Genomic DNA, 72,089 nt, shown 5'->3' with positions numbered 1-72,089 from the left:
GCGGTAATGATACTGGTGACAGGAATACTCATTCCTGTCGCCACTGCAGGACTCCCCAACCCCCCCTGGTAGGATCCTCCCCCCACCACCTGACCCCATCAGAAGACTCCAACTCCCCCCAAGCAGTGACACCCCCACCCCGATCCCCATTCTAAGCCCCCCACACCCCTGATCCCCATTCTGTACCCTCCCGCCCCCGGTACATCCACGCAGACAGGCATCATACATACATACACGCACACAAACACGCACACTCATTGACACACACATGCACACACGACCATGATGCCCTCTCTCCCCCCACATACATGTATTCACACAAGCACATATACACTTGCATACACACGCACACAAACACACACAACACCCCCCATCCCCTTCATTCAAACAAATACACACCCCCATTCACGCACACTACACTCAACACCCCCCCATTGGTCGATCACCTTAACTGCTGGTCGTCTGGGAAGGAACGGGGTCCATGGCGCTTGATCCACCGCCAGAGCCCTGTCACCATAACATTGCCACACAGTTTACAGTGATGTAATACAGCAGGTGGTGCTGTGGTGACATGGCAGTGGCGGTGGAGCAACCTCCACTAGACCGCCGACCACCAGTATGGCTGCTGGCTGCTTCCCCACCTAACAGTGGCAGAGAGCAGCCAGCAGCCATAATACAGCGGTCATTTGGCAGGCGTGACATTGGCTGTCTTTGTAAAAGAGCGCCAATGTCAAAATGAGGACCTTAGTGTCTCAATATAGAGTTTCTCAGTGATGTAATATGGAAATTAATAAAATGGCCCATTCAATGTACAGAGAAGCTGTGTAACTTGTGTTTACGCTCAGATGGTTCTTTTGTAATTGGAGGTAGTCCTCAGAAGAGTTGTTGAAACAGCACATGTCTAATAAATGTATTGAGACAGGGCTTGTTTCCCAAAGGCTCCATTGTTCCGTGATTTCAGTACTGCAGTGAAAGCCTTTGCACTAAGGGCCTCATGTTAGGTACTGCCGCATTGCATCTGAATTGGATTGATAAATTCTTCCAGATCAGAGCATTGTGAGATTTCTTCCCAAACATATTTATTACCAGAGAAAACTGGCAACATTTGTGAAGGAATAAAATGCAAAGTTATGAAACTCATACATGAGAAACATGAGGTATTACTACATTTTCCCCCCATCCTGACTCTAAATGATGTGGTAATGTGGCAGGTTGCAAAAACAAAACCTGAGATATCAGAAACCTCCTAAGTGGCATTACTAAATCCATTCGTCAACACAATGAAATGGGTATCTTCTGCATTCCATAGCCACTAGAATGCTTCCTGTATGATGCACACAGGCACAAGCACCAAACATGCACAAGGAAAGCACAGGGAACAACAATATTTCTTCTACAAGGAGACAAAACTAAGTGCAAAGTTCAGTGCATATATATAAGAAAATATATAAATTGGTAGTGGTCCCTGAGGGGGATGTGGCCTGCTGCTGTGAGACGTGTTCTCTTTGTGCTCCTGGCAGGGCCCTTGCACCCAACCAAATTCAGATGACATCCTGCACAACCACAGGTCGACTAACCCTAATCCTGACCTCACATCCTGGGGACCCCCCTGTGAACCGCACCTAGCTGAGATTAGCCTGTCGCCATCAAAATCCACCTGAGTTGCGGGCCGCACTAAGCAATCCCAAGATGCCAACTACCCACTGCGCTGCGCTGTGCCGTAAGCTGTGCCCTGGGAGCTCCTCTACAGGCACAGAGAAGGAGGCAGTTGCGGGTGAGAGTTAGATGCTGACTGCATCCTTTCTCTGCCCAAACTCACCTGTGCCTGTGGCTGGCTCCTGCAGATGTGGGTCTGGCTGCATGTCACAGCAAGGAGGGCTGGCCTGAGAAGAGCAAAGGGCCTCGTACATCCCCTTGGAGGTCTGAGCGGAGTTTATTACCTTGGTGACTCTTACCGGGAGTGTTGAATTGTGGGACCCCCCACCCTGCCTGGAGTGTCTCGTGTGATCACCTAGCTGGGGGAAGGATACCCAGAATCAGGGCCAAGCGGCACCTGCTGCACCACTAGAATGTGTCTGCTCTCATGCTGACTCTGCATTGACTCCATGAGACAAACTGGATTTCATCCTACTAACCATTAAGGATACCAAGGACACCTATGAACACAAGATTTATACAGTGGTGATAGACCTAGGCTTACTCCGAGTGGATCAGTGCAAGCAGGGGAAACGGATTGCCACGAATGGAACTTACATTGCAAAAACTGACACCTGTAACTAAGGCCCTCTCTACGCAGATGCACGATGCCCTGGGGCAAATCCAGGTCCTTGAAGCACAAGCCAAATATATTGAGGGCTGTCCCTGTAGGAACAATGTAATGGTGTTGGGCATTCCCGAGAACACAGCAAGTGGGGACCTTGTAGTCTTCCTGGAAACATGGCTATGGGAAAAGCTGGCCCCTGAAGGCTTGTCCCCCTTGTTTGCAATTGAATGGGCTCATAGAGTGCAGGGCCGTGCACCACCCCCAGGCGCTCCAACCTAGCCAATAGTGGCAGTCTTCTCCACTTTAAGGACAGGGGCCATATCCTACGTTCTACCAGGAGCATTGGGGAAGTCATGTTGGACAATAGCCGGGTAATGTTATTTTCCGATTACACTGTTGCTTTTCAAAAGCAAAGATCCTCATTTTGGAGGCTAGATGAAAACTTAATGACCTCAATATTTAATATGCCATGCTTTACCCTGCAAAGTTGGGGGTCATTGCCGAACAGGGCACAAAGGGCCTGATTACAACTTTGGAGGAGGTGTTAATCCGTCCCAAATGTGACGGATATACCACCAGCCGTATTACGAGTTCCATAGGATATAATGGACTCGCAATACGGCTGGTGTTATATCCGTCACATTTGGGACGGATTAACACCTTCCTCCAAAGTTGTAATCAGGCCCAAAGTTCTTTATGGAACCAGTGGCAGTGTGGAATTGGCTCGAGTTGGACCCTGAAACGCTGGGGTCGACCCCACAAGACCAGAAGCAAACCACAGAATAGATGGGGAAATACCAGTGTCCCCTCCTTCGAACAAATACATGAGACAAAAGAAGTGCTTTGGAAATGGCTGCTAAACTTACAGTTCCTAGCCCAGAGCATCTCATGTCTGTAGAGAGGGACTCATCTGGTGAACTGGATGTAGACTTAGATTCTGACGCCACTCTGAACTTGCAAAAAAGCTGGCCCCACCGTAGATCACCCCTCAGACAGCGGACCTTTTCGCTTGATGTCTTGGACCCCTGGTCCTAAACATTTACCTCCTTGATTGTCTTTTTGCATGCTGTGTCTCTCCTCCGGACCATTTCTTCCTACGTCCCCTGACAATATGCTCTACCTATTTAGCTGGTTACTATATATGCATACAGGGGGCGAGGGCAGACTGAAGACCCAACCCCTTTAATGTCATACCGCTTCAGTCATCTAAGACACCCTGTAGGTTTTATTAGTGTACTCAGTTCGGGTTGTTTTGCAGGATGCCCCACCGGGACTCTCAACCCCTAGCTGGGGTACTGCATCTTGCTCCCGCCAGCCAGCCAGTTAGTATATAGATATGACTTGACCCTTCAATCACTTAGGTAAGTGGTGGTTTCGTAGTTTGGATGGGGGGATGTTACCATACTGTCTTAAGTAAGGGGTGTTTTAATTGTACTCAAGGTTGTATTGTTGAATGCGGCTGGTCCTTCCCATCCCCTCCCTATTTGGTTTTAGCCCAGAGACCACCTACCTGGAGTTGCTTTCCCTCTTGGGTTGACTGGACTTTTGCTGCTTCATAATGGGGGATAATCGTAACACAAAATTCTAATAGGAATTGTCAGGGGCCTGCATAGTATGCATAAGTGATATAAGGTGTTGGCTTACCTAAAACGTAGGGGGATCCATATCACCTTATTACATGAAACCCACTTAAATGCTGTGGAGGGCACAGCACTCTGTAAGAGGGTGCAAGGACTGGGCATTTACACTTTCTATTCAGCCTTTGCATGAGGGACATTGATATGGGTGAAACATGGAGTGAGATTCCAATTTACCAATAGTCTGGTGGATTTGGGAGGGTGATATTCAGTACTGGCAGGCCAATTAGATGACAATGGTATTCCCCTGGTCAATGTATATGCCCCCAACAAAGACCAGGCTCTATTTATATACATGATGTCCTGAGTGTTAACCCCACTATTACCACAGGCACTCATAGCTGGAGGAGATTTTAACTGTGTAGCTAACATTGACATAAATCGCTCGGATCCCACAATCCACAACTCCCCTCAGTTCTGGGTGATCCAACGTTCTCCTGCCCGGCAAGACCACTGGGGCCTAATTGATAGCTGGTGCACCACCATCCCATAGGGTGAGACCACTCCTTTCACTCCGCCATATACTCCCTGCATGTGAGGCTCAACTCATGCCTTTGCTCCCCTAATGGTATTACTGCTCTATCATCTATTGAATATCTTGCCCACACTGTATCAGACCACAAGCCCCTACTGATGATGTTGAATTGGGGGAGGGCACTCTCTTGTACTCCTAGCTGGAAATTAAGAGCAACGACCTTGGAAGACCCTGGGTTTTGGGATTTGATCTGAATAGGTATCCAGAACTATTTGGCGGAGAACACTGGCATGGCCTCCTCCCTTCTGGTGGAGCAGGAGGCATTCAAGGTTATTCTCTTGGGGAGATGCATTTCAGGAGGTATACAGAAATTGCTACTTGAGTGTTGTCACCCTGAGAGCCCATTATTGCAGCGCAACTTATTAGAGGCCAGGGAAAAAGTGGTGAAACAGTTTGAGCATCTCCAGTGCTTTGACCACAGGGCCTATATGGTGTGTGTACACACTGAGGGGGGTAGCTCTGGCCCATTAATGACCTGGCTGCCAACCCCTACTGTTGTGGATCCCCAATCCTAGAGTTACTCACCCATGATGGAACCCACCTCTACATTCAGAGAGACATTAGTGCCTCCTTCACAGATTTCTATTCCCGACTACATGCTGTGCAAACTCCCCCGCCAGCTGACAAAATAGAGGAATGGGTCACCACTTTCCCACGGAATCAATTGACCCGGGAAGATGAAGAGTCCCAGGAATGGATGGCCTGTCGGTGGAGTTTTAAGCAAACTATGTGGACCTTTCTGCCCTCCATTTAGCGTACCTATATAAAGCTGCACTTATGGCCAGGTTGATCCCATCTACACTATGAGAGGCCCTCATTGTTCCCCAGCTTAAACCCGGGATGCCTGCTACAGATGTATCCGGATACCGGCCATTAGCCATGGTTAATGTGGATTAGAACATTTTAAGTGGAATTCTGGTGCAGCACCTGCTCCCCTATATGACCAATTTGATTCATCTTGAACAATCTGGTTTCATACCAGTTTGCAGCACAGGCCTTACTATTCGTTGAATCCTGGCACTTATCAGAAAGGGCACAAAACTCCCAGACAGGGTGGGATGCATGTTTATTGATACAGAGAAAGCCTTTGACAGCCTGGACTGGAGCTTTCTCAGTGCAGTTATGCTTCATTTAGGGCTTGGCCCACAATTTGGGGCATGGACCTTTCTGTTATTTGCTGACCAGGTAAATAGGATACACATAGGAAGCACTATTTCTGATCAGTGCATGGTGGGCAGAGGCACAAGGCAGGGTTGCCCATTGTCGCCCTTGCTTTTTGCCCTTGCTACTGAGCTACTGGCTTGTAGGGTGCGTAGTGGCTTACCATCTGTGGGGGTTCATTACCGGGGAATGACCGATTATATTTCCCTTTATGCCTGTAGCATGGTGATTCTCCTTCATGGTCTGCATACGGAAATGACAAAAATAACCCACCTCCTTTTGTCCTTTGGGGAGGCCTATGGTCTTAAGGTTAACTGGCTTAAACAAATGTATTCTCAATCAGCGACAGTACAGAGAGACCCCCACAACTAGGGGATACATGGTGGGAACCAATGGTGGTGCTCTATCTGGGACTGCAGATCTATAGATCTGACATCAAACATTTAGAAATAAACATTGCAGCGGCAGTCACGGCCCTACTCCACAATGGGAGGTCCTGGAAGACCCTTTCCCTTTCAGTTGCAGGTTGCATAGCAGTGACTAAGATGGTGGTACTACCCTGCCTTCTGTACTTTTTCGCAGTACTCTCATTGGTGATCCCGCTTGCGATGTTTCTCCATCCTGGTGGATCTCATATAGAACAAAGTTTGCCGGCTTTCAGCCTTAGCTAAACTGCAATGTGTAACATCAGATGGTAGTATGGATGCACCTAATATTTACTTATACTATTTAGCAGCCCAACTACAATGGGCTGCGGGCTGGTTTCCAGGGCAGGATTATAGCACCTGACTGAGCCTCCTGGCTCGCTGGACCTTTGGACCCTCCTACTTAGCCCGAAGCGAGTAGTCCACACAGGCTACTATGACTTAACTATTCTGTGTGACTTCTGAATGCGTTCCCTTACTAGGGCATCCACATGGTCAACATATTCCCCGACGCTACTGTTGCGGGTGCTGATTCCCAAGACAGGGGGGTGGAGGGGCATCGGCTACTGGAATGGGAAGCAGCAGGAGTAAATACTATAGCTGTATTATATAGCAACAGTGTGCTACGACCTTTTGAAGTCCTATACGCAGATTATGGTATTTCTGTGGGGTAAATTCTACTCTATGGTACCCTGATGGCTGCCATATGGATGATCTGTGGCAGCTGTGGCATGGAACCCAAGTGGCTCCCCAGATGTGACTTTCTCTGTGACACATCCATTACTAGTCGCCTGGTTTTGGGCCTGCATGTAGTGATGAAAGTAGATACCTGTGCCCCCCTAGTGGTACTGAGGGACAAATGGAAGGGAGACATAGGGATGCCTATTTCGGATGGGTAACTGGACATTGATGTGGATGATGGCCCCCAAATTTTCCCTAAATGCTTGTTTTAAAGTAATACATTATTATGTGCTTCACAGAGAATACCTCACCCCTTTAAAACTATGGGGGTCATTCTGACCCTGGCGGTAAAAGGCACTTACCGCCGGTCAGAAGACCGCCATAATCCCGCCGCGGCCGCGGTAAACCGCCACGGTCATTCTGACCCACAACTGCCAAACCGCCAAAAACCCGACATCCACTGAAGCCCGCCTCATCAGCGGTCAGCGATAAACCGGAGATGACCAAACCTCCACCGTCACGCCAACACAAACACGCCCATGCCATTACGACCCACCAATCCACGCGGCGGTCTTTCAACTGCGGTATTCCATTGGCGGTACACACCGCCGCGCTCAAAATACCCACACCTTTACAAAACACAGCCACATTGGACAATCCAAAATACACACACCTGATACACATACAAACACCACTCCCACACACCCATCACCATATAAAACACCCACCCACATCACCCACAAACCCCCACAAAGCGAAATTCAGAGACAAGGCGCAATACACAGAGAGAGAGCACAGGGAACGCAAACCACAACACACACAGGAACCCAACATCATCACCCACACCACATCTACGCACAAAACACCACACACCACTACACTCATCACCACAAACACCACCCCACACCTCATCCACACCACCCCATGGCACCCCAAAGACACCCCAGGTTCACGGACCAAGAACTCAGGGTCATGGTGGAGGAAATAATCAGGGTAGAGCCCCAGCTCTTCGGCACACAGGTGCAGCACACCACAATAGCCAGGAAGGCGGAGCTATGGCAAAGGATCGTCAACAGGGTCAACGCCGTGGGACAGCATCCCAGAAATCGGGAAGACATCCGAAAGCGCTGGAACGACCTACGGGGGAAGGTGCGGGCGATGGTGTCAAGATACAACATCGCTGTGCAGAAGACTGGCGGTGGACCCCCACCCACTCCACCCGAATTCACCGCATGGGAGCAAGAGGTCTTGAACATCCTGCATCCTGAGGGCCTCGCTGGAGTAGGCGGAGGAATGGACTCTGGTAAGTCTAATCTCAACTACTTCACCCCCCCAACCACCATCATGCCAACCCACACCCCCACCCTCACCCCTAACCCCCCAGCACACATACTCCCTGTTAATGTCTCACCAGCACAACCCACCCAACCCAACCCAAACCCCTGAATGCCAGCACAAACCATGGACACCCAGCACCTACGCATGACCACTGCACATACCCATCCCCCCCCACAAACCACCCTCACAACTCCTCCCACATGGGACTGCCAGCACTGGGGGACAAGGGCACCCACAAATCGCACGCCACGGCACAAACAAAATCAATAACCATATTCTTCTACCCCTGCAGGGCCCGAACGCCAACACACCGGCCAGGAGGGTCCAGATTTGTCCATTCCACCCCCAAAACAGGCCCCCAGTGATGACAGCAGCTCTGTCGACCTAGAACCTGATGACCAGCCCGGACCATCGGGGACCTCTGGACAGACGGTTACCCTCAGGCAGCCCTAGGCCACACCAGACCTACACCCCTCAGGAAACACCAGCACGGCACCCTCCCAGCGGGCCCATGCTTCTGTCTCCAGGACAGGTCAAGCAGCGGTGTGTCTACCAGTACAGGGCACCCATGGTAACCCACAACCCCAACAATAACAGGGACCTGGGGGCACTGGTAGTGGGCACACTGTCCAGGGGACAGAGGCCCAGGAACAAAGAGGAACTGGGAGGGCTGCTGTGCGACAGAGGGAGGACAGGCCTAGGGAACCCACTGTCCAAGAGGCCCTCACCACCATCATGGGAGCGTACCACCACTCCCAAGAGACGATGGCGACGGTCCTGGCCAGGTTCCAGGAGATCCAGGCCATGCAGGAGGGCCAGTACATGGGGTTCCGGGAAGAACTGCGCACCATCAGTTCCACAATGGGTACAATCGTGATGGCACTCAACCAGATTGTCACCACATTGCGGGACCATGTGGCCCCCCAAAGGGCCCCTGCCACTAGCATGGAGGAAGAACAGCCCACCACCTCCGCCGGCGCTAGTGGTCAGGAGGCCCGACACAACAGCAACGGCCCTCCCGGACCCCACACCCCTGCAGAACAAGAACCACCCAGCAAGAAAGGCCTGAGATCAAGGAAGAAGACAGAGTAGAATGTCAAGACCCCCGCCATGCACAGATCCCCCCGGATGTCATCCCACTGTCCCACTTGTTTACCCTGTCCAACCTTGAACTGCCCCTGCTCCACCTTCCACAGGCATATGGACAATGGACCTGTGCGAACGACAGTCTGGACACTGCCATGGACATGCCTCCACCATCACCCTGTTTGAACTATGCACCTATCTAAAAACTTCAATAAACACAATTATTGCACATTAACCAACTGGATTCTGCTATCTATTTATTTTAACCAAATGTATTCGATATAACCAACAAAACATTTCTAGTTACATTGTGATGACAACATACCAGTGTCACACAGCGGTAGTCCATGGGGAAGAAAACCAGAGGGCACTCCGTGGGGATCAGATCACTGAAATAGGAAGTGATATACACAACTAAGTTACCATACATTGGGGTGAAAGGTCAGACAGTAGAGAGCCACTACAGTTACAGATATCATACAATGCTGGAGTAGATTATTACCTGTGTGTCACTGGAAATACTGCAGTATCACTCTGTCCCTGTTGTCTGTGTCGTCCTCTTCGTCTTCCTCCTCTTCACTCTCCCCAGGCTCCACAACGGCCACAACACCACCATCTGGACCATCCTCCTGCAGGAAAGGCACCTGGCGTCGCAAAGCCAGGTTGTGAAGCATGCAGCAGGCCACGATGATATGACACACCTTCCTTGGTGAGTACATTAGGGATCCACCAGTCATATGCAGGCACCTAAACCTGGCCTTCAGGAGGCCGAAGGTCCGCTCAATCACCCTCCTAGTCCGCCCATGGGCCTCATTGTACCGTTCCTCTGCCCTGGTCCTGGGATTCCTCACTGAGATCAATAGCCAAGGCAGGTTTGGGTAACCAGAGTCACCAATTAGCCACACACGGTGTCTCTGTAGCTGTTCCATCACATAAGGGATGCTGCTATTTCACATGATGTACGCGTCATGCACTGACCCTGGGAACTTGGCATTTAAATGGGAGATGTACTGGTCAGCCAAACAGACCACCTGGACATTCATCGAATGATAATTTTTACGGTTCCTGTACACCTGCTCATCGTCTTTTGGGGGAACCAAAGCCACATGGGTACCATCAATGGCACCAATGATATTGGGAATGTGTCCAAGGGCATAGGAATCACCCTTCACTGTAGGCAAGTCACCCACCTCAGGGAAAATGATGTAGCTCCGCATGTATTTCATCAGGGCAGACAACACCTTTGAAAACATAGGCTGAGACATCCCAGATGAAATGGCCACGGTAGTTTGAAATGATCCACTTGCCAAAAAATGCAGTACTGACAGCACCAGCACTAGAGGCGGAATCCCTGTGGGTTGGCGGATGGGTGACATCAGGTCTGGCTCCAGCTGGGCACACAGTTCCTGTATAGTGGCACGGTTGAGTCTGTAGGTGAGTATGACGTGTCTTTCTTCCATTGTCGACAGGTCCACCAGCGGTCTGTACACGGGAACATTCCTCCGTCTACTCGCAAGTCCCAGCGGACGATGCCTAGGAAGGACAACATGGAGCACAGAGTCAAGCAACCCACAGGTAAGTGCCCACAGCATGCCCAGTACACGTATCTCTCGGGATTGAATGGCTAGTATGATTGTCGGTGCAAGGCCTAGCCATGTGTGACGCAGTAGGAATTAAGCCATGTGTGCCCTTGAAATGGCGGCTGCCTGACCTGTGAAGTGTGACAATGTGAAGTGAGGTAATAGCGCAAGCGTGGCACACCGTGGCGGTAGGTGGTCGCAGTCCGCGGCGCAAAGCCGCATTGGACAACATTGAACCCTATGGGTTTCAGGAGCCAATGGCGGTGAGCGCCGGCGGTCGCGGTACGCGCCGCCGCGGTACGCACCGCCGCGGCCGTAACCGCCATTTTCTCTCTGCTTGATCACACGAGACCTGAGCATCCACAGGAGAGGACCTATACTGCAAGTGCTGCTGTGACCTCGGTCTGGAAGTGACAATGGCTGCTGCGACTGGGGAAAGGGCCCCCGCCTTCAGTTCCGAGGAGTTGGAGAAGCTCGTGGACGGGGTCCTCCCCCAGTATGCGCTACTCTACCGGCCTCCAGACCAACAGGTGAGTACACGGGGGCAATGCATAGTGCCCAATGCCTGGGCTGAGTGGGGAGGATGTACGATGGAGGGGAGGGCAGCGAATGACGAATGCATGGCACGACAGATGAGAGCATGTGCCACATGGCAAGGTTGGGGACGGGGGGGGCACTCACATCGAGCATGCAGAAAAGTGATGATGTTTCTCTTCCCCCCCTGTACATGTCACATAGGTCAGCGCCCATCAGAAGATTGACATTTGGCGTGCCATCGCCAAGGACGTCCGGGCCCTGGGGGTCCACACCAGAAGGGGCACCCACTGCCGCAAGAGGTGGGAGGACATCCGCCGCGGGAGCAGGAAGACCGCGGAGGCTCTGCTAGGGATGGCCTCCCAACCTAGGAGGGGTGCCAGTCGTACCTTGACCCCCCTGATGTCCCGGATCCTGGCGGTGGCCTACCCCGATTTAGATGGGCGCTTGAGGACATCACAGCAGACACAAGGGGGTGAGTACCAGCACATTCAGCTATATCGCGCGCAGTGGAGGTGCCTGGGTGGGGGAGGAGGGCTGTGGGTATCCCTAGGCCAAGGCGATTTCTGTAGGATAGGCCCGTCCGTGAAGTATGGTCCTGTGCCCCCGCCCCCCACCTCTGTAGGGTGCCTAGTAACACGATTCATGGACCAGTGTATACTGTGTGGGCAGTTGTCGCCCATAGGCTTGTAGGGCATGTCCCATTGAATGAGTAGTGTACAATGTGAGACGGAGGGCGAGGGGGGCTCCACCACGGGGACCTGTGGAGACGGCAGCGACACCGACACGTCCTCGGAAGGGAGCTCCCTTGCGGTGGCGGCAACATCCGTGCCCACCGCAGAAACAGGTACAGCCGCCACCCAGCGCACCAGCTCCGCCCTCCCAGCAGCCCCTCGGCCTTCGGCCCGTGCCCGCAAGGCAAGGAAGCCAGCCATCTCCTTCGCCCCAGGCACCTCAGGCCCTGCCCCAGTCACCCCTGCTGCCCTCAGTGAGGAGGTAATTGACCTCCTGAGGACCATCATTGTTGGGCAGTCTACCCTTCTGAATGCCATCCAGGGTGTGGAGAGGTAGGTGCATCAAAGCAATGCATACCTGGAGGGCCTTCATTCGGGTCAGGCTGCCCATCAACGATCGTTCAACGCTCTGGCCTCAGCACTGACAGCGGCGATTGTCCCTGTCTCCAGCCTCCCTCTTCTGACTCCCTCCACCCAGTCCCACTCCCCTGTTCCTCTGCCTATCCTATCCACACCTACAGACCAGCCTGCACACACCTCAACACCCAAGGGCAGGTCATCCAGACATAAGCACCACAGGACACACAAGCATTCATCCAAGCAACATCCAGATGCAGACATGCCAACAGCCACTACCTCCTCTGTGTCCCCCACCTCCTCGTCTCCCTCCTCCCTCCCTGTGACGTCTCCACACACACCTGCAAGCACACCACCATCAGCCATTGCACCCATCACCAGCACACCCTCCACACCAGTCCGCACACGTGCAGTCACCACCCCCACTGCCATGTACACATCCCCTGTGTCCTCTCCCAGTGTGTCTGTCACCCCCGCTTCCCAACCACACAAACGCAGGCAGGCACCCAAACAACAGCCATCCACCTCACGTCAGCCTCCTGCCCAAGCACCTGCACCCAAAGACAGCACACTTGACTCTCCTACAACCACATCCTCTTCCTCCACTCCCATACCCACTCCAGCCACCCTTCCCATGGCTCCAAAGAAAATTTTCCTCTCTAAGGTGGACCTCTTTTCCTCACCTGACCCACCCCCTCCATCCCGTAAGAGTTCCACAAACACCTCAGCCACCACCAGCCCAGCAACTCCAAAGAACGTCGTGCCTGGTTTTTGGAGTCCGCCCTTTCCTTGGGCTGGGACATCGTCCAGCAGCAAAGGCACAGCCAGCCCCCCCCCTGGGAAGAGGACCAAAAAACTGAAGGGCAGGCGCGACAGGCCTGATACGCCTGCCCCCAAGGAGGGTAGCCTTGCACCGTCACCTGCCACATCGGCTAAGGGAGTCAAGGGCCACGGACAGTCTGCCAAGGAGGGCAAGGGCAGCAAGGAGAATAAGGCAGGGAGCAGCTGACCTGGCCATGAGGGCCCCACCAGCCCCATTCCGGGGGTATCGAAGGAGAGCCAGGGCCCCAGGACTCCATCACAGGAGGGCCCGCAACGGAAAGGTCCGATGCAGAGTGAGCGGCAAGTATTGGCCAGGTGTGGTTCACTGGAAACACAAGACAGGCACCACTGAACAGGGCCCCGCCGTGAGGAGCACCGCTGAACGGGGCCCCGCCGTGACCAGAACCGCTGAACAGGGCCCGCCGTGAGGAACACCGCTGAACAGGGCCCCGCCGTGAGGAGCACCGCTGAACGGGGCCCCGACGTGACCAGAACCGCTGAACAGGGCCCGCCGTGAGGAGCACCGCTGAACAGGGCCCCGCCGTGAGGAGCACCGCTGAACAAGGCCCCGCCGTGAGAAGCACCGCTGAACGGGGCCCCGCCGTGACCAGAACCGCTGAACAGGGCCCCGCCGTGAGGAGCACCGCTGAACAGGGCCCCGCCGTGAGGAGCACCGCTGAACAGGGCCCCGCCGTGAGAAGCACCGCTGAACGGGGCCCCGCCGTGACCAGAACCGCTGAACAGGGCCCCGCCGTGAGGAGCACCGCTGAACAGGGCCCCGCCGTGAGGAGCACAGCTGAACGGGGCCCCGCCGTGACCAGAACTGCTGAACAGGGCCCGCCGTGAGGAGCACCGCTGAACAGGGCCCCGCCGTGAGGAGCACCGCTGAACAGGGCCCCGCCGTGAGAGGCACCGCTGAACGAGGCCCCGCCATGACCAGAACCGCTGAACAGGGCCCCACCGTGAGGAGAACCGCTGAACAGGGCCCCGCCGTGAGGAGCACCGCTGAACGGGGCCCCGCCGTGACCAGAACCGCTGAACAGGGCCACGCCGTGAGGAGCACCGCTGAACGGGTCCCCGCCGTGAGACGCACCGCTCCGCTGGGCCCTTCCTGTCAAGCACCGCTCCGCTGGGCCCTTCATCTCAAGCACCGCTCCGCTGGGCCCTTCCTGTCAAGCACCGCTCCGCTGGGCCCTTCATCTCAAGCACCGCTCCGCTGGGCCCTTCCTGTCAAGCACTGCTCCGCTGGGCCCTTCATCTCAAACACCGCTCCGCTGGGCCCTTCATCTCAAGCACCGCTCACTGGGCCCTTCATCTCAAGCACCGCTCCGCTGGGCCCTTCCTGTCAAGCACTGCTCCGCTGGGCCCTTCCTGTCAAGCACCGCTCCGCTGGGCCCTTCATCTCAAGCACCGCTCCGCTGGGCCCTTCCTGTCAAGCACCGCTCCGCTGGGCCCTTCATCTCAAACACCGCTCCGCTGGGCCCTTCATCTCAAGCACCGCTCCGCTGGGCCCTTCATCTCAAGCACCGCTCCACTGGGCCCTTCCTGTCAAGCACCGCTCCGCTGGGCCCTTCCTGTCAAGCACCGCTCCGCTGGGCCCTTCCTGTCAAGCACCGCTCTGCAGGGCCCTTCATCTCAAGCACCGCTCCGCTGGGCCCTTCATCTCAAACACCGCTCCGCTGGGCCCTTCATCTCAAGCACCGCTCCGCTGGGCCCTTCATCTCAAGCACCGCTCCGCTGGGCCCTTCCTGTCAAGCACCGCTCCGCTGGGCCCTTCATCTCAAGCACCGCTCCGCTGGGCCCTTCCTGTCAAGCACCGCTCCGCTGGGCCCTTCCTGTCAAGCACCGCTCCGCTGGGCCCTTCCTCTCAAGCACCGCTCCGCTGGGCCCTTCCTGTCAAGCACCGCTCCGCTGGGCCCTTCATCTCAAACACCGCTCCGCTGGGCCCTTCATCTCAAGCACCGCTCCACTGGGCCCTTCATCTCAAGCACCGCTCCGCTGGGCCCTTCCTGTCAAGCACCGCTCCGCTGGGCCCTTTCTGTCAAGCACCGCTCCGCTGGGCCCTTCATCTCAAGCACCGCTCCGCTGAGCCCTTCCTGTCAAGCACCGCTCCGCTGGGCCCTTCATCTCAAACACCGCTCCGCTGGGCCCTTCATCTCAAGCACCGCTCCGCTGGGCCCTTCATCTCAAGCACCGCTCCGCTGGGCCCTTCCTGTCAAGCACCGCTCCGCTGGGCCCTTCCTGTCAAGCACCGCTCCACTGGGCCCTTCCTGTCAAGCACCGCTCCGCTGGGCCCTTCCTGTCAAGCACCGCTCCGCTGGGCCCTTCCTGTCAAGCACCACTCCGCTGGGCCCTTCATCTCAAGCACCGCTCCGCTGGGCCCTTCCTGTCAAGCACCGCTCCGCTGGGCCCTTCATCTCAAACACCGCTCCGCTGGGCCCTTCCTGTCAAGCACCGCTCCGCTGGGCCCTTCCTGTCAAGCACCGCTCCGCTGGGCCCTTCCTGTCAAGCACCGCTCCGCTGGGCCCTTCATCTCAAGCACCGCTCCGCTGGGCCCTTCCTGTCAAGCACCGCTCCGCTGGGCCCTTCATCTCAAGCACCGCTGGCCCATTGGCAGTCCCGGTTCTGTGTCGGGCAGGCCTTCACGACGCACTCTGCCCACCATGCCTCCTCCATGACCAGTGGTCTCTGTAATCCACCTGATGGACTGTGGCTTTGCACTCCCCAGGATGGCACAGTGGGCAATCCACCCACTGTAGAGACTTGTGAGACTGTGGCTTTGCACTCCCCAGGATGGCACAGTGGGCAATCCACCCACTGTAGAGACTTGTGAGACTGTGGCTTTGCACTCCCCATGATGGCACAGTGGGCAATCCACCCACTGTAGAGACTTGTGAGACTGTGGCTTTGCACTCCCCAGGATGGCACAGTGGGCATGGAGGCCCTTCGTGGATCTGGCGTCAAGGACTCATGTGGCTGAGGTGCCCCCCCTTCCCTTCCCCCTGAGGTGCCTGTCTTTTTAATTTAGTGATGCCCCAGCAGTGTTCTCTCCAATGGACTGGATCTCGTGTGTGGGCTTTGCCCATGTGTTGCTGCACATTGGCCCACGGACCTTTGGACTTTGATTGACTGGGCCGGACTTTTGCTGCTTGTATGGATAGAGTTCTAGATGTGTATTCATTCTTCATATATTGCTAAGGTCGCTATACTTTATTGTTGCAATAATATGGTTCTACTTTTACATTCATTGGCTTTTGTCTTTGTTTGGGGGGGTTGGGGGTGTCACTCTGACTTTTTTATCTGCATAGGTGTGTAGGTATTTCGGGGGGGGTGAGGGTGGGGGTGGGTTTGTGGCGTATGTGTGTGCCCGTAACCTTTCCTCCTCCCCCCTCCCCTGTGTCGTAGGTGCAGTACTCACCGTTGTCGTCTGCGGCGAGGTTCGTGATCCTGGAAGAAGAGCAGGAAGGCAATGGCGGGGAGGATGTGGAGTTCGGGTTCCATGCTGTTCCGATTCCGCGTGGAGTGTGTCGAGGTAAGCGTTTTCCATTGGAGATGTCTGTTTCCGCCGTGTTTTTATCAGTGGGGCTCCCGCCCCAGAAAAGGTGGCGGATTGGTGGGTCGTGATAGGGTGGGCGGTACATTGTCTGCCGCCTGCCTGTTGGCGGTGACCGCCGCGCTGTTTGTTTGTACCGCCGTGGCGGTCGGAGTGTTAAAGCGGCGGCCTGTGTTGGCGGTTCCCGCCAGGGTCAGAATTCATATTTTTCGGCCCCAGCCTGTTTGCTGGTTGGCCGCCACTTTAACACTGACCGCCAGGGTCAGAATGAGGGCCTTTGTGTGTATTTCCCCCCAACATCTCCAGACTGCACAAGATTCTGCGCCTCCTCAGGGAACCTTTTACATATGTTATGGGGCTGCCCCCACCTTGCCCTTTACTGGTCCACAGTAGTATGATTATTGGACGATGCCACTGACCGTGCCCTCACTCCTTCACCCCGAATCTTCTGTCTCTTGGGTATTTACCCACACCTCATCAAGTATAAGAACTCCAACAACTTTCTCGACCTGGCTTTGGTGTTGGCAAAGTGCAGGATAACTATTCTGTGGAATAGCGCAGAGTATCCTTGGATTGAAAGCTGGTGAACAGATGTACAGAAGTGGGCAACATGGGAGGGTATGGCCCTACTCCAGGATGTCCACCAGGGAAGGCATCCCCTAAATAATGCAAGGGCCTAGGATAGCTACTACTACAATATACCAAACACAAACTACCTAGCTTTTGATTCAACACTTACCACATGGGAAGTTCAGGGGAGAGTGGATGGGGGTTACAGAGGGTTGGTAATCCTGCTGCAGATGGAAGATGTACTGTTTTTTTGACTGATGCCTGTATTTATATTTGCTCACTCTAGGCTCCCTTTAGTGTACAGATCATACACCGTTATACTGAGATGACTACTGCTTGCATATGTGCATGGGTAAATTACATGGACACCGAAAGAACATATATATTTTACACAAAAGTTGTAATTCAGTTCTACAGTTTACGACCCAATTTGATTGAAAGGTGCGTACTATGAAACACATTGTACTGTGATATGTACCTAGGCATTGGATGTATTGTTTATAAACTTTAATAAAATTTGTTTAAAAAATAAAAATAAATTGGTAGTGGTTCTGACATCTTTTTCTGTTGGTTTTGCTTGCAATACAACTCTTTAAATTGTGACACTTCTTTGCCCTTCAACGTTTATTGAGAAATTGCTTATATACAATTGCCTTTTCTAACTTTCCAGAAAGCCTATATTACACTGGCACAGATAATGGGCCAGTGGAAGTTAAATATCATATGTGGACTTCAATTTGTGTTTGCACCACACTCATGCATCACTGAAGTGCTTGGCGTCTTAGAACACTGTTATGTCCTGCTTGGGCTGTAGTTTTAAAATGCTGTAATGATGCTTGGCAAGGAAAAGTGCTTTGCCTTGAAGAATTCCTGCAATTGTATGTTTGCCAAGTCACCCAAATGTGTGCCCAATAATCCCACATGTCTGGGTGCCAAATGTGTAGAATTGTGACATAATAAATATTAAAGGAAACTATTTGCGTAATAAAAAGTTACCAAAAGTTGTTTGTCAACATGTAGGCCTAATTATAGTTGTCCCAGAGCAGTCTTAGTTAGCAATAAAAGCTTATTTTTGTAAATTAGCATAGAAAAAGTACAGGGAATTAGTTCACATGCTTATTCTTTCTCACAAACCAATATCAAGAGTAAAAGTAGGTTAATGAATACAGTGGCATAGTAACTTTTAAAAATGTGTGGCCTATGCCACCTGAAAGCAAGCTGGAATTACAACCAGTTGCACTGACTGCCTCCACTCCAGTGATTGTAGCTAGAATTCAAGATTAGATATAAATGCCTGACATCTTGGAGGACACTGCAGCTACTTCTGAGTGCAGGTAACCTGAAGTGGTGTAAACACTGACTGCTTTACAGGGATGAGCCCACTCAATGGGTAAATGATTAGATGGCAGGTGGCATGAATAGATGTCGGTGTAAGGGCTGGCATGCTATTCAGGTGACAGAATTTAGTGACTGATTCCTGATCCCTTTGGGACAATAGTCTGGGCCCACAGAAGGAAGGAATAACGGTTCAAGCACAAGGTAGGTGGTGTTCCATCTTTTCCATAGATGTTCCTGACAAAATTCACAGGATTGAGTGTAGGAAGTTCCTCAATCACTGGCTACTGCATGGGATATGAATGGAACACCGTCGGCATTGTGTCAAAAAATCCACGTATCCAGAAGAACATCTGAAGTAGAACGAATATTCAGCCTGATAGCTAGAGAAAGAAGCCTCAGTTCTACTTGACCTCCTGGAACTGTTATCCAAGAATAATCTGTCTGGTCTCCTTCTGGGACACAAAAGGGAGATTGGCAATCTGTAAGTATACTGCAGTGGCCCTTGATAGAGAGCCCTGGCTGGAGAGAGATATCGTGCCAAAATGTCTACCCTAAGGACTTGGGGATATGCCTTCTCCAACATCATGAAACTTTTAGGATTTAGGCCCTCATTACAACCCTGACGGTAAATCCCGTTTTCCGCTGTGCAGAAGACCACCAACATACTGTCGCGGCAGAGGAATTCCACCACAGGTATCACGACCTACAGCTCGGAATCCGCCACAATACAGACACCCACACAAGTCCGCCACACCAAAGGTCAGTGATAAACTGGCGATACCAAAACGTACACCGTCACGCCAACAGGAATACGCCCACAGTATCACGACCCACGAATCAAGGCGGCGGTCTTTCAACCGCTGTAATCCATTGGCTGGTACACACCGCCGCGCTCAAAATACACACATGCTAACAAAACACAACCACATTGAACAATTCAAAATACACACATCTGATACACATACACACACCACACCCACAAACCCACTCCAATATAAAGCACACACCCACATTACCCACAAACCCTTACAACCAAAAATTTGAAAGAAGGCCAGAGAGAGAGACTACCTAACGCAACACCAGGATCCACAGGCACAACACCATCACTCATACAACATCCACGCACCTCAAACAACACACACCAACACATCCTCTCACACATCACAACAGACACCACCTCACACATCACCCACACCACATCATGGCACCCCAAAGACACCGCAGGTTTTCAGAGGAGGAGCTCAGGGTCATGGGGGAGGAAATCGTCCAGGTAGAGCCACAGCTATTCAGATCACAGGTGCAGCAGACATCCATTGCAAGGAAGATGGAGCTATGGCGCAGAATTGTCGACAGGGTTAACGCAGTGGGACAGCATCCAAGAACACGGGATGACATCAGGAAGAGGTGGAACGACCTACGGGGGAAGATACATTCCGTGGTATCCAGACACCAGATTGCTGTACAGCGGACTGGTGGTGGACCACCACCTCCTCCCCCACAACTAACAACATGGGAGGAGCAAGTCTTGGCAATTATGCATCCTGATGGCCTTGCAGGAGTAGCAGGAGGACTGGACTCTGGTAAGGCAAATCCTTACTACTCTATCCCTCCCACCCCACCTGCATGCCATCACATACTCCCACTCTCACCCTCAAACCCATCACCCCAACAACCCACAGATACCCCACTAACACAACCCACACATCCCAAAACCAAGCCCTGCATGTAACACCAATGCATGTACACCCATCACCAAAGCATGTCCAGTAGAGAGACCCACTCATGCCCCAAAATCACCAATCACCCAAGGACCAAGCTAATAATGCAAGCACAGGAGTGGAGGGTAACTCACCTATTGCACAAGATGGCACACACACATACAATAACTATGCATTTACACCCCAACAGGACCCCTACCCAACGTCACCGGACAGGAGGTGCCAGACATATCCAGTCCCCCCACAGAAGAGGCCCACAGTGACGACAGCAGCTCTGCACGCCTGGATGAAGTTGACCAGCCCGGCCCACCAGGGACCTCGGGACAGTCGGTTCCCCTGACACAGTCACAAACCACCACTGAACCTCCCCCCTCAGGAAACACCACCACAGCACCCACCCAGTGGGCCCATCCCTCTGTCCCCAGGACACGTCAAGCAACAGTGTGTCCACCACTACAGGGAACCCAGGCAACCCAGCTAACACAGGACGATCAGGGACCTGGGGGCAGTGGCAGTGGGCACACTGTTCAGGGGACAGAGGCACAGGATAACAGGAAAGCTGGGAGGACTGCTGTGCGACAGGGGGAGGACAGGCCCAGGGAACCCACTCTCCACGAGGCACTCTCCAACATCATGGGAGCTTACCACCATTCCCAGGAGACCATGGGCACGGTACTGGCCAAGTTTCAGGAGACCCAGCAGCTGCAGGAGAAACACTGCCTGGGGATCAGGGAGGACTTGAAGTCCATCAACACCACCCTGGTCACCATTGCAGGGGTGCTGGCAGACCTTCTCAACACCAGGAGGGACACAGTGGTACACCAACGGGCCCCTGACACTAGCCTGGACGATGAACAGCCCTCCACCTCCGCTGGCGCTAGTGGATAGGAGGCACCACCACAGGAACAACAGGCCACCAGCACCCCACCCCCTGCAGATGGAGAACATTGCCAAGAACCCTCCAGGAAATAAGACCTGCCTGAATGTCACCCTGTCCACCTTAAACTGCCATTGCTCCACTTCCTGTGCCCCATTGGACAATGCACCTGTGAAACAAATAGACTGAACTCTGCCATGGACATTCCTTCACCATCACCCCAGCCCATTTTACACCCCCCTCCACTTATTTGCACACAAATAAACACACTTGAATCACTAACCAAGCTGGAGTCAGTCTGTGCTTTCACAAATGTGTTATTGCTAAATCTCTGGAATATATCAATTTCAAAGTACTTGTTCACATACCAATGTAACACAGCTGTAGGCCAGCAGAAAACATATCTGAGGGCACAAAGTGGGAGCCAGATCTGTAAAATGGAAAGGCAAAGCAACAAGTCAGGGTCCATAAACTGAGTGAAAATGACAGACTTATGCTAGGTCCAACAACATTATGAGATGTGGGAAGCAGTTACATCTTCTTACCTGTGTCTCACTGGAAGTATTGCATGATGATGTTGTTTCGGTTGTCGACATCTTCTTCTTCTGACTCCTCTTCTTCACTGTCCGCAGGCTTCACAGCTGCCACAAGACCAGCATCAGGCCCATCCTCCTGCAGAAAAGGCACCTGCCATCGCAAGGCCAGGTTGTCCAGCATACAGCAGGCCACGATTATCTGGCACACCTTCTTGGGTGAGTAGTATAGTGAGCCACCTGTCAGATGGAGGCACCGGAATCTGGCCTTCAGGAGGCTGAAGGTGCGTTCTATAATCCTCCTAGTTCACCCATGTGCCTCATTGTAGCGTTCCTCTGCTCTTGTCCTGGGATTCCTCACTGGGGTCAGTAGCCATGACAGGTTGGGATAACTAGAGTTACCTGCAACTGTTGAGGGACAATTGTTAGACACACACTAACCCTTAGGGACAACCCCATACCCAGACACCTATGGCAACTGTGTTTGGACCTTGGCCTCACCTATTAGCCACACACAGTGCCTCTGGAGTTGGCCCATCACATAAGGGATGCTGCTATTCCTCAAAATGTAAGGGGCATATTTATACTCTGTTTGCGCCGGAATTGCGTCGTTTTTTTTTACGCAATTCCGATGCAAAACTAACTCCATATTTATACTTTGGCGTTAGACGCGTCTAGCGCCAAAGTCCATGGAGTTTGCGTCATTTTTTTGCGTGGACACCTACTTTGCGTTAATGAGATGCAAGGTAGGCGTTCCCGTCTAAAAAATTGACTCCGAAGCATGTGCGCCGTATTTACACTCCCGGGCAAAATTCACGCGTGGGAGTGGGTGGGTAAAAAAAAATGACGTATGGACGCTTTTGCACCGTTTTTTAGCGCCTGGACAAGGCAGGCGTTAAGGGACCTGTGGGCTCGGAAGGAGCCCAGAGGTGCCCTCCCATGCCCCCAGGGACACGCCCTGTCACCCTTGCCCACCCCAGGAGGACACCCAAGGCTGGAGGGACCCATCCCAGGGACATTAAGGTAAGTACCGGTAAGTATTTTAAAAAAAAAATGTTGTGGCATAGTGGGGCCTGATTTGTGCCCCCCTACATGCCACTATGCCCAATGACCATGCCCAGGGGACAGAAGTCCCCTGGGCATGGCCATTGGGCAAGGGGGCATGACTCCTATCTTTGCTAAGACAGGATTCATTTCTATGGGGGTTGGGAGTCGAAAACAATGGCGCAAATCGGGTTGAGGCGAAAAATTTGCCTCAGCCTGACTTGCCCCATTTTTTGACGCCCAAGCTCCATATCCCACTACGCCGGCGCTGCCTGGTGTACGTCGTTTTTTTTCCACGCGCCCCAGGCATCGCCGGCGGCTAACGCCGGCTAACGTCATTGATTAAATACGGCGCCCGCATGGTGCTTCAGAATGGCGTTAGCCGGCGCTAATTTTTTTGACGCAAAACTGCGTTAGCGCAGTTTTGCGTCAAAAAGTATATATATGGCCCTAAGCGTCATGCACTGAGCCAGGATACTTGGCATTGACATGGGAGATGTACGGGTCTGCCAAACACACCATCTGCACATACATCGAATGGTAGCTTTTCCGGTTTCTGTACACCTGTTCATTCCTGTGGGGGGGGACAAATGCCACATGTGTACCATCAATAGCACCATTGATGTTGGGGATATGTCCCAGGGCATAGAAGTCACCTTTCACTGTGGGCAAATCCTCTACCTGAGGGAAAACGATGTAGCTGCGCATGTGTTTCAGCAGGGCACATAACACTCTGGACAACACGTTAGAGAACATTGGCTGGGACATCCCTGATGCCATGGCCACTGTTGTTTGAAAAGACCCACTGGCCAGGAAATGGAGTACAGACAGAACCTGCACTAGAGGGGGGATTTCTGTGGGATGGCGGATAGCTGAAATTAGGTCTGGCTCCAACTGGGCACACAGTTCCTGGATTGTTGCACGATCAGTTCTGTAGGTGATTATGATGTGTCTCTCTTCCATTGTCAACAGGTCCACAAGGGGTCTGTACACCGGAGGATGCCGTCATCTCATCACTTCCCCAGCTGACATGCCCTATGGAGGACAACAATGAGCAGAGGGTCATCCAACACAGAGGTATCACAATGTGTTATTTGCTGAAACGTTGGTAAATCGCCATGTCCCGATATCTGTCTGTATTCCCAGCCTCGATAGGTGTGACGCAGTTGTTTTCCATCCCATGTGGCCCCCCTGAAATGGCAGCTGCCTGACCTGTAAGGTGGGACAAGGGGAAATGAGGTAACTGTGCTGGCATTGTACACCGTTGCTGTGGGCGGTCGAAGACCGCAGCGCAATCCTGCATTGGTTAACATTGGGCCCTATGGGTCCCAGGAGCCAATGGCGATGTACGCCGGCGGTGACGGTACGCATCGCCGCGGATGTGACCACCATTTTCTATCTGTTCCCTCACTTGATACCTGACCTTCAACAGGAGAGGACCTACACTGCAAGTGCTGCTGTGACCTGTGTCTGGAAGCGACAATGGCTACAGTGTCTGGGGAAAGGGTCCCTGCCTTCACTTCGGAGTAGTTGGAGAAACTGATGGATGGGGTCCTCCCCCAGTACACACAACTGTGCAGTCCTCCAGACAAACAGGTGAGTACACTGTGAGCATGCTGCGTGGGCAATGCCTGTTTAGAGTGGTGTGGATAGAAGATACGGGGGACTGAGGCCTGCATGTGCCAATGGTGAGTGTATGTGCGTCAGGGCATGGGTGGGAACTGGTGGGCAATGAGTCTGAAAGTCCGGACGGGTGAGTAATATCCTTTCCCCCTGTACCTTTCCTCTAGGTCAGCGCCCACCAGAAGAATTTGTCGTGCCATCCCCAAGGACGTCTGGACCCTGGGGGTCTACCACAGACGGAGCACCCACTGCCATAAAAGATGGGATGACCTGCGCCGCTGGAGCAAGAAGACGGCAGAGGCCCAGCTGGGGATGGCCTCCCAGTGTGGAAGGGGTGCCCATCGCACGATGACCCCCCTGATGTCCTGGATCCTGGCGGTGGCCTATCTGGAGTTGGATGGGCGCTTGAGGGCATCACAGCAGTCACAAGGGGGTGAGTCCACTCTCATTCAGCTGACTCTGCGTGCTTTACGAGGTGTCTGGGTGGGGGGGTGTACAGTGGGCTCCCCTTGGTAGGCAAGGTCCCTTGTTAGGCAGGCTCTGTGGCACCCCAACCCCACTAGTGGTAATAGCCATCTACACCTAGTCAGGCTCCTGTGCCTTCCAGGTGTGCAGCAAATGGGCTCAGGCCTCGTACCCCATGGGCATGTGAATTTGCCAGGAACTGTTTGTGCATCGCATAGTTGAGAGGGCTGCTCCCTGAGTGTTGTGTCCGCCAACGGTAGTGGTGTTGCATGCACTGAACATGTTTTTCTTCTGTCTTTCCCTCCCCTTTTTGTTTTGTCTCCCTGTTCTTGTGTGCAATAGCATAATCTGGAGGAGGAGCACTGGCACCAGGGCAGGAGGGAGCTGCAACCCACTTGGCCCTGGAGGGTGAAGCAACGGAGTCTGAAGCCACCATTGAGATGGAGGGCGAGGGGAGCTCCACGACTGGGACAGGAGGATACACCACTGACAGCGACTCCTCCTCTGATGGGAGCTCCCTTGCAGTGCGGGCACCTCTGTGCCCACCGCATCTACAGGTACAGCCGCCACCCCCCCTACCAGCACCACCTTCCCAGCAGCCCCTCAGCATGTGTCCGGTACCCGCTCACCCAGGAGGGTGGGCATCTCCTTCGCCCCAGGCACCTCAGGCCCTGCCCCAGTCAGCCCTGCTGCCCTCAGTGAGGAGGCTATTGACCTCCTGAGATCCCTCACTGTTGGGCAATCTACTATTTTGAATGCCATCCAGGGTGTTGAGAGGCATTTGCAACAAACAAATGCATACCTGGAGGGCATTCATTCTGGGCATGCGGCCCAACAGAGAGCATTTCAGGCTCTGGCCTCAGCACTGATGGCAGCCAACGTCCCTGTGTCCAGCCTCCCCCCTCCAACTTCCTCCACCCCGACCCAATCCCCTGTACTCAGCCTATCCCAAGCACACCATCAGACCAGCATGCACACTCATCAACGCACAAGAGTGGACATGGCAAACATAAGCACCACACATCACGCAGGCACTCACACAATCACCATACCCATGCAGACACAGCAACATCCACTGCCTCCACTGTGTCCCCCACCTCCACGTCCTCCTCCTCCCTCCCTGTCTCGTCTCCACTCACACCTCCATGCACTACATCCTCAGCCACTACCTCCATTACCAGCACACCCATTACCACACACCGCTCACGTGCAATCACCACCCCCACTACCATGCACACATCCCCTGTGTCCTCTCCCAGTGTGCCTGTGAGCCCTCCTCCCAAAGTACACAAACACAGGCACCCACCTACCCAACAGCCGTCCACCTCACAACAGCCTCCGGCCCATGCACCTTCACCCAAATTCAGCAAACGTACACCTCCTACAACCAATACCTCTTCCTCCACTCCCAAGCCCCCTCCATCTTCCCATCCCAGTGTGTCTAAAAAACTTATCCTGGCAAACCTTGACCTCTTCCCTTCACCTTACCCCCGTCCTTTCCCTAGGGCATGGCTTTCCAGGTGCCAGCCCAGCACCTCAGCCACCAAATCCCCTGGCACAGTGGTGCCAGCAACTGCGGGGTCATCGAGTGCGCCACCCATCAGGGCTGCCAGTGTGCCACATAGCGAGGGCAAGGACATTCCGCCACCTGCCAAGGTTAAGAAGGTGCCCACATCCCGGAGGGAGAAGACGCACCTACCAGCCACCAAGGGCTCTGCCAAATCAAAAGGGGACAGTGGCAAGACACCTGCTGCACCATCTAAGGTGGGGAAGGGACAAAAGCAGAAGAGCAGGTCAGGACAGGGCACAGTGGCACCTACTGAGGGACTAGTGTCACCCCTTCTGTCCACGACTATACCAACCTGTACGGCAGCGAACAACACCACCAGCACCGCCACCTGCACCGCCACCTGGACCGCCACCTGCACAGCCACTGGCACGTCTGCAGCCTCAGCAACAGTCCACAGCATCTTCCCTAGTGGGCAGCCATCCGAGGCTGCAGGAGACGTCCTGCTGTGTCCCTCAACAGGTGCTGACCCATGCACCACCGCCAGCACCACCGCCACAGACACTGCCGCAAGCACCGCCACCAGACCCGTGACATGCTCGGACAGTGGCACCACCGCTGACATGGCTACCATCCCCAGTGGTCAGTCGTTTGAGGCTGCAGGAGAGATCCTGGACTCTGGCCAGCTTCCATGAGGTATGACTTCCATCACTGTTGGCACCTGCAGGTGGAAGGCAAAGCCGCAGCAGTGTGGGGTATGTCTCTGCCTCCATGGCGTATCATACTACCTGTTCACAGGCTATCTCGTGGCACACACACCCAGGTGAGGGAATGGGACCGGCAATACTGCACGTGAGCATGTGACATCCACTATCTCAGTCCTTGGCAGGATGAAGCACTCTGGGCACCAGGCCCCCTCCAGAACCAGTGGAGATTGACATCCACTACCTCAGTCCTTGGCAGGATGAAGCACTCAGGGCACCATGCCCCCTCCAGAACAAGTGTAGATTGACATCCACTACCTCAGTCCTTGGCAGGATGAAGCACTCTGGGCACCATGCCCCCTCCAGAACCAGTAGAGATTGACATCCACTACCTCTGTCCTTGGCAGGATGAAGCACTCTGGGCACCATGCCCCCTCCAAAACCAGTGGAGATTAACATCCACTACCTCAGTCCTTGGCAGGATGAAGCACTCTGGGCACCAGGCCCCCTCCAGAACCAGTGGAGATTGACATCCACTTGAGTGACTGTGGCTTTGACCTCCCCAGGATAATGCAGTGGGCAACCCACCCTCTTGAGAGACTTGAGAGACTGTGCCTTTGCACACCCCAGGATAATGCAGTGGGCCACCCACCCACTTGAGAGACTTGAGAGACTGTGGCTTTGCACTCCCCAGGATAATGCAGTGGGCAAACCACCCACTTGAAAGGCTTGAGAGACTGTGGCTTTGCACTCCCCAGGATAATGCAGTGGGCAACCCACCCACTTGAGAGACTTGAGAGACTGTGGCTTTGCACTCCCCAGGATAATGCAGTGGGCAAACCACCCACTTGAGATACTTGAAAGACTCTGGCTTTGCACTCCCCAGGATAATGCAGTGGGCAAACCACCCACTTGAGAGACTGTGGCTTTGCACTCCCCAGGATACAGCAATGGGCATGGAGCCCCCTCGTGCAGCAGTGGCGTCATGCGTTCATCCGGCTGAGGTGCCCCCCCTTCCCTTCCCCCTGAGGTGCCTGTTTATTTTCGATCTGATGCCCCACCAGTGTTCTTTCCGTTTCGAGTCAGGTATCTTGTGCGGGCTTTGCCCGTGCATTTTGGGACCAGTGGTCCACGGACAATGATTGGTACACTATCCGGACTTGTATAGTTGGTGTACACATTTGTATATACTGGAGTTTGAACTTTCACTAACAGAGTTTTCTTGATTACAATTGTTACAATCATTTCCTTTTGTCCTTGCGTTCTTCCAGGAGGTGAGGGGGTGTATATGTAATGTTGCTGCATTTGTTTGTGTGTATAGTGTTGTGGGTGAGGGTGGGGGTGGGGGTATTGCGTGTTGTGTGTGTGTGTCACTCTCTTTTTCCTCCCTCCCTCCCCTGTATTGTAGGTGCAGTACTCACGGTGGTCGTCGACGGCATCTGTCCTGCTCCTGATAGAGCAGGAGGAAGACCAGCATTGGTAACACCTGTAGTTCGGGCTCCATGGCGTCCTGGTTCTTCGTTGGGTGTCGAGAGATGAGTGTTTTCCCTTCTGTGTACTGTTTCCGCCGTGCTTTTGAGATCGTTGGTTTCGACCAGGAAAAGGTGGTGGATAGGCCTGTTATGATAGGGTGGGTGGTAATTTGTCCTCTGCCTGTCTGTTGGTGGTGACCGCTGCGGTGTTTGTTTCTACCGCCGTGGCGGTCCGAGTGTTAAACTGGCTGTCTATGTTGGCGGTTTCCGCCATGGTCGTGACTCCATTTTTTTATGACGGCCTGTTGCCGGTATTACTGTCGCTTTAACACCGACCGCCAGGGTTGTAATGAGGGCCTTAATCTTTTTTTCAACCTGGAGGAGTGGGGCTAGATGCTGAGGTAACCCAGGGAGGGTACATCTTCAGTAGACAAGATTCCTGGGTTTGTCCATCGTACAGCATTTTGCTGCAGACAAAATGTCTCCAGCTGAATCATGAGTTAAACGTGTCTGACTTCCTGGTGCTCTGTCCAGCATCATTGACAGACATGCATCACTAAAGGATTTTGAGAGCTAAAAAAATGAAACCTAAAGATAAAACATTTGCTACAAAATCTAATTTAATCTGGCTCTGAGTTATTCATGCCAAAATGGAAGACTCTAGTTGGAACTTGAAAATGATGTAAAAGACTTTAAGGGACCTATATCTGCTTCAACATCCTCCTTTAGCACCCAGGAAAACTTTGAGAACTGGAAAAGAAACAACGTTCCAAAGTAATCATTTTAGCCTGCATGATGTGCCCAACTGGCCTGACTTGCCTGACCCCTCCCCCATCATGATGGTCCTGAAATCAGTCCTTGGTCTGGCTTAGACAGACACGTGTTTTCTTGACACTATTTACCTGAAAACTTTTAAAATCAATATATTGGGTTCCTCTTACAAGATTTGATCTATTTATTAATCTTTTGGCAGGTCAATTTCATTCTTGCTCTTTCTCTAAATTGGTCCCGGATTTTTTTTGTGGTTTAGTCTTAACTTTAATTCGTTCAAACTTAGCACACACTTTTCTAGGGAATTCCCTGACGCCTGTGCTTAGAACTGTGGTTTGACCTCACTAGACTGGTTTTATTAAGTTGGTAGGGAGACCCCCTCCAAATTAATAACCCAATTTCGGACTATAGACAATAAACCACACAACCGGTCAGAGGTTTTAAGATAATGCCTTTTAGACAGAATAAAATGAAATCAAAATACCAGTCATAAAACACTGGTCTTGATAACATTTCTGGCAAACACATATTCCAATACATAAATCGCAAGGAATGTACAATTTGCAAATGTTGCCTTCTTATAGTGTCTTTTTCCCTGTACCCAGTTTTTTGTCATAAGGTAAACGTCACAAGCAGTGTGGTCTGGCTCCCCACATCTGTATCAATACAAAACACATACGCTGTGAACACAGCTCTTTGAATTAACGTGCCACATTCATCTGCGCTTTCTGTGCAATTGACATATCATGATCTAATGCACAAATGAAATATAAAACATACAGCTGGGACAAAGAGCCTTATGTACAAATGATTTGTGATTTATTAAGATGTCATCCACTGATTGGTGAAAGGAATACCATTGCATCACAATGTATAAAGGTAAAACAATTGTCACAAATTCCAAATGAATAGAGAATCATAAAAAAATTACATGAACTAACGATCATGGAGGTGATTTAGGGGTCGCCAGGGGTCGCAGCTGCAACCCTCAGCTTGCCTGTTGCGACCCCTGGACTCAGAGATAGCAAAATAAGTGTCAGGAACACAGGGGCTGCTGGTACTTATGGTTGTCGCTTGGGGCTCCACTTTCTTGTTTTTACTAAGTCTTTCATATTACACTAATAGTGAATAATATATTACTCACTATTAGTATATTAAAGAATGAAGTACAGTCAGCTTGAAGGCTGAGGTAATAAAAAGACACTTGTAAATATATGTTGTCTGCATGGTTGGGGGTGAGAGTGTGCTTATGTAAAAAAGAGTGTGTGTATGAGTACTGTGAATGAATGGGTAAGCATGTGTGCGAATGAATGTAAAGATGAAATGGCGTGTGATGTCACTTCCGCTACCCCTGGTGTTTTGGTGAATTGAAGTCCATGCTGCCTATAAGCAATTATTACCTAATTACAATTCACATATGTGGTGCATGAAAAAGTGGCAGTCAGTGTTTTTTAACTCTACTTATATCAGCATAGAATGTCAGAGGATTTTACATAAGAGACATTAGACAGAAGCAATTAATCATACATGTGTAAATCAGCGTATAGGAATTGTAACATAAGACATTGAGGACCACAAGGAGTAGGAATCACCTGTCATCCATAGTAGTAGGCAGTATGGGTTTGGGCAAGCGAAGCACAACCTTGGGATACAAAACGTAACACAAGATAAAACTGCCACTAGACACCACTCTGTTCTCTCTCCCACAGGTATTAGTCACCAGAGTTATCTTGACCTTTTCATGGTTGCTTAAACATGGCTGAACACGCAAGGAACTTTGCAGTAGGTGCCTGTAAACTCTTAAAAGATTTCAAAACACAGCACCACTCAACTCGGCCAAGTAGCCCTCCTTCCTTCTCCCCTAAAGCTGGCCTTGGACGCATTTGCTAATACTCACAAAGATGCGTTTTACAGTCATACATTAGTGCTGAGAGTAGTAAATTGCAACTTGGGAAAACTATGAAAGTGGGCCCAGAAAGCACTCTATTTAATAGCAAGGTGGATTAGGGTTCTGCTGCACATTACATGAGAAGAAAACAAGAGGAAATTACAGGGTCACGGTCACAATGTTTGAGCCGAGAATAGTGTACATATTTCAATTACAGGTTGTGCTTGCGGGTCATTTATTACCTCATAGCAGATTTAGATACTGTACTAAATAGTGAAACAGAGAGAGGTGAGACCATTATTAGATATTTACAGGTTGTGTTGCCTTCTCAGGAAGTTACCAGGGAAAGGTCATCATTGTGTGCGGTGTGTCACAGAGTACATTATCCATGCATTTCCTACATTACATTACATCATGTTCATAATCCATACACACATTGGTGGACATTACAACCTCGGCGGTCTTTTTACAGGACCACCGAGGGACCGCCGTGCGGAAGACCGCCAGTAGTGGCGGTTTGCCGCTCGGCGTATTATGACTGTTGGCTGCTCTCTGTCCTTTTTCGGACGGAGAGCCGCCAACAGCCATACTGGCAGGCAGCGGGGAAGTGGAGGTTGCTCCACCTCCACCGCCACGCCAACAGAAAACGCCCACCGAATCACGTCCTGTGATTCGGCGTGGTGGTGTTTTGTTGGCGGTGTGGTGTCGGCGGAGCAGCCCCCATGGCTCCCGTCCCCTCCTGGAGGATCGACGGACCAGGTAAGTCGATCGTCCATTAGGGGTGGGGGGTGTTGTGTGTTGTGTGCGTGCATGGGGGTGTGCATCTGTGTATGTAGAGGGGGTGTGTGAGTGCGTGTATGCTTGCGGGGGTGTTGCGTGTTTGGGAATGAGTGCGTGAATGTCTGTGGGTATGTCTGTATGGATGTGTGCGTGTACGTTTGAATGTGGGTGTGCGTGTCTGACTGTGTGTGTGTATGTTGGCATGTATGTCGGTGTGTGTGCGTGTATGTGTTGGTGGTGCCTGCGTGCGTGTCGTGTGTGTGTGAGTTATGTGATGTTGGGGGTCGGGGTGGGGATGGGGGCCCTGCCACCTTTTGGGGGTGGCAGGGATGGTGGGGGGTGTAGGGGAGGGAGTCGGGGTGGGGGTGGGGGCTGGGGGAGACCCCTATCAGTGCCAGGGAAGGAATTCCCTGGCACTGATAGTGCTTACCGCCATGGATTTCATGGCGGTTTCAAACCGCATGAAATCCATGGCGGTCTGCCGGGTCAAAATACCGCCAGCGGGCGGAACGGAGAACCGGCGGATGGCCATGGCGGTAACCGCCATGGTCATAATACAAAAAAAAAGATCGCCAGCCTGTTGGCGGTCTTACCGCCGCTTCTCCGCCTTCCGCCAGGGTCATAATGACCCCCATTGTCTTCCCAACACTGCCTAAGAACTGATTACCCAATACACATTTTTATAGGCCAGCACAATTTTCTCAGGTGATAGGAACGTGTACCACCCGTGGCAGATGACTTCATCAACAATCCACAATCAACAATTGTCAGGTGGTTGCCTAGGACGAATTCAGAATAACTGATTCAATGTTTAGCTATCTATGGTGAGATGTAAATAACATTAGCGAGATGTGTTTCAGTATCAGAATTAGGCCAAGATTTATGAAGGGCCTAGCGCCAACGATTGTCACATTAGAGTAATTTTTGGACACTAATGTGGCGATAGTGTAGCAAAAAAGCCATGCCATATTTACAAAGTGGCACAAAGCACGCATTGCACCACTTTGTAAACCCTTGTGCAATGCATAATGTGTGCAAGGGGAGTGTTCCCCCATTCGGGTGCCTGCAAAATGGGTCATGTTAGCAGCATTTTTAATGCCTGCACAGAGCATTTAAGGCGTTAAAAGAAGGCACACCATTATTTATAATGAGCCTCTATGTACTTTTCAGGATTAGCGGCAACATTTTTGGCGCTAATCATGCAAAGTACAATAGAGTACAAAATTATGACGCTATTGTCCCTAATCTGCACCATGGTGCACCGTGTGTTAAATACAGCACACACATGGTGGCGTTAGGGGGGTGCAGTGGGCTGTAAGAAAAGTGGAACTTCATGACATGAAGAGCCACGTTTCTTAAAGCTGTGCCTTAGTCTTTAAACGCCACAAATTAATGCTTTTCATTTAATAATCCCTAAAAAAGGGAAAGGCAACTGCCTCGGGTGCCATTATTGTCATCCAGGTTCATTAAATTATATGACTCCTCTGCCCTACCTGATAGAGTCTTTTGGTTTAACTTTACTTCTCTGTGCTGATGATATCCAGATTTTATTTGCGGTTGACCCCAGAATCAGATGCAAATACATACAGAATTGTATGTTAAAATGTGAAGCAATGGATATCATAAAACTGTCTCAAATTAAATGGTGTTAAAACATAAATTGTATCCTCTTGTTGGCAAACATATTTCGAACCACTCATTTTGGCCTTCTTTAATTTACAAACAGCCTATACCAAGTCAATGTGACATACATTTTGACTCTGTATTGATGATGAAAGGTCAAATTCAATCATTAGTCAGGACCTGTGAATTGCAAGTTTTGATACATGTTTTAAATCTGTTCATCTTTGTCAGATTAGACTATGGCAGGGCGTGGCCGAACTGCCTGCAAGATGGCAGCCGGCTCCTTAGTCTCTCCTCGGTCTTCCATCCCAAGTCAATGCGGTGAGCAGTGGCGGCATGTGAGGATGCGGAGAGCAGCTGATTCTGAATTTTGGACAATTTTTAAGTCCTCATGAACTATTAATTCTCCTGCACTGTTTCCCTCATGCTCTGTGGTCATGGCCACCATTTTCTGACAGCACCGGATTGGCGGCACGCTTCTACCTCCTGAGTGGCCTATTGAATTAGCCAATTATTTCAATATTTTAACAACATTAAGACCTTGTTGTGGGCCTATAGCAAATGTACTTTTTTAACTCAGGTTGTACATAGCTGGATCTATGTTTGGGCAATATCCGCACTGTTTATAAGGGCATGAGGAACACATCCATGCCTTTCTTCATTTGGTCTTTTTCACAGCAATAGCTTTACAATATTCTTCTTTACAAATACAATTTGTGGCCAACGGCTTGAATTCCTCTCTCCAACACTTTTTTCTGATGTTTTGGGAAGTCAACACGACATTCTCCTTCTATTGAGTCTTGAAAATAACACGCTACATATGCAAACATTGACTCTATTCCATCCTCCAGCCAAAAGGTTGTGTCTTCTTTAGTAACAATGGCTTTCACATGCAAAGACTCGACAAACACTTCAAAAAAGGCAAAAGAAGGACCCAACCTCACCAACAAAGTTTCCATTACCTCCGATGCTTGAAGAGGAAGTAAAACACTTGAAAAGTTTTGTTATGGAGACCAACTCTATGCTCCAGAGGATAGAGGAATGGATAAGCCTTGAATCCCCGGTGACCAAGGTGGAACAACGTCTAAGCAATGTGCAAGATGCAGCAACTAAGATTGAAGTTACGTCTAAAGAAATTTCTCTTCTAAAACAAGAAACAGAAGACCTGAAAAACAGTAATAGGTGCAATAAACGCAAAATTTATGACATTCTTGAAGGTGATAAGGGACCTGATATGCTTGCCTTTCTTAAAGTACATATTCAAAAAATAGTCAGGCTCATGGAGGCAATAAATCATTATTTGCAACAAGCTCACCGGCAAAGCCCTAAACCTTTGGGAGCTTCTTCTTCGGCCCACCCAAGAAGAATTCTTAGACTATACTGATCTATTTTTGGTTTTCTCAGCACCCAAACAAAGAAAACACATGCTTTGGTCTGGTTAGAAAGTATTTTTTCTCAAGTGCTTGTATAACAGCAGCTCAACAAAAGGAATGTCTGTCATTCCGTCCTTCTCTACACTCCCTGAATGCCCAATATGGCTTTGTTCACCCATGTCTGTTCAAAGTAACCTACAAGGAGAGGACTTTCTCTTTTGACTCCCCAGATGCTTTAAAGAAATTCAAATTCCAATGCAAAGGGGAGGAAATGGAACTTGGAAAAACTAGAAAGTTTTCTCCTTTCTCATTGTTCTCAATCTGTGTCAATTTGGCCTTATTTTGGCTTCTTTTCAAAATGAAGTTATAGTTGTAGATGATGTTCTCAAATGTATTATTTTCAGTTATTTTTATCTTCTATTCTTTCTGCAGATGTCTTTTATCTTGCCCGGACTATCATTATTGCCAGTTATTTTTATCTTCCATTGTTTAAGCAATTGTCCCTTGTCTTGCCTGAACTCACTCATACGCGTATCCTCTCCCGACCTAGTGATTGCATTTTGTTTCTATGTGTCGGTAAGTGCCCCTAGTTTCTTATTTTATAGCCCTAACTTATGTTTTTAACTATTGCCCTACCCATATATATAGTTATTTAACTGTCCCAGAGGGTCTCATCGTTGGCTTCAGGCTAACTTTTTCGGTGGTTCATCTTTTTCTTCACAACCCCATCAATACATTTATGTGGTTCTGCATGTCATGTCGTCCACTATGGTTAAAGCCTCTTTGGCTTTTTACCATCTTCTCTTCTTTTATCAGATTCTACCCTTCCCTACCCCTCATTTTCTGTCTCTATTTTTCTTTCTACTATCTTCACATCTCCTTACACTAATATGCTATACTCAACTTATTTCTTTTTGGTTGTCTTACATATTTTGTTTAGGTCATCTTATTAGGTTGAAGATGTGTGTTTATTATTCTCTGTTCATTACATATGTTTATGACAAATAATCTTCATGTTGTGTCCTAGAACATTATGAGTCTATGTAACCCTAGTAAGAAGAAGTGAGTGCTTATGCATTTATCTTGATTACAATGTGAGATTGCTTTGTTACAAGAAACTCTCCTTACAGACAGACATTAATTCATTAAGGAGGCATTGGGTGAGTCAAACATTCTGATCCCTTGCAAGACAAAATAAAAATTGGGTTGTTATATTGTTGATAATAACAATAAAACCCTGCAGTACAATGTTGTGTGTTAATATTCTTATGAAGAAAGTCAAAAATGCTACCTAGCAAGCGATTAATCTGTGTATTTTAGAGAGAATTGTATGCTGGATGGGCCAGATACTCTCAACATACTTAGCTACAGAAAAAAATTATCTGGAGACATATCTGCTCTGCAAATTCTCATGGCTACCTTGTATTGGTGGACATCTACATAGTGACATAGAGGAACTACCCAGCGATTCTGCTGTTTGCAGTAGATGAGGCAAAAAAACAAAAGATGATCAGACGTTTCTTCGCCTCAGCCTTCAGCTTCAGTTTTTCTACAGAAAGGGAAGTGATAGTGCTATGGTTTAACCAATACTCTTGAAGTCCCATAGCACAGAGAAACTGTTTTACGTAGGCTAGCCACTGGATTTTCATCCTGCCCTGGGACCAAACCAAAACATCACTTAGACACTGCCTATAATATGCTAATTCTGGAGTAGATCATACTCAACACCAGTAGAGGGTTGGTTTCAGGCGATTTATGGAAACAATAGGTCGTATTCCTAGGTCATGAAGACAAATGGAGCACTTTGGGGTAATTTGAAGGCTGCTCTCAAAAATGTATTCTTAACTATTTCCAAGCCATTTAAATCACCTTGGCCCCAGATTTCTGCTTCATATGTGGTAGCATCTACAGCTTGAGCCCTCCAGATTTCAAACTGAGGGGAAGCAGGTGTGAGATGGTCTTACATGCAAGTTTTAGGATAGCAGCTGTCCTATGTTTCAAAATACACATACGTTTTACAACCTTGTTAGACCAGGTATTAGAGCAAGATAAACATATATCAAGGTAGTCAAAGTCTGCCACTCGCTCTAATTCCGCCCACTCTAGGGACATATTTCCTCTAAACCCTCTATTGGGGTGAATGGCTTCAAGCTTGGTTTTATTCTCATTATTTATTAGGCCATTGTCTAGGCAAAAAATTAAACTTTCCCAGAAGGGTCTCAAGGCATTTAGGAGTTTTGGATACTAACAGCATATCGCCTGCGAACAACAGAGCTGGTACTTGAGTTCCTCCAAGTACTGGGGAATTGGAATTGTTGTCACGGGCCAAGAGATATGCAATACACCCATTAACAAACAGCAGGAACAGTGTGGGCCAAGCAAACAGCCTTTCTTTACCCCTTTATTGTCCCATATTGTTTAATGTCAATATCTTTGACAATTGAGTAGGAGGAAAAGGATCAGGAGGATAGATGGCTTCTCCTCCATCTCACTATAAATCATACTCCAATTTCCCTTCTTAACACAACCCTGAAAATCTAGAGTATATATTTTACTCTCCTGCACATCAATCTAAATCTAGGATAGACTACATTTTCCTTACACCTCACATCAAATCAAATCAAATCATTAACATTTATAAAGCGCGCTACTCACCCGTGCGGGTCTCAAGGCGCTAGGGGAAAGGGGGGGTTACTGCTGCTCGAAAAGCCAGGTTTTTAGGAGTCTCAGGAAAGCGGAGTGGTCCTGGGTGGTCCTGAGGCTGGTGGGGAGGGAGTTCCAGGTCTTAGCTGCCATGAAGGAGAAAGACCTCCCACCCGCCGTGGAGCGGCGGATGCGAGGGACGGCAGCGAGCGCGAGGCCGGAGGAACGGAGGAGGCGGGTGGGGACGTAGAAGCTGAGGCGTCGGTTGAGGTATTCCGGTCCCTTGTTGTGGAGGGCTTTGTGTGCGTGGATGAGAAGTCGAAAGGTGATCCTTTTGTTGACTGGGAGCCAATGCAGGTGTCTCAGATGTGCGGAGATGTGGCTGTTGAGGGGTACGTCGAGGATGAGGCGGGCCGAGGCGCTTTGAATGCGTTGCAGGTGATTTTGGAGTTTGGTGGTGGTCCCAGCGTAGACGGTGTTGCCGTAGTCCAGGCGGCTCGTGACGAGGGCGTGGGTCACGGTTTTTCTAGTGTCGGCGGGGATCCAGCGGAAGATCTTGCGGAGCATGCGGAGGGTGAGGAAGCAGGTGGAGGACACGGCGTTGACTTGCTTGGTCATGGTGAGAAGGGGGTCCAAGATGAAGCTGAGGTTGCGGGCGTGGTCTGTGGGGGTCGGTGCGGTGCCGAGGGCAATTGGGCCACCAGGAGTCGTCCCAGGTGGACGGGGTGTTGCCGAGGATGAGGACTTCCGTTTTGTCAGAGTTCAGCTTTAGGTGGCTGAGCCTCATCCAATCTGCGACGTCCTTCATACCCTCTTGTAGGTTGGTCTTGGCGCTGGCGGGGTCCTTGGTGAGGGAGAGTACAAGTTGGGTGTCGTCGGCGTAGGAGGTGATGATGATGTCGTGCTTGCGTACGATGTTGGTGAGGGGGCTCATGTAGACATTGAAGAGTGTCGGGCTGAGCGATGAGCCTTGAGGTACGCCGCAGATGATCTCAGTGGGGTCTGAGCGAAACGGTGGGAGGTAAACTCTTTGGGAGCGGTTTGAGAGGAAGGAGGCGATCCAGTCCAGGGCCTGGCCTTGGATCCCGGTGGAGCGGAGGCGGGTGATTAGGGTGCGGTGACAGACGGTGTCGAAGGCCGCCGAGAGGTCGAGGAGGATGAGGGCGACTGTTTCACCGTTGTCCATCAGGGTTCTGATGTCGTCTGTGACTGAGATGAGGGCGGTTTCCGTGCTGTGGTTGGTTCGGAATCCAGTTTGTGAAGGGTCGAGCAGGTTCTTGTTTTCCAGGAAGGTGGTCAGCTGTTAGTTGACGGTCTTCTCTATTACCTTGGCAGGGAAAGGCAGGAGAGAGATGGGGGCGGAAGTTTTTCAGGTCGCTCGGGTCAGCCGTAGGTTTCTTTAGGAGGGCGTTGACTTCGGCGTGTTTCCAGCATTCGGGGAAGGTAGCAGAAGAAAAAGAAGAGTTGATGACGGCCTGGAGGTGCGTGGCGATGATGTTGTCGGCTTTATTAAAGATGAAGTGAGGGCAGGGGTCCGAAGGGGCGCCGGAGTGGATAGAGTTCATGATGGATTTGGTTTCTTCAGTGTTGATGTGGGTCCAGTTGTTGAGGGTGAAGGCCGGGGGTGCGGGTTCGGTGATGTTAGGTTGGGTCTGGTGTCCGAAGCTGTCGTGGAGGTCGCTGATCTTGCGGTGGAAGAAGGTGGCGAGGGATTCGCACAAATCCTGTGAGGGCGTGACAGCGTTTGCGTTGGCGTTGGAGAACTCCTTGACGATGCTGAAAAGTTCTCTGCTGTTGTGGCTGTTTTTGTCTAGTCTGTCGGTGAAAAAGTCCCTTTTGGCAGCGCGGATCAGGTGGTGGTGTTCGCAGTGGTGTTCACATAGGGCACATGTAGCAACATTCAGAATTGCGACCCGCAAATTGGGAGTCAGAGGGACTCGCAATTTGCGAGTCGCAAATCCGAATAATCGATGGTGTTCATGACACCATCTGCGATTCGCAAGTGGGTCGCAAATGCCCACCTCGTGAATAATCATGAGGTGGGTCGCAATTTGCGACCCCCTTGCGAATGGCGGCCCTCACAGGGATGGTGGCCTGCTGTGGACAGCAGACCACCATGTCTGTGACTGCTTTTCAATAAAGGCGTTTTTATTTTTTTTGTAATGCAGCCCGTTTTCCATAAAAAGGAAAATGAAATGCATTACAAAAACGAAAAATGAAATGTTTTTGTTTAATTTTTTCAGAGCAGGTAGTGGTCTGTTGGACCACTGCCTGCTCTGAATTTTTTTTTACAGTGCCATTCACAACGGGAAGGGGTCCCATGGTGACCCCTTCCCTTTTGCGAATGGGTTACCACCCATTTGAAAATGGTGCAAAATGTCACAAACCAATTCTACATTGCACTGCGACACGCAATTAGGAAGGGAACACCCCTTCCCAATTTCGAGTTGCAAACGGGGTTTGTGCATTGCGATGTGCTTTTTGCAAGTCGCAAACAGCGAAATTAGCTGTTTGCGACGTGCAAAAAGCTTGCTACATGTGGCCATTAATCTCCACATTAGCACATTCTAAAATTGGTTCTATACTAATATCAAATCATCCACCAGTTCTTGTTGATATAGATATATCACCTGAAATCTCTAGATCAAATAAATGATGCTTCAATAACAGCCTCTTGAAGGATAACATTTTTGTGGAAAAGTTTCAATTATTTTTCTAGGATTGTTTTGACTTCAATATTACTACTGATATTTAATTTCATATTATTTGGATTGTCTTTAAGACAATGGCTAGAGGATACATTATTGACTATGTTGCAGCCAAAAGAAAAAAGATCTCAAGGAACCCTCACTCTTACTTTCATCCATTAAACAACTTCAGCATGAATATTTTACATCCAATAATGATGCCACCCTAAAATGCCATATTCAAACTAAGTTAGATTTCAATAAAGAAATCATCAGAAGAGGCACCTGGTGTGTTATTAAAGATTAACGCTAAGTTCTACGGAGGGTGCATAGTGCTGCTTGCCAATTGTCTTAAAGTCAAAGCTCAAAATTCCAAAATAGTTGCCATTATGAATGACAATTGCATCAGACATCTTAGGAATGGTGAATTCTTAAAATGTTTTACAGATTTTTATCAAACTTTATACACACCAGAACAAGCTCCTTCAGATAAAGCCCTAGATTATTTATTTTCTTCCACCATGTCTTCATCGTCCCAGGACTTTTCCCTTCTAGATAAAGATTTATCTATCTCTGAATTTAAGAGAGCACTTACTAAATTACCTAAGACAAAGCCCCCGGACCAATTTTACTCAGGTTTTTCGCACATCTTGCTTCCTCGTATGCTCTCTTTGTACCAATACCTTCTCTCCAATATTGAGACTTGCTGTACTTTTTGGGAGGCAATGCTGTGTGTGATTCCAAAAAAGGGCCAAAGATCTCTCATCCTGTCCTAAATATAGACCCATTCTTCTCATAAATTTATACTGCAGATTTTTTGTGAAAATCTTAGCCCTTTGACTCAATCAATTTATCCCAGATTTGAATTTTCTGGAGGAAACTGACTTCATAAAGGGTAGGTATATAGCTGACAATTCTAGAGCTTTTTTGGACATTTGCATTCTTGCATCTAAAAGTTCTACACCTATGGCCGCTATTACACTAGATGCAGGAAAGGTACTCAACTAGGTTCATTGGCATTTTATAATGTGTGCACTCAAGTCGCATGGTTTTGACTCTGGTATTTTAAAATATATTAGTCTGCTCTACTCTTCCCCAAAAATCTCAATATTCGTAAATGACATTCAATTCTCATACCTTCCCCTCCTATGTGGTACCCAACAAGGGTGTCCACTTTCACCTTTACTTTTTATATTTTCTTTGGAATTTTTTTTCATATTTTACATCATTCGCTTCTTTTCATTGTTTTACATACAAAGACACTGAAGTCAAATTCACTGCTTATATTGATGATATTGTCTTATATGCCTCAGATCCACAAACATCCATACCAGCCTCTACAGGAACTTTAACCACTTATTCCAATTTAATCCTATACAAACTAAAGTTCCCTAAGTCTGAATTCCTCCTGTTAATTACTGTTTAAAAGAAATATTCACGTATAATGGTTTTAAAAGTAATTTTAACTGTATTAAATGTCTAGGGATAAAATATTTCTCCTCAATCACAAAAAACTATCCAGATACATTCAGCTGACTAAAGAAGTCTTCAAATGTCAGAAAAGTGGTCCCTACTGTATTTGCCTTGATGGGGTAGGTTAAACACTTGCTGTCTGTTATAAATGTGTATCTATCTATGGTACCATGGAAGCTTCCCTTGAAGTTCCTTAATAGTTTTCTGGGAGCATTTTTATGCAATGGACTAAAAGCACGCATATCATTGCTGTCGTTATGCAAACCTAAGGAACTGGGCGGCGTTCATTTTCCTAATTTTCAGAAATATCATTCCTCATTTGTAATAAAACAAGTTTTACCTCATCTGCATCTACATACAGATACACCCTCAACTGTTTGGTGCAAATTGGAAGCCTTTGTGATTTCACCTTTCTCTTTTCATTCTCTGGCCCACTTTTCACACCCTCCAAGTTTCTATGATTTGCCCACCGTTAAACTTTCTACATTGATAATATCTCTCTTCCTTAATTGGTCCCACCTGCCATTGCAGGTATCCCTAGGCTCTTCAATATAGTATAAAACATATTAACTTGTCTAGCAGTACAATTCGTTGGAGAGATTGGGTAGCTAAATGAATAATTCAGGTTAAACAGCTTTTGCGGAGTATGCATTTTTTCTCCTCACTCATAGTTCAAAGCAAATTCGGTCCCTCCTCTGTATCCACTAAAATATGATGCTTCAAAAAATATTCTTACACAAGACACATCCATTCTTTCACAGGAGTCTTCCCCCACTCCCACTTTGCTTCTGGAGCAAATTAAATTTTCCTTATCTGTCTTTAAGCCTCCTATATATGCAAATATCTACACTATACACTTCCAAATCATCCAACATAGAATTATTATCGGAATCAGAATTACAACATTCATTTTCATTACAAACCTCAAATTCATTTTGGTCTAAAATCCACCACATCTCTCCTAATGCCAGCACTATACAATATATATAATTTCTACCATATGTTGTTTCCTAATCCTAACCGCTCTTTGAAAATACATTCTAAGCATACAGAACAGATGTTGGACCTGCAAATAAACACAGGGAACGTAAATGCATATGTTCTTTCATTGCCCCTCAACTAAATTGTGCTGGTTCAACATATGTGAAACTATGTTAACACTTTGGCCCTCATTACAACATTGGCGGTAAAAGCCGATTACGGCCGTGCAGAAGACTGCCAACACTCCGCCGCGGAAATCCGCCACAGCTATTATGACCCACAGCTCGGAATCCGCCAAAATTCAGACACCCACACAAGTCTGCCACACCAAAGGTCAGTGATAAACTGGCGAAAACAAAACCTCCACCATCATGCCAACAGAAATACGCCCACACTATCATGACACACGAATCCACATTGCGGTCTTTCAACCGCGGTATTCCATTGGCAGTACACACCGCCGCGCTCAAAATACACACACACCTACAAAACACAGCCACATTGGACAAATCGAAATACACACACCTGATGCACATACACACACCACTCCCACACACCCATTACAATATAAAACACACACCCACATCACCCACAAACCCCTACGACCAGAATTACCGAGAGAAGGCCAGAGAGAGACACCACAAATAACTAACAAGCATCCACAGGCACACAATACCATCACCCACAGAACTTCCACGCACCTCACACAACACACTACTAAATATCACCACACTTATCACCACACACACCACCCGACACATCACCCACATCACCCCATGGCACGGCAAAGACACCCCAGGTTCTCTGAGGAGGAGCTCAGGGTCATGGTAGAGGAAATCATCCGGGTAGAGCCACAGCTATTCAGATCACAGGTGCAGCACACCTCTATAGCAAGGAAGATGGAGCTATGGCGCAGAATAGTGGACAGGGTCAACGCAGTGGGACAGCACCCAAGAAATAGGGATGACATCAGGAAGAGGTGGAACGACCTACAGGGGATGGTGCGTTCCGTGGTCTCAAGACACCACCTTGCGGTTCAGCGGACTGACGGCGGACCCCCACAACTAACAACATGGGAGGAGCAAGTCTTGGTGGTTCTGCATCTTGAGGGCCTCGCAGGAGTAGATGGAGGAATGGACTCTATTAAGTCAAATCTTAACTATTACATCCCCCATCCTACTTGCATGCTATCACATACCCCCACCCTCACCCTCACCCCATCACTCCAACTCCTCACAAATGTCCCAACATCACAAACCACACATCCTAACACCAAGCCCTGCATGCAACAACAAAGCATGGACACCCATCGCCAAAGCATGGCCACTGTACATACCCATACACACCCCTAAACAACCATCACACAAGGTCCCACACAGGAATGCAAGCACTGGGGTACACGGTCACCCACCTATTGCACACCATAGCACACACAGATGTAATAAACATCCTTTTATACCCCTGCAGGACCCCTACCCGACGTCACCGGACTGGAGGGTCCATACAAGTCCACACCACCAACAGAAGAGGCCCACAGTGATGACAGCAGCTCTGTCCAACTGGATCTAGATGACCAGCCCAGCCCATCGGGGACCTCGGGACAGTCGGTTCCCCTTACACAGTCACAGGCCACCACAGAGCTTCCCCCCTCTGGAAACACCAGCACAGCACCCACCCAGCGGGCCCATACCTCTGTCCCCAGGACACGTCAATCAGCAGTGTGTCCACCACTACACGGAACCCAGGCTAACCCACCACCCCAACAACAACAGGGACCTGGGGGCAGTGGTAGTGGGCACACGTTCCAGGGGACAGAGGCCCAGGAACACAGGGGAACTGGGAGGGCTGCTGTGCGACAGGGGGAGGACAGGCCAAGGGAACCCACTCTCCACGAGGCCCTCTCCAACATCATGGGAGCCTACCACCACTCCCAGGAGACGATGGCAACAGTACTGGCCAAGTTTCAGGAGACCCAGCGCCTGCAGGAGGAACAGTATTTGGGCTTCAGGGAGGAACTCAGATCCATCAATTCCACCCTGGGCACCATCGTAGGGGTGCTGAAGGAAGTACTCAACACCAGGAGGGACACTGTGGCACAACAAGGGGCCCCTGACACTAGCCTGGACGATGAACTGCCCACCACCTCCGCCGGCGCTAGTGGACAGGACGCCCCACCACAGGACCACCGCACCAGCACCCCACCCCCTGCAGACGGAGAACCACCCCGCAAACGGTCCCTGAGATCCAGGACAAAGACAGAGAACGATGCCAAGACCCCCGCCAAGAAATTAGACCACCCTGAATGTCATCCTTCTGTCCAACTTCCTCACCCTGTCCAACCTCAAACTGCCCCAGCTCCACTTCCTGTGACCATTTGGGCAATGCACCTGTGAGACTAATAGACTGGACTCTGCCATGGACATTCCTCCACCATCACCCCTCACCATTTTACAGTCCCCTCCAATATTGAGCACTTAAATAAACACCCTTGAAGCACAAAACAATCTGGAGTCAGTCTGTGATTTCGAAATAGTGTATTAGCAATTACAGTGTCAAAATGCTCTTTCAAATGTAATGTCAACATACCTATGTCACACAGCTCTAGTTCATGAGGAAACACAGCAGATGTCACACAGTGGGACCCACATCTGTGAAATCGAAAGGGAAAGTGACAACTCAGTGACCATACACTGGGTGAAAACGACAGACAGTAGAGAGGAAGTAGTGTTAAAGTACATGTAGTAGGCAGGTTTGTATTCATACCTGTGTCTCACTGAAAAAATTGCAGGATCACCGAGTTCCTGTTGTCGATGTCCTCTTCTTCAGCTTCCTCGTCCTCACTGTCCACAGGCTCCACAGCTGCAACAACACCACCATCTGGACCATCCTCCTGCAGAAAAGGCACCTGTCGTCACAAAGCTAAGTTGTGAAGCATACGGCAGGCCACGATGATCTGGCATACCTTCTTTGGTGAGTAGAATAGGGAGCCACCTGTCATATGTAGGCACCTGAACCTGGCCTTCAGGAGGCCGAAGGGCCGCTCTATTATCTGCTGAGTTCGCCCATGGGGCTCATTGTAGCGTTCCTCTGCCCTTGTCCTGGGATTCCTCACTGGGGTCAGTAGCCATGACAGGTTGGGGTAACCAGAGTCACCTGCAAATGGCGAGGGACAACTTTTAGACACACACTAACCTGTAGGGATATCCCCAGACCCAGTAAACCATTCCCACTGACTTGATTCCAGGTGCTCACCTAATAGCCACACACGGTGCCTCTAGAGTTGACCCATCACATAAGGAATGCTGCTATTCCGTAGGATGTGAGCGTCATGCACTGAGCCAGGGAATTTGGCATTCACATGGGAGATGTACTGGTCTGCCAAACACACCATCTGCACATTCATGGAATGATAACTCTTCTGGTGTCTGTACACCTGTTCACTCCTGTGTGGGGGTACCAAAGCCACACGTCTCCCATCAATGGCGCCTATGATGTTGAGGATATGTCCCAGGGCATAGAAGTCACCTTTCACTGTAGGCAAATCCTCCACCTGAGGGAAAACGGTGTAGCTCCGCATGTGTCTCAGCAGGGCAGACAACACTCTGGACAACACGTTGGAAAACATAGGCTGGGACATCCCTGATGCTATGGCGACTGTTGTTTGAAATGACCCACTTGCAAGGAAATGGAGTACTGACAGCACCTGCACTTGAGGGGGGATTCCTGTGGGATGGTGGATAGCTGACATCAGGTCTGGCTCCAACTGGGCACACAGTTCCTGGATTGTGGCACGATCAAGCCTGTAGGTGATGATCACATGTCTTTCCTCCATTGTCGACAGGTCCACCAGCGGTCTGTACACCGGAGGATGCCCCCATCTCCTCACATGTCCCAGCGGACGGTGCCTATGAAGGACAACAGCGAGCACAGAGTCAACCAACTCAGAGGTACGTACCCACAGTTTACACAGAACACGAATCCTAATCCGAAATTTGCCCTGTATGAGTGTTGAGGAAAGGCCTAGGTATGTGTGAGGCAGTTAAAAATTAAGCCATGTGGGCCCCTGAAATGGCGGCTGCCTGACCTGTAAAGTGGGACAATGGGATGTGAGGTAACTGCGCTGACGTTGTACACCGTCGGGGTAGGCGGTCGAAGACCGCGGCGCAATTCTGCATTGGTTATCATTGGACCCTATGGGTCCCAGGAGCCAATGACGATGTACGCCGGCGGTGACGGTACGCACTGCCGCGGACGTGACCGCCATTTTCTATATGTTCAATCACTCGATACCTGATCTACCTGCAAGTGCTGCTGTGACCTCGGTCTGGAAGAGGCAATGGCTCGTGCGTCTGGGGAAAGGGCCCCTGCCTTCACATCGGAGGAGTTGGAGAAACTCGTGGATGGGGTCCTCCCCCAGTACACGCTACTCTACGGTCCTCCAGACAAACAGGTAAGTACACTGAGAGCATGCTGTGTGGGCAATGCCTGTGTGTACTGGGGTGGATGAAAGATGTGGGGGTGGGTATTGAGGCGTGCATGAAACGACGGTGAGTGCATGTGCCACATGACAAGGGTAGGGATGGGGGCCAATGACTGTGACGGTGCAGTTGAAACTTTTCTTTTCCCCCTGTACAATTCATGTAGGACAGCACCCACCAGAAAAAGGATATTTGGCGTGCCATCGCCAAGGACGTCTGGACCCTGGGGGTCTACGACAGACGGAGCACCCATTGCCGTAAGAGATGGGAGGACATTCGCTGCTGGAGCAAGAAGACGGCGGAGGCCCAGCTGGGGATGGCCTCCCAATGTGGGAGGGGTGCCCGTCGCACCATGACCCCCCTGATGTTCAGGATCCTGGCGGTGGCGTACCCGGAGTTGGATGGGGGCTTGAGGGCATCACAGCAGCCACAAGGGGGTGAGTACACTCTCATTCTGCTGATTTTGCGTGCAGTGTAGGTGTCTGGGTGGGGGAGGTGGGCTGTGGGTTTCCCTAGGCCAGGGCGAGTGTGCTAGTTAGGTCCCCTTGTTCTGGCAGACCCTGTGGCACCCCACCCCACCTGTGTACAGTGCCAAGTACACCTAGTCAGGCTCCTGTGTCATCCATGTGTGCAGATGTCGGCCATAGCCTTGTAGGCCATGTCCCAGGGATTGAACAGTGGAGCCCAAGTGTGCAGCGTAGTGCAGGGGGCTTCTGTGTCTGTCGTGTCCGCCAACGGTAGCGGTAATGCATGCACTCACCATGTCTTTCTACTGTCCCCCCCCCCCCCCTTTTGTGGTCTCCCTGTTCTTGTGTGCATTAGCACCATCAGGCGGAGGAGCAGTGGCATCGGAGCAGGAGGGAGCTGCGTCCCACATGGCCCTGGAGGGCGAGACAACAGACTCAGAGTTCACCAGTGGGACAGAGGGCGAGGGGAGCTCCACGGCGGGGACAGGAGCTGACACCAGAGACACTGACTCGTCCTCTGATGGGAGCTCCCTTGTGGTGGTGGCAAAATCTGTGCCCCTGCATCTACAGGTACAGCCGCCACCCCCCCTACCAGCACCACCCTCCCAGCAGCCCCTCAGCCTTTGCCCCGTGCCCGCTCACCCAGGAGGGTGGGCATCACCTTCGCCCCAGGCACCTCAGCCCCTGCCCCAGTCACCCCTGCTGCCCTCAGGTCCCTTACTGTTGGGCAGTCTACCATTTTGAATGCCATCCAGGGTGTAGAAAGGTAGTTGCAAATGTATTCCTGGAGGGCATTCATTCTGGTCAGGTGGCCCTTCAGCAAGCTTTTCAGACTGTGGCCTCAGCACTGATGGCAGCCACTGTCCCTGTCTTTAGCCTCCCCCCTCCAACTTCCTCCACCCAGACCCAATCCCCTCTACCTCAGCCTATCCCAAGCACACCTTCAGACCAGCATGCACACACCTCAACACACAAGGGAAGGTCAGGCAAACATAAGCACCACTCATCCCACAAGCACTCACGCAAGCATAAGACACACCAACATCCACTGCCTCCACTGTGTCCCCCTCCTCCTCATCTCCCTCCTCCCACCCAGTGTCGTCTCCACTCACACCTGCATGCACTACATCTACAGCCACTACTTCCATCACCAGCACACCCACCACCACACCCCGCTCACGTGCAGTCACCACCGCCACTGCCATCATTCACATGTCCCCTGTGTCCTCTCCCAGTGTGTCTGTGACGCCACCTCCCAAGATACACAAACGCAGGCACACACCCACCCAACAGCCATCCACCTCACGACAGCCTCCAGCGCATGCACCTTCACCCAAAGTCACCAAATGAACACCTCCTACAACCACAACCTCTTCCTCCACTCCCAAACCCCCTCCAGCTACCCGTCCCAGTGTTCCCAAGAAACTTTTCCTGGCCAACCTTGACCTCTTTCCCTCACCTCCCCCACCCCATCCGTCTCCTCGGGTCCGACTCTCCAGGTCCCAACCTAGCACCTCAGCCACAACATCTCCAGGACCAGTGGTGCCTGTAGTCACCGGAACCTGGAGTGCACCAGGCAGCAGGGCAGGCAGTGTGGCATGGAGCCACAGCACAGACAGTCCCCCACCTGTCAAGCATCAAAAGTTGGCCAGTGCCTGGCGGGAGAGGGGGAAGACTCCAGCCACCAAAGCCGCTCCCAGGGGTACAGGTGGGAGTGTGCAGTCAGCTGCGACACCTTCCAAAGTAGGAAAGGGCCACAAGAAAGTCAGCAAGGCTGGGAAGAGCAGCACGGCGGAGAAGATCGCCATCATCCCCGCTGCCCAGGAGGCCACCGCCATCATCCCCGCTGCCCAGGAGGCCAGCACCAGCCCTGCTGCCCAGGAGGCCACCGCCATCATCCCCGCTGCCCAGGAGGCTACCGCCAGCACCAGCCCTACTGCCCAGAAGGCCACCGCCATCACCCCCGCTGCCCAGGAGGCCACCGCCAGCACCAGCCCTGCTTTTCAGGACAGGACCGGCAGCACCAGCCCCGCTGGGCCAGACAGGACCGCCAGCACCAGCCCCGCTGGGCCAGACAGGACCGCCAGCACCAGCCCCGCTGGGCCATGAAGGCTCGCCAGCACCAGCCCAGTGGGCCAGACAGGACCGCCAGCACCAGCCCTGCTGGGCCATGAAGGACCGCCAGCCCCGCTGGGCCAAACAGGACCGCCAGCACCAGCCCCCCTGGGCCAGACAGGACCTCCAGCAGCTGAGTCACTGCAAAGGACCCCTCCGCCACAAGCACTGCTGAACAGGGCACCGCCGCCACAAGCACCGCTGAACAGGGCACCGCCGCCACAAGCACCGCTGAACAGGGCACCGCCGCAACAAGCACCGCTGCCAATGAAACCGCCTCCACAAGCACCGCTAAACAGGGCACCGCCGCAACAAGCACCGCTGCCAATGACACCGCCACAACAAGCACCGCTGGCCCATGAGCGCCAAGGGCACTGACACTACTGAGTCCGTAATGAGCAGGATGAAGCACTCTGGGCACAAAGCCCCCTCCAGAACCAGTGGAGACAAACATCCACTACCTCTGTCCTTGGCAGGATGAAGCACTCTGGGCACAAAGCCCCCTCCAGAACCAGTGGAGTATCACATCCACTACCTCAGTCCTTGGCAGGATGAAGCACTCTGGGCAAATAGCCCCCTCCAGAACCAGTGGAGTATCACATCCACTACCTTTCTCCTTGGCAGGATGAAGCACTCTGGGCACAAACCCCCCTCCAGAACCAGTGGAGACAAACATCCACTACCTCTGTCCTTGGCAGGAATATGCACTCTGTGTACAAAGCCCCCTCCAGAACCAGTGGAGTATCACATCCACTACCTCAGTCCTTGGCAGGATGAAGCACTCTGGGCACAAAGCCCCCTCCAGAACCATTGGAGACTGTTATCCACTTGAGAGACTGTGGCTTTGCACTCCCCAGGATTGAACAGTGGGCAAACCACCCACTGTAGAGACTTGAGAGACTGTGGCTTTGCACTCCCCAGGATGGAACAGTGGGCAACCCACCCACTGTAGAGACTTGAGAGACTGTGGCTTTGCACTCCCCAGGATGGAACAGTGGGCAACCCACCCACTGTAGAGACTTGAGAGACTGTGGCTTTGCACTCCCCAGGATGGAACAGTAGGCATGTGGCCCCCTCGTGGATTTGGCGTCATGCACTCAACCGGCTGAGGTGCCCTCCCTTTCCCTTCCCCCTGAGGTGCCGGTTTTATTGCTATCTGATGCCCCTGCAGTGTTCTCTCCGTCATTTCGGGGATTGAGTGTGGGCCTCACCCATACAGTGTGGGCCAAGTGTTCCACACACTTCAATGGAGCACTACCTGGACTACTAATCTTGGTGTATATTTTGTTTATAGTGTATATATATATTTTTGCGTACTGGAGTTTAATATATTACAATGGTTTCACTCATTTCCTTTTGTCTTTGCATTCTTCCGGGGGGATTTGGGGGGGATTTGGGGGTGTAACTGTAATGTGTCATGCTGTATTAGTGTGTGTGTTGTCGTGGGTGAGGGTGGGAGTGGGGATGTTTGGTGTTGCATGTGTGTCCCTGTTTTTTCCCTCCCCTGTGTCGTAGGTGCAGTACTCACCGTGGTCTTCTCTGCCAGTGTTCGTGCTCCTGGTAGAGGAGCAAGAAGATAAGGGTTGGCAGGATGTGGAGTTCGGGTTCCATGGTGTCCTGATTCCTCGTGGGGTGTGTAGAGGTGAGCGTTTTCCCTTCGAAGTCCTGTTTCCTCCGTGTTTTTGTCCGCGGTGAATCCGCCCCGGAAAAGGTGGCGGATTGGTAGGTTGTGATACTGTGGGCGGTACATTGTCCTCCGCCTGTCTGTTGGCGGTGACCGCCAAGCTGTTTGTTTGGCGTTCGGGGTGTTAAAGTGGCTGTCTATGTTGGCGGTTTCCGCCACGGTCGTAATTCCATTTTTTTTACCGCTGGACTGTTTGCGGTCTTACCGCCGCTTTAACACCGACCGCCAGGGTTGTAAGGACCACCTTTGTTCTATTACTTTTCCTTCTGAGAGTACATCTATATTTTGGGAAGTTCTTCTCATAGTTGGATTGGCATACACAAGTTGGGTACATTTGTGGATTTACTTATTGCTATTGCTTTTTATACACTTACATCCAATTAGAAGGATGCTACTAAGGTTACTTTTACCGGATGGTGGAACTCACTCTGTCATCATCATGGACTCGAGCAACAACTTCTTCAGAAGGATACTTTTTGGTCACCTCTTCCCACATATTTATATAGTAACTCCGCTTTGATCCAGGACAGAACTATTCCATTTCAGCTGCCACAAACTTTTCTTTCATGGAATCCAGAATTACAATCCAGTATACTTGTATTGTTTATTTGACACCCACAATAATAACTGCACTTATAAAGTTGTGTAACTTTACTATTCCTTTTCTCATCTTTTTCTCTCTCTTTCTTCCTTTGCCCTCTCCCCCTTCCCACAAAACAAAACATTTAAAATGTGGTATTATTAAGGTACTCTTTTTATTAAGGTACTCTTTTGCATAGTTCCTTTTATTGGTCTCTAGTTCTAAAGTACATTACTTTCCTGTTTACTAATACTTACACTGTATTTCGTATTATTGCATTAACTTTATCATTTTGACTTAAATACGAAACAAGTGTTTAAGGATGTATTTTTTGCTGCAATCATTTCATTAAACTTTCTTTAAACTAAAAAAAGTTAGAGTATTACAATGCTATACAAATATTTACTAGCAAAATCCATAAACAATCTTCAGTTAATGATTATGAAATATGAGTGAATATGGCCCATATTGGCTAAAAGGCATGCCTGTAAGTCAAGGAATAAGGTTTAACTCTTTATGCCTGGCGCACACACACCTTCAGGATCTTCACCAGGGCAGGCTTTAGTGCTGGTGGTGCCCTGTGTGACAATCTTTGTGGCCACCCTTCCAACAACCTGCCCACCACAGACCTCCTCATTACCATCTTCTAAGATTCCCCACATCTCTCCATAGCCCTTCTCTCAAACATATTTAATTTATTTTATAGCACTACTCAAACCAATGTAGGGTGTCAGATTACTATACACCACACACACATTGTACAGAGACACTTAATCATATATAGCGTGTAAATCAGTGTATATTACATTTTATATGATACAATGGGTTCTACAAGGTGTACGAGTCATATATCATCCATACTGGTAGGCAGTATATTCTAAGAGTGATTGGCCTGAACAAGTACACACTCAGAATGTATAGGATAACACAGAGGTAGGCATTGGCTTTACTAATAAGAATTGATTTCTACCCAAACAAACCCTTTTTAGCAACCTTAGGGTAATGAAAGAGTGGGGGGAAAACATAAGGTTCTAAACCTATGCATGCAGTTTTCTTGCAGCGTTTGGATGCCAGTTGGTAGGTCACTGTGCCTTATTAGGTTTGTAACTTTAAACTGCAAGTAACAAAAGTATCTCTATGACAAAAGCAGTAGCCCACTGAGCTAGCAACATAAAATACAATTTTGTGTTCTGTGTGCTGTACGTGCTTTATCACAGGCACATTAACCCTGTGCTCTACCTCATGATGAGGCAAAACTGCTATTAGACAAAAGTCAGATCTATCTTGCAGGTACCCTATTTACCAGAGTTATCTTGACATGTTTGATATAATTTGCTGGCACATAAAAAACCTCTGAAGCAGTTTTTTAAACCCATAAGATATTTCAGAATACAGCCCCCCTGAGCTCAGCAGCAGCAGTGATGGCACTGGCTGCACTGCCCTAAAGCCGGCCCAAACCCGCATGCAGATACCTTGTCCGAAAGGTTTTCTTTTTAAAAGCACAAACTCTGACCACTGCTGGTGCGTCACTTTTTGTGAAGCAACGGTGGGCATAGTGCAGGCCAGTATCTGCAAGATCATGTAAAGCCACTTTGCATGGCTTTTTATGGCCTCGTAAATATGGTGTGAGGCAATGAAGTGTAAGTCGCTGCGTTGTCTGTGCACTGCATCAGGGAAACGTTCCATGAGTGTTGCAGTGGGTTTTTCCATGCCACCCCCATGGGATTTTGCACATTCCCAGATTTGCAAGGGATTATAAACCTGGAAATGCACCAAAATCCTATGCCTCCCAAGGGAGGTGCAACAAAGGGAAATATCTTTATTTCTCCTCGGTTTTTCATCTCTCTCTGTGTGCCACATACTGCAGCACACAGAGAAAGTGAAAAAAGACTCCATGGATTCTTTTTGTGCTGGAAGGTGGCCCTTTCAGCACAGTAACAACCATGGTGTGAAGGTGCCTGTGTCAGCACTGGGAAGTCCATTGTGCATCAGCGCGGGGGAAGAGTGCAGAATGAGCCATATCTTGTGGATACAGTACACCGCATTTTTGCCCTTTCCCTATGGTGTAGGGCAGCGCAGCAAAGTCACTTGCTGCAATGTGCTGCCCTCCGACACAGGGCTCATGAATACGCCTCTCAGTTTCAGATCTGAAATAGCTGTTTTTCTAAAAGTTTTGAAGTTTTGAAAAGTTATCCCGTGCGTTAGAGCTTTTTATGCCACAGCTGCTGGGCTATGGAACAACATTCCTTTGAAACTTCTAGAGAAATCTTTTTTGCCGAATCTTAGTACACTTGTGAAGCCTTTGCTAAAACCTATTTCACAGCTTTTCTCCAATTGAACTTTTTGCAACTTACCTGTCATGCATCATTATCACCAAGAAACCTATAAGTAAAGGTTTGTGCTTAACCCCTTAGCTGCTGGGCCTCCCCCCCAGTGCTGATCCCTTTTTAGGCTATTTGGGGTAGTTCGGGCTTAGGCCTTTATAACTTTTTGTCCACATAAGCTATCCACGACAAATTTGTGTCTTTTTTTTCCAACATCCTAGAGATTCTAAGAGGTACCCAAAATTTGTGGGTTCCCTTGGAGGAGGCCAAGAAATTAGCCAAAATACAGCAAAAATCTCATTTTGTTCAGAAAAATGGGAAAAAAGGGCCGCTGAAGAAAGCATGTGGTTTTTTCCTTGAAAATGGCATCAACAAAGGGTTTGCGGTGCTAAAATCACTATCTTCCCAGATTCAAGAACAGGCACACTTGAATCAGAAAACCACTGTTTTCAACACAATTTTGGCATTTTACTGGGACATACCCCATTTTTACTACTTTTTGTGCTTTCAGCCTCCTTCCAGTTAGTGACAGAAATGGGTATGAAACCAATGCTGGATCCTAGACAGTTAAACATTTCTGAAAATTAGACAAAATTCTGAATTCAGCAAGGGGTCATTTGTGTAGATCCTTTAAGGTTTTTCTACAGAAAGTAACAGCTAAAATAAAAATATGTTGAAATTGAGGTAAAAAAAGAGCCATTTCTGGCCAAGTTTTCTTCTATAACTTTTTCCAGCTATGGCAGATGCTTGAAAGCAATATACCGTTACGTCTGCTGGACTCTTCTGGTTGCGTAGATATATAGGGCTTGTAGGTTCACCAAGAACCCTAGGTACCCAGAGCCAATAAATGAGCTGCAGCCATCAATGGGTTTTCATTCTATACCGGGTACACAGCAATTCATTTGCTGAAATATAGAGTGAAAAATAGGTATCAATGAAACCTTTCTATTTCCACAATGGGCACAAGATAGGGTGTTGCGGAGCAGCGGTTAAAACAGTAAAACATCACACATTGTTTAGAAAAATACATGATATGTATCTGGTAAAATGCAGGTCAAAATGATTAAGATGCAATAAGTGTATGTAGAGATATCACTGTAAAAATGATATAAAGTGTCTTTAGTCTCTTAAAAGCAATAAAGTACCTGGTTTGCATTCAAAATCTCTGTAAGGAACCACAGAGGAGGAGATGCGTGGAAAACAGGGAGGTGTGCGTCGATTTCTCAGGCCGCACAAGACGATGTGCCGTTTATTTTTCACGTCAGGCTGTGTCGTTCTGGTTCTGGCTTGCAACTGGGTGCAGCAGCCTTGGGTACCATCACCACAGGGCTGGCCCAGGGATTGCTGGACTTCTCAATAAACCCTAGGGCCAGCATCTTAGCGACTTCCTTCTTGATGCTGGCCTTCACCTTATCTGACAACCTGTAAATTTTGTTCTTTACAGGGGGACTGTCTCCTGTGTCAATATCTGGAAACACAAGTGGGTGAGTCCAGGAGTAAGGTAAAACAGGGAAGAGAACTGCTCCAACAACTCGTAGCAGTCTCCTCTCTGATCTAGAGTCAGGGAGTCAGAGAGATTGACACACTTTACTGACCCATCACCTTCTTTGGTAGAGAGGAGGTCAGGGAGAGGCTTGCTCTCCTCTTCCAGGCCCTCATCTGTCACAAAGGGCATACTGACCTCAGATCTCTCAAAATGAGGTTTGAGTCAGTTGTGGTGGAGAACCCTTAGGGGGTGTCTAGGGGTCTTGAGGTCCACTAGGTAAGTGGCCTTCCCCTTTCACTCCTTGATCTCAATTGGGCCAGTCCAGCTGCCCCGGAGAGCTTTAGGCTCTATTGGCTCCATTACCCAAACTTTGTCGCCGGTCATACCACTCCTTCATCACCTCTTGACTGGCCTCATGGTTACTTTTGGCCTGCTTCCAGAATCATTGTATTTTGTTTCGGATGGCCAGCATGTAACTGACCACATCCTGGGGAGGTGTCTTGGGAGCTTTCTCCCAGCCCTCTTTCAGTATGCTTAGTGGTCCCCTGACAGGATGACCATAGAGAAGCTCAAAGGGGCTGAAGCCCACCCCTTTCTTGGGCACCTCCGTATAAGCAAAGAGAAGGCATGGCTACAGGACGTCCCACTTAGGCCTCATGGCCTTAGGTAGGCCAGTGATCATGCCTTTTGTTGAATCTCTCAACAAGCCCATTGGATTGAGGATGATAATGGGTGGTAAACCGGTAGGTTACCCCACACTCCTCCCAAATGGACTTCATGTACGCTGACATGAAGTTTGTGCCTCTGTCAGACACAACTTCCTTTGGGAACCCCAAACAGATAAAAATTCCCATCAGGGCTCTGGTCACCACCGGTGCAGTCACTGTTCTCAGAGGGATTGCCTCCGGGTAGCGGGTGGCATGGGCCACCAAAACCAGGGTAAACCTGTTGCCTAAGGCAGTTTTGGGGTCCAAGGGACCAATGACGTTGATGCCCACCCTTTCAAAGGGGGTGGCAATGACAGAGAGTGGGATCAGAGGGGTCTTAAGCCTTTTCCCTGTCTTCCCACCAGCCTGGCAGGTGGGGCAGGCCCTTCAGAGACTATCTGAGGCTACCCGCATTCTAGGCCAATGGAAGTGGGTGACAAGCCTGGCAAAGGTCCTGTCTTGGCCCAATTGTCCTGCCAGGGGGATGGCGTGAGCCAGGCCCAGTAGGAAGGCCTGGTAACACTGGGGGACCACCAGCACCCGTGCTGCCCCAATGGCCGGAGCCTTAGGCTCACTGTAAAGGAGATCATTATCCCAGTAGATATGGTGATCGCCAGAGGCTTCACCTGCTGCTTTGGCTGTGGCCTGTTGCCTCAGACCCTCAAGAGTGGGGCATTCCTTCTGCGCCTTGCAGAATTTTTCCCTTGTTGGCCCACCCTCTACTTGCCAGCCAGCAAGTTCAGCCAGGTTATCCAGGTCAGCAATATCCACTCCAGTTGGCTCAGGGGCCTCCTCTTCTGGGACCCTGTCTTCCACCGTGGGAATATCTGAGGTGGGTTTCCCATGCCTCTTGCCCTTCTTCTGTGCAGCAGTCTGGGCCATTGTTCCAGGCTCCTGACGCCCTTGACTCCCTTCCCAGGCAGCCATGGACCTTGTGGTCATGCAGACCTACTCAGGCAAACCTTACATCTCAAGGTGGGATCTGAGCTCTACCTCTTTCCAGGCAGTATGCTCAAGATCATTGCCTAATCGACAATCTACAGGCATGGCAGGACTCACAGCTACCTTTAGAGTACCAGAGACCCCCCCCTATTCAAAGGGAACCAGAGCCTCCGGTAGGTGACTCTTGCGATTGTCAGCAACTATGACCTGGTGGAATGTATTAGGGATTATCTGCTCTGCTGACTCTTGACAGTAGTCATACTGGCTCCTGTGTCACGCAGAGCCTCCACCCTTTGCCCATCAATGGAGTTCGTATGCCTATACTTGGAAGCATTGGCAGGCATGTGGGCTTTTGGCACTATTTCCATATCTCCCAGGGATACCAGGGACACCTTTATCTGCTCCCCAAAACTAACTGGGACTGTCTCCTCCAGAGCGCTACACTAGCCAACCCAGGTGTCTGCCCTCCAGTGGTGGGCTGTGCCCTCTTGGGACACTGGGAGTCGCCCTTAAAGTGTCCATGCTGATAGCACTCCAAGCATTTGGGGATAAACTTCTCTATCTTTTTATCAAAGTACCCTGGCTTCCCCCCCCCCTTGGGAACTGTTTTGGGGGCCTTTTGAGAGTTCCTTATCTTTAAGTTTTTCTCCCCCCTCTTTCTTCTGTTGGAAACCCTGACCACCTTTGTGAGTGTCCCCCTCAGATACCTTTTTAGACACACTGGTGCTAACCCAGAGGTCCGCCTCCACAGCAAGCTTCCTGGGATCAATCAGCTTACTGTCTACTAAGTGCTGGTGCAACTCTATAAGACAAATACTGAGCATATGCTCTCTCAGAATCAAATCATATAATCCTTTGTAATCATTTACTTTGCTGCCCCGCACCCATCCATTCAGTGCCTTATTGGACAAATAAAAACAGTCTACCCAAGTCTGTGTGGAAAGTTTGGTGCTGTCCCTAAACCTCTGACGGTATTTTTCAGGAGTCAGCCCAAACTTTGCCAGTAAAGCAGCTTTCATGGGTGCATATACATTTTTTAATTATGTGGATATAGTGTAAGGAGTGTGTCCCTCCTCACTGCTGGTACATAAAACCACACCCCCCATTGCTCCTCAGAGATCATATGAGCCCTTAGTGCAACTTCCTAGGCAGCCAACCACTTATCAATGTCATATCCCACCACATAACTTGGCACCACACTTTTGGGTATACAAACCTTTTTCTCCCCAACAGGTCCTGCATGTATGCTGCCACCATCACTGCAGGACTTAGACTGTCTTGCCTTGATGTCTAGCGCCTTGAGACTCAGTTCATGAGCCAACAAACGTTTCTTTTCAGCCAAGGCTCTCTTAGCTTCAGCTTGCTTGGCTGCTCTCTCAGCTTCAGCCTGTTTGGCTTCTCTCTTCCCTCCTCTCATCCTGTTGAGCTTCAATTTTTAACCTTGCCATTTGTAATTGGAATTATCTCTCCTCTCTCCTTTCCTCTGCATTAGGCCTTGATCAGAGACACTGCTGCCTGGTTTGGCAAGGGGGAACAATTACAGTGGTAACATCCTCCACTAATGGCAAAATGTCCTCTGAGGGGCCATCCTATGGACCCTCCTCCTCAACTTTCTCATCAGAATGGGCTTCTGCTCAGGCCCTCAGTGCCATTTGGAATTCCTCCTTTCTGGAGGCCTTCTGGGTTGGTACTCCCATATTCCTGCAGAACCCCTTTAGCTGTTTGACAGTATGGGGGTCATTCTGACCCTGGGGGTCACCGACCGCCAGGGCCAACGACCGCGGAAGCACCGTCAACAGGCTGGCGGTGCTTCCTGGGCCATTCTGACCGCGGCGATAAAGCCGCGGTCAGAAAAGGGGAACCGGCGGTTTCCCGCCGGTTTCCCGCCGGTTTCCTGCCGGTTTACCCCTCGCCCAGGGAATCCTCCATGGGGATTCCGACCCCCTTCCCGCCATCCTGGTCCTGGCGGTTTTTACCGCCAGGAACAGGATGGCGGGAACGGGTGTCGTGGGGCCCCTGGGGGCCCCTGCACTGCCCATGCCACTGGCATGGGCAGTGCAGGGGCCCCCTAACAACAAAGATGTTCAAAGATTTTCAGTGTCTGCTTTGCAGACAATGAAAATCGTGACGGGTGCCACTGCACCCGTCGCTCCCCAGCAACTCCGCCGGCTCCATTCGGAGCCGGCTTCATCGTTGCTGGGTCTTTCCCGCTGGGCCGGCGGGCGGCCTTTTGGCGGTCGGCCGCCGGCCCAGCGGGAAAGCCAGAATGACCGCCGCAGTCTTTTGACCGCAGTGCGGTCATTCGGCGATTCCCGCCAGGCGGGCGGCGGTTGGAATGACCGCCTATATGTCTCCAGCATGGCTAGGTCAAAATCTTCATCTCCAGCTTGAGACCCAGCCAGAGACATGTTGAATGAGGAATTTAGTTAAAAAATGTCAGGTAGAAAATGAAATTGCAGAAAAAGATAAAAAATCAAGTTGACCTTCGACTGTGGGTAGGTAGTGAACACTTAGCTATTGTATGTCACTGCACAAATACAAATCCTATCCTCACAGTTGATCACCAATGGTAGAAATGGGGTCTTTGGTTGGCAGTCAGGTTACCCTCTGTCCAAGAAAGGACCCTCACTCTAGTCAAATTATCCTGTGCCCACCCTCTGGTAGCTTGGCACTGAGCACACAGGCTTAACTTAGAAGGCAATATGTAAAGTATTTGTGCAATAAATCATGCAATAACACAGTAAAACACCACAAAAATACACCACACAGTGTTTAGAAAAATATATAATATTTATCTGGTAAAATGCAGGTAAAAACAATTAAGATGCAATAAGTATATGTAGAGCTATCACTGTAAAAATGATATGAAGTGTCTTTAGTCTCTTAAAAGCAATAAATGTCTCTAGCAAGTACAAAGTACCTGGTTTGCGTTCAAATTCTCTGCAAGGAACCACAGAGGAGGAGATGCGTGAAAAACATGGAGGTGTGCGTCGATTCTCGGGCCTCACACAAGGATGCATCATTTATTTTCCACGCAGGGACGGCTGTGCATCGATTTCCGGTGCTCGGTTGTGGATCCTCTTCCGGTTGCGGGGTTTTCAGATGCCCGGGGTCTGTGCGTTGAATCCTGGGTTTGTGGAGCAAAGTCACAAGTGTTGCGTCGTTCTGGTGGGCGTTGTGTGGAAGTTTCTTCCGCACGGCAGGTGTTGCGTCGATTTCCCCTCTGGAAGTCGAGCTGCGTCATCCCAGGTCGGCTGTGCGTCAATCCGGTGGGCCGTACGTCGAAGTTCCGGTCGCAACACAGGCACCGTGTCGATCTTCTCCTTGCGAAGTCACGCTGCGTCGTTCCGGTTTGGCGTGCAGTGAATTTCTCACCGCGGGGCAGGCTGTGCGTCTGTTTTAGCAAACTGTGCATCAACTTTTTGCCGCATAAGGAGTCCAGTTGCAAGAGTGAAGTCTTTTTGGTCCTGAGACTTCAGAGAACAGGAGGGAAGCTCTATCCAAGCCCTTGGAGAGCACTTCTTCACCACAGCCAGAGAGCAGCAAAGCGTGAGGGCAACAGCAAGGCAGCAGTCCTTCACAGAAAGCAGTCAGGTGAGTCCTTTGGGCAGCCAGGCAGTTCTTCTTGGCAGGATGCAGGTTCTGGTTCCAGTTATCTTCTCCAGGAAGTGTCTGAGTTGGAAGGGGCAGAGGCCCTCTTTGTATACCCAAATGTGCCTTTGAAGTGGGGGAGACTTCAAAGAGTGGCTTAGAAGTGCACCAGGTCCCCTTTCAGTTCAATCCTGTCTGCCAGGGTCCCAGTAGGGGGTGTGGTAGTCCTTTGTGTGAGAGCAGCCCAGGAAGACCCATTCAAAATGCAGATGTATGCAAGTGAGGCTGAGCATCCTGTGTTTGGGGTTTGTCTTAGTGAATGCACAAGGGAGCTGTCAACTGAACCTAGCCAGACATGGATTGTAAGGCACAGAAGGATTTAAGAGCAGAGAAATGCTCACTTTCTAAAAGTGCCATTTCTAAAATAGTAATATTAAATCCAACTTCACCAGCCAGCAGGATTTTGTATTACCTTTCTGGTCATACTAAATATGACCTTCCTACTCCTTTCAGATCAGCAGCTACCACTCAAACAGTATATGAGGGTAGCCCTAATGATAGCCTATGAAAGGAGCAGGCCTCACAGCTGTGCAAAAACTAATTAAGGAGTTTTACACTACCAGGACATATAAACTACACAGGTACATGTCCTGCCTTTTGTCAACACAGCACCCTGCCTTATGGGTTACCTAGGGCCTACCTTAGGGGTGACTTATATGTAGAAAAAGGGGATTTTTAAGCTTGGCAAGTACTTTTAAATGGCAAGTCAAATTGGCAGTGAAACTGCTCACACAGGTCTTGCAATGGCAGGCCTGAGACATGATTAAGGGGTTACTGAAGTGGGTCGCACAATCAGTGCTGCAGGTCCACTAGTAGCATTTAATATACAGGTCCTGGGCACAGATAGTGCACTTTACTGTGGACTTATAGGTAAATTAAATAATCCAATTGGGTATGATCTAATTTCATCATGTTTAAAGGGAGAGAGCATATGCACTTTAGCACTGGTTAGCAGTGGTAAAGTGTGCAGAGTCCTAAAACCAGCAAAAACAGTATCCAAGAAGTGGAGGGAGTTTGGCAAAAAGTTAGGGGTGACCACCCTAAGGCTCTCAGGTCTAACATGTGGGTAGGCCTACTGCCCGCAACAGGAAATACAACATGGACACATCACATTTTACATTGAAATCTGACGTCTTTTTTGGAAAGTGCCCAGCTGCGGTCCTTGGCCTTTAGCTCAGCCAGCATCCAGGGAAACTTACCAAAATTGTGTATTTGTGAAAACTAGAACCCTAGGGGAATCCAGGATGGGATGACTTGTGGGGCTCTCACCAGGTTCTGTTACCCAGAATCCTTTGCAAACCTAAAAATTTGGCAAATAACATCCTTCCACCCAGCATTCCCTCCAAGTCTCCCGATAAAAATGGTACCTCGCTGCACAGTGATCGAGGGCCAGGAAACCTGTTCAGGAAGGCCTTGTTTGAAAGGGGAGAATCTCACCTTTCACAAGAGGCCTTCCCGAAAGTCTCCCGGGGTTTTTTAATTAATAAAAAAACCTCTGATGCAACCTCAGAGGATTTTTAACCCCCTCCCTGGTGTCGGCCACTGGTCGTGACCCGCACCAGGGAGGTAGCGCTGGAGTCGGCCAGTGGTTGATAATCGCACTAAAGCGGTTAATAAATTCAGACTGAAATCCTAAGAACAACACTCACAAAGCATTCAGGTTGTGTACAATACAGACTGCATTATAACATAACTTGTGTCACGTTAGCCTGGAATTATATATGACCCTTGCATACTCAGACACTATGGGGCATATTTATACTCTGTTTGCGCCGGAATTGCGTAGTTTTTTTTTACGCAAATCCGACGCAAAGCTAACTCCATATTTATACTTTGGCGTTAGACCCGTCTAGCGCCAAAGATCTTGGAGTTAGCGTCATTTTTTAGCGTGGACACCTACCTTGCATTAATGATATGCAAGGTAGGCGTTCCTGTCTAAAAAATGACTCCAAGGCATGTGCGCCTTATTTAAACTCCTGTGCCAAAATAACGTACAGGAGTGGGCGAGTCCAAAAAAATGACGTCCAGCCGCTTTTGTGTCATTTTTTAGCGCCTGGTCAGGGCAGGCGTTAAGGGACCTGTGGGCTCGGAAGGAGCCCAGAGGTGCCCTCCCCTGCCCCCAGGGACCCCCCCTGCCACCCTTGCCCACCCCAGGAGGACACCCAAGGATGGAGGGACCCATCCCAGGGAACTTAAGGTAAGTTCAGGTAAGTAATTTTATTTTAATTTTTTTGTGGCATAGGGGGGCCTGTTTTGTGCCCCCCTACATGCCACTATGCCCAGGGGACAGAAGTCCCCTGGGCATGGCCATTGGGCAAGGGGGCATGACTCCTGTCTTTGCTAAGACAGGAGTCATGTCAATGGAGGGTGGGAGTAAAAACAAATTGCGCTAATCGGGTTGAGGCAGATTTTTTGCCTCAGACCGACTTGCCCATTTTTGGACGCCCAAGCTCCATTTTCCCCTACGCCGGCGCTGCCTGGTGTGGGTCATTTTTTTTGACGCACACCAGTCAGCTCCGCCGGCTAACGTCATTCCATAAATAAGGCGCCCGCATGGCGCTTTGGAATGGCGTTAGCCGGCGTTAACATTTTTGACGCACAACTGCGTTGGCGCAGTTGTGCGTCAAAAAGTATAAATATGGCCCTATGACCTCTGCCATTGTTTGGCAAAGGGTGATTCTCATCACATTATGCAAATCATGTTTCCTGCAACATTATTTCATACTATTCCTTAGAATGTATTCCAACATATCTAAATGCAGTTTCTTCTAATGGGAGGGAAGCAACATAGGTGGTCATTATGAACATGGCGGAAACAACCGCCATGTTCATGCTGGCGGTCAAAACACTGACCGCAAGCGACCCCGGAACCCCGCCGGCCAGATAATGAACCTTTCTGAGAGCCGGCAGGTGGAAACATTGTTTACCCGTTGCGCAGATCACTGCCTGAAAATCGGGCAGTGACCTGCGCGACAGGGCTCTGCACCGGGGCCCCTGCACTGTCCATGCAAAGTGCATGGGCAGTGCAGGGACCCCCAGGGGTGCCCTGAGGCACCCCCTCCGCCAGCCTTTTCCTGGCGGGATATCCCACCAGGAAAAGGCTGACAGGAAATGAAACATAATCCGCAGGGTAGCGCAGCTTCCCTGGCGGATGGTGTTTCATTCCACCGCCAGGCTGCCTGATGGCGGGAACCTGGCAGTGGGTGACGGCTGCCGCTGGCGGCCGTCACCATGTGCAGTATATGGAGGGGCGAACCGCCATGATCATAATGAGGGCCATAGTCCCCACAGAAATGAGATAGGCAGTTGATAGTACATCCAAGCCTTTAAAGAGCAGATTCATATGTCTTGTCAAGAGTGGTGGAGTCCTCGACTATGCCCTGAGACATCATGAGAACTCAGGGGCATATTTATGAGAGCTTTGCATCTTGCTTTCACCACACAACATGGTACATGCATGACGCAAACCTCTCAGACAGATTTTTGAAGCCACACAAAGACACAAAGATCTCTACACATCATTCTGTTGCGCAAGGTACACGCTCCATGGGTATTGCGTGGGTGTTCTCACGCACCTCCTGTGGTTTTTGACCTATTTCTAGATTTACCAAGCCTGGTAAACCTGGCAACCTGCCAAAAAGATGTGCTTCTCCAGGAGAGGCGTAATGAGGTGAAATACCTTTATCTTTCCTTGTTACTTCCTTTATGTGTGCTGCATTCTGCAGCACACATAGGAAGAGGAATATGCCTCTAAGAACTGTTTTTGTGCAGGAAACAATCCTGCATACAACACACGCACCCTTTCACCATGTCACAAAGGTGCCTGTGTTGGAGCTAGGCAGGCCATTATAGGGAGAAAGGACAGGAATGCGGCATATGCCTTAAAAATGTTGTATTCCTGCGCTTTCCCAGTGATGCAGTGCAGCACAGCAAGATGACTTAATGTACAGCACTGTGCCACTTTGCCATAAATATGGCCCTCAGTGTCTGTTGTGCAGTACTTTACATCAGTGGTTCCCAACCTTTTGACTTCTGTGGTCCCCCCTTAATCATTACTGTATCCCGGGACTTCCCACTGAATCACTATTGGAATCTGGGGACCCCCCAACTGAGTCATTACTGAAAGCTGGGGACCTAATCTGTTAATATTATTTCATTTTCTAAGTAGTCGCGGACCCCCTGGGGAGGCTTCGCGGACCCCTAGGGGTCCCTGGACCACAGGTTGGGAACCACTGGTTTATATTATAGCCACTTGAAGGTTCTTCTTACTGTCTCAGATGACTAGTCCTCAGATGATGATGAAGAAACCCCATTCCACAGGGTGCAGTAAAGGCAGCTGAAGGAAGCCTTTTAAGTCACACATAACAACAAACCACTTCTAGGTACCATGATGCAAAACTGTAAATTTTAAACAAAATACACACATGAAGCCTTTTTGCAGGTTTCCAAAGCATTCTTTTGTGTTTAGTCACAGGCAGTGTAAATGAAATGGAAAAAGCACTGCTGAGATAACCAAGTATTCATCAAAACAACCTATGTTATTACTCCAAGAACAAAAGTGCAATATATTAATTTTCACAATTCTGGACTCAATGTTTTTTTTGCCTCTTCATTAACTATCATCATGAATACAGTTGTAACAGCTTCTGTTAAGGTTTCCATACCTAATGCCAAAATGTGAAATCAATGCTGAATGTAAGGTCCCCAACATTTCAATTTTCCCATCGGTACCAACATATCTGCAGCTTGCTGCCACTGTACTGACTGCATAGCTTTCTCCATTACTCGAAATGATGATTCTAAGAGGTTTTACTGAATAGAGAACCAGGATTTAATTAAAGACAAGAAGGCTAGCATTATGCATAAACCTTCAATTCCCACTTTTGAGCAGTACCTTTAAAGAATCTCAAATAGAATACTAACAACCAAACAGTAGAATAGAACTCCACAGTCCAATATAAGCCCCATGTCAGCCATAAAGTCTTCTTTTTTAGCCTTTATTCCAACATGGAATTTTAATGCTCTGTAGTAAAACATAAAAAAGCATCACCAATACATCCTCATCTTTAGATACATATATCCTTAAAACCAATAGTTAAATTGTTTATTAGCAAACACATTATTTTGCAACTTATACTTAAAATACTAAATATATATCCCTCCACCCCTGGGTGGGTGTGAGGGATAATGCTGGCCTCCTTGTCTTTAATAAAATCATGATTCTCTATGTAGTGAAACCTCCAAGAACCAACATTTAATGGCAAGACAAGAGGCTAGAACTATGCATGTTCAAAGCTTTGTAACACTTTGTTTGATACATGTTCTACTGGTCTGAAATAACATTTCTTCAACACCTCAGCATTACTCCAATGAGCTACCTTCAAGATTTCTTCCAATCTTCCTCCAAACATATCTGCCTTGCCAACCTGTAATGTAACGATGCTTAAACCTTGATAAATTCACTCCAGCATATTTCATGATTTACTTCACCCATCTTGCTATAATAGCTGATGTGACACCACAGTAATTTTTCACATGAGAAATCAGAAACTGGTTGATTACATGACTTCTGTTCTCACGCACTCTACACTTATACTCTTGCAAACAGCGCACAACACATAGGGGGTCATTCTGACCCTGGCGGTCGGTGACCGCCAGGGTCACCGACCACGGGAGCACCGCCAACAGGCTGGCGGTGCTCCCTCGAGCATTCTGACCGCAACGGTTCAGCCGCGGTCAGAAACGGAAAGTCGGCGGTCTCCCGCTGACTTTCCGCTGCTCGGGAGAATCCTCCATGGCGGCGGAGCGCGCTCCGCTGCCATGGGGATTCTGACACCCCCTACCGCCATCCTGTTCCTGGCGGGTCTCCCGCCAGGAACAGGATGGCGGTAGGGGGTGTCGCAGGGGCCCCTGTAAGAGGGCCCCACAAAGTATTTCAGTGTCTGCACAGCAGACACTGAAATACGCGACGGGTGCAACTGCACCCGTCGCACCTTCCCCACTGTACACACATCCTCGTGGGAAGGTAGATTTGCCCTGGGCTGGCGGGCAGCCTTTTGGCGGCCGCCCGCCAGCCCAGGGCAAATCTCAAAATACCCTCAGCGGTCTTGCGACCGCGGAGCAGTATTTTGTCGGGGGAAGACTGGCGGACGGCCTCCGCCGCCCGCCAGTCTCAGAATCACCCCCATAATGTTGGATTACTATCAAATCTAGGATAGAACACAGACTCCAACATTGTTTTAGTTATTTTCCAAATCATAAAAAAGAGACCCTGTTGCTAAAAACGTCTATTTACCTCCAAAGCTTTGACATCGGAAACTCTTTAAAATGAAATCAAACATAATAAAGTGGTTACATTCAGAATAACTCCTTTAAACAAGGAAACCTGTTATCTGTCCATTCCTGAAACAACTTGAAAACTTAATTCACATCCCATACTGAATCATATCTCACCACAGATTGTCTCTTCAGAAAAATCCCCTTTATAACTTTGCAAATCAGAGGACTTCTGCCAAAAGAAACACCATTCACTAAAGAATGACCTGCAGCAAGTGCAGATATGTAACAATTCACAGTTGTGTACGAAAAACCTCTTTGAAATCTGCCAAAATATTTGCAACCATCATCTCATCAGCTTCCAAGGGATCTAAATGTCTTCCTACACACCATAATAACTAGGCATTCTAAGTGCTTCTATATTGTTTGCATGTCCGTGGAGCCCAAGACTCATCAAGCAACTCTGATGCTGTTCCTGTAATATCCATGAATATTCCTGATCTCCTGCTATTTTAAATACTAGAAGGTTGAGTAAGTTCACCTCTACCAACGGATGTTCTACTCCATCTGCACCTTTGAGCAACCCCTTTTAACACCTTATCAATTATGTAATCTCTACCACTATCTCCATTACCATTGTTAACCAAGCTTGAGTTGTCCAAAACAGAGTTACCAAAACCAACTGACATCTTTCCATTCTCACTTGAGCTAACACTCTCTGTATCATCGCAAACGGAGGGAATGTATAACCCCTCATTATCGCCCAATCCTGGCTAAATGCAGCTACTGCCACAGATCCCAGATTCGGTCTCCAACTGAAATAACTCTCCAACTGACGTGTCATTTAGGAGGCAAATGGATCTATCTGCAACGGTCCCAAGCACTTCTGTATCCTCATGAAATAGCTTTCCTTCAGCTTCCAATCTCTTAAATCTACTGAATTCCAATCTGCTATCAAGTTTTCCTTCCCTGGTAATTACTGGGCCTTCAATCCAATCTTGTGCTCCAGGCAGAGCTCCCACATTTGCTTTGTTAAATCTGCCAACCTTTTGGGCCTGCTGCCCCGTAACCTGTTTATGTATGTGACTGTTGTATACTGTACATTTTTAACAAAACTGAAGCTCCCTGGAACAGAGATCTGAAACTCTGCAGCGCAAACATTCCTGCTTTCATCTCCAAACAATTTACTTGATATTTCCATTCTTTCAAACTCCAAACACCACCTGTCTCTTGGGGCAACATGGCTCACCTCCTAAATTGCTCGCACTCATTTCTAATACAAAATCTGATTGTTTCCCAAATAGCTCATCCATTCAAAGCAAATAAATGATCTAACCACCATTTCAACTACTCCTTCCTTGCCTCTTTTGATATCTTCACCATGTCCCCATACCATAGACATTTGAAAAGTTCCAAAGTTTTCAGATGATGCAAGGCCCTGTAATAAAATGGACCTGGGAACACTGCCTGAATTGAGGATGATAAAAGAACTGTCACCATGGCTGTGTCTCTCAAATTGACTAAGGGGGTCATTACAACCTCGGCGGTCTTTTAACAAGACTGCCGAGGGACCGCCGTACAGAAGACCGCCAGTAGTGGCGGTTTGACGCTCAGCGTATTATGACTGTTGGCTGCTCTCTGTCCTTTTTACGACGGAGAGCCGCCAACAGCCATACTGGCGGGCGGCGGGGAAGTGGTGGTTGCTCCACCTCCATCGCCACGCCAACAGAACACCGCCCAGCAAATCACGTCCTGTGATTCGGCGCGGCGGTGTTCTGTTGGCGGTGTGGTGTCGGCGGAGCAGCCCCCATGGCTCCCGTCCCCTCCCGGAGGATCGACGGACAAGGTAAGTCGATCATCCGTTAGGGGAAAGGGGTGGGGGGGGTTGTGTGTTGTGTGGGTGCATGGGGGTGTGCGTCTGTGTATGTAGAGGGGGGTGTGAGTGCGTGTATGCTTGCGGGTGTGTTGCGTGTGTTGGGAATGAGTGCGTGTATGTATGTATGTATGTATGTCTGTATGGATGTGTGCGTGTATGTCTGTATATGGGTGTGCGTGTCTGACTGAGTGTGTGGATGTAGACATGTATGTTGTTGTGTGTGCGTGTTTGTGTGTTGGTGGTGCCTGCATGCGTGTTGTGTGTGTGTGAGTTATGCGATGTTGGGGGTCGGGGTGGGGAAGGGGGCCCTGCCACCTTTGGGGGGTGGCAGGGGTGGTGGGGGTGTAGGGGAGGGAGTCGGTGGGGGAGGGGGGTGGGGGAGACCCCTATCAGTGCCAGGGAAGGAATTCCCTGGCACTGATAGGGCTTACCGCCATGGATTTCATGGCGGTTCCTACCGCTGGAAATCCACGGCGGTAAGCCGGGTCGAAATACCGGCGGCGGTATTGTGACGGCCGCGGGCTGGAGACACAGGTCTCCAGCCCAGCGGTCATCTCCGCCCTGGCGGGCGGAACGGTAAAGCGGCGGATGACCATGGCGGTAACCGCCATGGTCATAATACGGAAAAAAAGACCGCCAGCCTGTTGGCGGTCTTACCGCCGCTTTAAAACTGTCCGCCAGGGTTGTAATGACCCCCTAAGTCTCTCCGTACAACCATCCTCACTTCTTTCCGTACCTTCATAATGTTCTTCTCTGACAACAAAAGCTGTCCCTTGATGGTGTCTACAACAAAACCCAGAAACTCTATACTCTGAGAAGGTTTCACAATCAACTTTTTCTGATTTATGACAATCCCTGGGGTTCTAAAAGCTCCTTTATCATGTCCATTTGAGTCATCAAAATAGTTGAACACTGACAAAACGTTGTCTATATAAATTATCAGCCAAACTCCTCTCTCTCGCAAATACCCTACAACAGCCCTCATGAACTCTGTGAAGCACCAAGGGACAAACCAAACGGAAGGCACCAAAGAATCTTTACAATTTAAATCCAAGATGTACACATCTACATCCTCATAATATGAAGGATTATATTGCCCATCTAAAATGTTGTTTCGGACACCAACTCTGTGCAAGCCGCTTGGGACTCCGCTCTATTCATGTGTCTCTGCCACATGTTTCCTCTTTTTAGAGCATTTTGCCCCAGGACTCTAAAACTCTGTTCTCTATTTCTACAATTAAGAAATATTCATCCTTCTCAATGGAATCTCTTTTCCTCTCTTTTGACACCTTTCACACTGACTCCTGTACCAACGCTTATATCTCCTGAATTATTACTACTTCACATTGACTCCCTGACTAAACTCACAATCCACCTGCTCAGCCATTTGTAAATTGATCTAACTGTACCAAAAACTAAATAAACCTTAACTGAAATCTTTCTGAAGATTACTGTAATAACTGTTCCTAAGCAAAAAACTATTGTAAATACCAAAAAACCCTAATCTGCACAATCCTAACCACTCATTAACAAATCCCAATGCTAGTGTGCCTGGTCCTTAGTAAGTATAGGCCGATGAACCTTTTGGATTGCATGGAGTATCCTAATCACGTAGTGACCAGTGACATCAATAATCAATCAGTAACCACTAAAGTCATTAGTCAATAGACGATTATAACCATCATTTCATGAATAACCACAACTCGATAAAGCGTTTAACAATTTATATTTCCCTACTGATTACAATTCTAATGCATCTGGTTAACTCAAACTTTATTTAATCAGCTCAGAATTAGTTTATTAGTGACCACCAATAACACAATCTAATTGGAACTTGAGAAAACATATGATCAACGGCCTTAGAGTAAAGAGAAGATGAATATAACAACATTAATAGCAGAGTTCAGCAATCAATTTGTCAATCATTGTCACTGTCAACGTCACCCATAGAAAACCTGCCTAACCCAGATTAGCATCAGCATGTGGGACTTCATGTAAAAACAGTTTAGGAAACATGAATTTAGAAAACATCGAAACGTATAAAACAGCACAGTTGGAACCTAAGAGAAAAGGCACAAAGTTAATCAGTCACATGTCATAGCTACCTATCCACAAAATGGATCAACAGCAAAATCAGTCTTCATCTTCATGTGATCAATAGATCAGCAACGCATCAGGCTCTCAAAAGTATGAGCCCAACAACAGAATCTTGAACCGTGGCTCCTGACATCATCAAATCTCCCTCTCATCTGAAGTTTTAGCCCCTTGTCTTGACTTTTTATCAGAGTTTTTCAGTCCATCCCCCTAATTCCTAATTGGTCTGTCAATCAGCAGATATGACTGTAACCTATAATATTAATTTTTCAAATCTATGACTTCTAATATTTCTTCTTTCTCAGTTTACAGTCTTCAGGTATCAAAAATGTTGCATGTTCCTCTTCAGTCAGTGTTCTCATTGTTCAAGTCCTGGGAAGGTACATTTAGCCGACTCCACACATAATTGTATCCAGTTGACTTCATCATCTCCTGTCCGTCGGTACATTGCAGAAAATTCTAGCTAAGCAAACAGTTCACAGTCGGGTTATAGGCATCAGCAACTTCTACAGTGCATGGTTATAAATTCTGCTTCTGTATGAGGCCTGGAAAGACTACTGTAGACCCCAGCTTCAACTAAGTTAATTCTACAAATTAATGCAAAACATAGGTTATACATCTCAATATGACATA

The sequence above is a fragment of the Pleurodeles waltl genome, chromosome 2_2, assembly GCF_031143425.1.
Source record: "Pleurodeles waltl isolate 20211129_DDA chromosome 2_2, aPleWal1.hap1.20221129, whole genome shotgun sequence".
Taxonomy (NCBI): domain Eukaryota; kingdom Metazoa; phylum Chordata; class Amphibia; order Caudata; family Salamandridae; genus Pleurodeles; species Pleurodeles waltl.
The sequence above is the reverse complement of the archived record's forward strand: the minus strand, read 5'-3'. Positions refer to the sequence as shown.